The sequence below is a fragment of the Chamaea fasciata genome, unplaced genomic scaffold, assembly GCF_029207755.1.
Source record: "Chamaea fasciata isolate MVZ Bird 193981 ecotype frontalis unplaced genomic scaffold, bChaFas1.0.hap1 SCAF_4, whole genome shotgun sequence".
Taxonomy (NCBI): domain Eukaryota; kingdom Metazoa; phylum Chordata; class Aves; order Passeriformes; family Sylviidae; genus Chamaea; species Chamaea fasciata.
In genome coordinates, this window is record NW_027094089.1 from 76,861,407 (window position 1) to 76,931,984 (window position 70,578).

General features: G+C 53.2%; 1 long non-coding RNA gene across 3 annotated transcripts; it reads right to left on the bottom strand.

Moving 5' to 3' along the window:
* Positions 1 to 42,056: 42,056 nt before the first annotated feature.
* On the bottom strand, positions 42,057 to 45,690 carry LOC136288992 (uncharacterized). Of its 3 annotated transcripts, none has more exons than XR_010720688.1 (5): positions 45,555 to 45,690; positions 45,077 to 45,206; positions 44,056 to 44,106; positions 43,065 to 43,187; positions 42,057 to 42,421 (listed from the first exon to the last, which is right to left on the bottom strand). It is a non-coding gene; the product is annotated as an uncharacterized lncRNA (long non-coding RNA). The 3 variants fall into 3 exon arrangements; XR_010720687.1 differs by having other exon boundaries at positions 45,077 to 45,244; XR_010720689.1 differs by lacking the exon at positions 44,056 to 44,106 and having other exon boundaries at positions 45,077 to 45,244.
* Between the last annotated feature and the right edge of the window lie 24,888 nt (positions 45,691 to 70,578).

The following is a 70,578-nucleotide window of genomic DNA, read 5'->3' on the forward strand; positions in this document are numbered from 1 at the left end:
CGTGGGCTGGCAGCACCCAGGGAGCTGCCTGGAGGATGTGCCAGCACAGGGAGCCCCTGTCCAGCCCAGCTGTGCCTGGCAGCGCCATGGTGGCCTCGCCTGGGACAGCCACCCCATCCGTAGCTGTCCCATCTACACCAGGAGCTCCATTGGTGGCAATTCCAGCAGGGAGGCTGGGAGCTGGCCTGGCTTCTGCTGCCTCTGGGAAGGGCTTGTCCAGGCCGCACCGGACACACACAATGACAGGACAGCTTGGGACAACATCAAGGGGACTCAGCTTGGCACAGTCTGTGCTGTCCCTGCTCCGGAGACACACAGAGCTCTTCCCTCCCAGCCTCTGCCAGTCCATTACTTCTGCTCAGCACTACAATTTTATTTTACATTTAAATAAAATAAACTTGACCTTATTTTATTTTTCTTTCAAAGCATTTTGCAGCTCCACCAAAGCAGCCAGTGGATATGGAAAGCATAGTAATAAGGATAACGCTTTCCACTTGCTGAGCACTTTATATTCTCTGAGCACTGTACAAACATTACCTAATTAAACAGAGCAAGGCAGCAGCCCTCTGCTCCGGCCTAATGCTGGGAAATGGAAACAAGGAAACTCTGAACCAATATGTCAATAACATCAAAGTCCCATTGTCCTGGCCTTGGCTTTGTTGCAAAGGAATCCGAAATTGTCTCAGAGTTTCCAACATGGCTTCGGGCTCTTCACACTTGGGAAACAAGTGTGAAAAAACTGTTTGGGAGTCAGACGACAAACCCTGATCAAAGTTGGCAGAAGTGGCCACGGAGACCCCGGGGCTGCAGCCTCGCCTTTGATGCCGCCTCATGTGGGAGCCATCCCGGGGGCTCTCGCCCCCCAGCCCTTTCCAGGGCTGGCATCTTCCTCGGGGCCCTCATGTGCATCTGGGGAATGTTTCCTATTAGGGATTCACACTCTGGTTGAGCTGCATTCCTAATTGTGGAGACTTGAACGGCCCTAATAGGAAACACACCCGCAGCAGAGTCCCTGTGAGTCATTCTCCCATCAGAGCAGTCCTTGAGCTGCTGCCACATGGCAGGGCCAGGGCCCGGGGGACTCAGGGCCAGGGCCCCGGGGGGATCCTGCTCCCAGCTGTGCCACCATTGCTCCAGTCCCTCAGTGGGTGTCATGCCAGGAGCTGGGAATTCTGTGCCCGTCCTTCATGGCGCAGTGCCTTCAGGACAAAGTTCGTGATGGCTGTCCCATTCCCACTGCAGCTTTGGGACCTCTGGGGGCAGGAGGGGGCTGTGTCAGAGCCCGGTGCTCAGTGGTGAGTGAGCATGAACACGTTCACGTTTCCATGTCATGCTCATGCCACGCTCATGTTGCCATGGCCACGTTGTGGTCCCTGCCCAGCTGGAACCGTGCACAGCCACTGCCTGTCCCCTGGGATGTGGCCAGAGTGGGAATGCCTCAGTCCCACCTCCCATAGCAGCTCGGGGGTCCAGGCTCTGGCCCCAAAGTGCAGCCATCCCTTGTTTAGCAAACTTGGGCGGTGACCTTGGAGAGTCCCATTTGTCACCGTGACAGCCCACACGGCTCTGGGAAAAGGTCACCTGAGCTGTACCAGCCTTTCCCTTTCACATTTATGCTGATGCCGAATTAATTCTTCATCAGAAGCCCAAGTGCCCCCTGTGCTATTGTTTGATGTTTTCCAAATCTGCCTGGGTTCAGGTGCTCCCCTCCCTTCTCCCCAGCACTGAGACACACCAAAGACAAAGCATCAGCCCCTGCATTTTTAGGACAAATTCCCTCATTCTGGGGATGTTCTGGCTGAATCTCAGTGCATTTTTCTGTGTCTGCTTGACAGCAATACCTGGTGATGTCAGACAAGCCTCTGGGGCCCTCGGCTCTCATTACCAGCCTGTCTAATTAAGGAGAGATGCTGCTGCTGACTGCTTTGGAGAACGATGTGGGAAAGCAACAAATGCCAATCTCCATCACCAGGGTCTGTGCTTTTGGGGTCTGGATCTTTAGAGACAGAAGGGCAGCTCTGAGTGTGTCCCAGGCAGTGGAATGACAGGTTCAGCAGCAGGAGGCCCCTGGGCAGCAGGAGCCCCTCTGAGCCCCAAAGGGTGCAGGGCCTGGGGAGTCAGAAGCTTGATTTTATCTGAGCAGACTCACTCCAGTTGCTAATAATTAGCAGGGTCTGGCTGATCATTTAAGGCAAAATGAGCCACTCCCTATCCATTCCACCCCAGTTGGAGGTTTGGGTTGGGAGAGTGAGGTCCTGCATGCTCCAGTTCAGATCCCTTTCAGCCCTGCAGCCCCTCTCGAGTTCCCAATGAGGCTGCTCCATGTCTCCTTGCTCAGGAACAACCTTTCCCAGGACTTTCCCTCAGGTTGGGGATGTTTGGCACAGGGGGAAGTGGGAACTCTTGTTTTTATTCTTCTGCAACAGGAATGTTTTTCCTCCTGTTATTCATCAAATTCTGCTGGAATTTAATACTCACCAGCTCTAAACAGCCTCTTGCACTAACAGTGATTGATGGTTTCCAACGAGTCCATAAATGCTGCCCCTCCTCAGCCCTGCACTTTCTCTCCCTTCTCTCCCTATCACTCCATCTCTCCTCTCTTCCCTTGCTCTCTCCTTTCTTCCGGGCCAGACAAAAGCTGATCACGCTGTTGTTATGTGGATTGATTTGTTTTCTGTTTCTGCTGTGTTTTGGGGGTAGGATGACATCAGGGATTTGTGAAAGAGCAGTGAAATGCCGTGGCCAATGAAGCCTGACTAGAAATTCCTCAGGTTATTATCTCTTAGGTGCGGGAAAACTGGGCAAGTCTCTGTACAGAAACACTTTAGGAGCAGAAAACAGCAAAGCTCAGCAGCAGCTGCCCAGTTCTCCCAACCTAGGGAAGGCTGGAATGGGAGGTCTGGCCATGGGATGTGGGGTGTGTCTGCACACTCAGGGCGATGTGCCAGCAGGCATCCTGAAGTGTAGGGAATGTGCACAGGATTCCCAGCCCAGGGAACAGGTGTGGGCTTCATCCAAGATAACAGTGGGATGGAGCAGTCCAGGACAGGGCTCCTGAGCGGCCTTGTGCCCACAGGGACTCAGGGAATGACAGCAATTGCTCAGTTCTCACCTGGATGAGCAACTTGTAGTGCCAAGGCACAAATTCCCAGGAGTTCTGGCTCTGGGGGTTGGAGACAGCTGGTGCCAGGAAACAACGGAGGGAGAGATTGAAGCAGGTAAACTGAAACCTGGAGAAGTGGCCCTGTGACTCTCTAGAGACAAAAGCATCCAGCAAACACTGGTGAGGAGGGCACTGTGGGATGCCCCGGATAAACTGGTGAAGGTGAGGGCGCCGGGCAGGTGATGCTGAGGGACCAAGGTCCCCCCAAGAGGCAGAGCCCCCTCCCCGCAGTGCTCAGCTCCGATGGGAAGGGGCTGCTCCCCGGCGGTCCTTCACCGCCACAGGGACTCCTGGCCGTTCACTGGACTTCCCACAAGACTGGATAAATTATCCCTGCTTTCCCAAGCAAAGCTCCCTCCTACCTGGTGGGGGCTGCCCTTCCCTTGGAAAGCCCGGCGCTCCGAGGAGCCCCGGCTCTCCTGTTCCAATTAAGCTACCTGAGATAAAATCTGGGGAGCTCTTAGAGGGAAACAACTTAAAGAGATGTAAAATGGTAACTTGATTTACTCATTTGTTCCTGACCGTTTGATTCCTCCCCGAGCCGCCACCCAGCCAGCTGGGTTATGTGTCACCGGGAGAAAAAAAAATCCAATACAGGCAGATCCCTTATCAGATCAGTGCGTTAAAAGGATTTGGGGAATGCTAATGCAGGCACAGGGAGTGGGAGATGGGACTAGCTGGCTACGGGTGGCCGAGCACGAGGCAGCACCTTGGCTCCCCCTTCCCCAGCTCCTGTTTCCCCTGGGATGTGGGAGCAGGGCTGGCTGGACTCTTCTCCCAAAGCAAGGGCTGGGTGGGGAATCTCCACCACATCCAGTCTTTGCCCAGAATTCCTGGGGAACACTTCTTGCCCCGTTTTGCTGGATTAAGTCTTTTTTTTGGGGGGGAGTGAGCTGGAGGCAGCTGCTTGTGCCTCTGCTATGAGGGCTGGGCTGCACACTCACTCCTGGCTGATGGGCATCCTGGGCTTTTCCAGGCACAAGGACAGGAATGTTGTCCTGTCACTGACTCCAAAGGCCCAGTCCAAGGGAGCTTTCTTGGCACTCTTCCCCAGACAGCTCTGATCCCAGAAGCCAGGACCTGGGATGGGGATTTGAGATCCACAAGGAAAATCAGAGAGTTTGTGGACTCCCCATCCCCAGGAGTGCTTGAGGCAAAGCTGGATGCAGCTTGGAGCAGCCTGGGATAGTGGAAGGTGGCCCTGCCCATGGCAGGGGGTGGCACTGGGTGGCTTTGAGGTCCCTTCCAACCCAAACTGGTCCATGATCCCATGAAAAAACCCCGGGATTAGGACCTGAGTCACACTAACGACTGGGAGAATTGTTTTGCAAATTAACAAATGTGATTTCTTCCCCAATCCAGCACAGGGCAAGGTCAGGCCGGTGGGAAGGCCACGGCTCATTCCCTCTGACAAGTGCGGTTCTGTTTCAATTACTGGTCCATGTCCTCCTCGTGTCCTCAGGAGCAGCCGGAGCCACCCCTGTCAGATCTGGGAATTCTTGGTAATGGGAGCCCCTCATCCTGCTGGTTCTGCTGTTAAACCTGTGCTCTGGGATGTGGAGAGAGCCAGTCCTGGGTGTCCAAGTGATGAAGGGCAGAGTAGCAAGGCCCTGCTGCATTAGGCTGGGAATATATTTAGCTGCTCAACGTGCTGTGGATTAAGAGCAGCGGGAGGCCTGGCAGCTCCACTTCAGGGGCTGGCAGGGAACGTTCCCGTTCAGCTGAGCTGACATTCCCTTCCCAGCACCTGTTGGATGGGTGTCCCGGCCTTCCTGGGGCTGCTCCCCCACTTCTGCACTCAGGCAGGATCCTTCCCCCTGCTGTCACTTGGCTGCTCAAAGCAGACTCAAGCCATGAAGGTTTTTAAGGGTTTTGAGGGTGTTTTAGGGCAAAAAGCTCCCTTTTAGGGTTGGTTCTTGTCCTTTGCTGTGCTGTGCAGTTCCTTTCTTTCCACCAGTCCCTGTCCTTAGAGTGGCATCGCCCTTATCCAGGGGGATGAGTTCACATTTTGGGGCTTGAAAATGTGCATTTTCAGCTCTTGCTGCCCCCGTGCTCAGCTCCATTTCTATCCCATGGGGCTTTTCCCCATGCTCCTGCCCATGCCTATCCCTGTTCCTGAGAGCATCCCACCCAGTTAACCCCATGCCTGGCTCATTTATAAACTGTATGGAAACACAAATGTCCCCTTGTCACCCCACAGGATGTTTCACTCTTCCATACCTTCAGGCAGATGCTCATGAGTGCTCCCAGCAGCACCAGATTAGAGCAGATTTGTGCTTTTCCCTCACTGATATCCTGGGAGAAAGCCTGTTTTCTCCACATTTAAAAGGGAGGTTTTCCAAGCAATCCTCTCCACAGGGACCCCAGAACCGGAGACCCTGGAATGTTCCCCTGTGCGCCAGCAGAGCCCTTCCCATTCCGGATAATCCCATACAACCTAAGCTGGGAATTCCTGGCAGCTGGAGAGCACATCAGGTTATTTGCAGACCCCTGGCCATTCTGGGGACTGCAGGAATTCAATAACCACCCCTGCACTGGGACATGGGGCTCTCCCAGCCCTTGGCAGCCCATCTTTCCACAGGGGTTACAGGAAACTTGGGAGACAGTGACAAAACCCAAACTTGCACTCAGCAGAATGAAAAACAAACTGAAAAAAATCCCCTGTCCAAAACCTGCCTCAAGTCAACCCAAACGTTTGGTTCAATCATCAAGAAAACATTCCGTGTGCACTCCAAGCTTTTCCTTTTTAAGCTTCTTAAGTGGGTTTGAGTTAAACACAGGCAAATTTCTCCTGAAAACATAATTTCAGCCCAAATCACAGAACTTCAAGGAGCCTTCCTTCAAAGCCAGCAGAACAAACCTGTTCAACTTGGCCGATTTGATCGGATTTTTCCCTTTTCTGTGGGGTACATTCCTGTTGTCTCAGTGTTGTGGTTGAACTGTGGCTGCACTTTTGGGTGAAAAACGTGTTTGGCAGAGAAGTTTTCCCCAGCTCTGCCTTCTGTGACCTTGTTTGATGGCCAGTGGCAAGGGCTGTGCCTGCTGTCGCTGCTGTCACTGCTGCCACCTCTGCTGTCCCCCAGCTCCTCGCAGCTGCCTCTCAGGCGCAAGCGTGGCCACGCCGAGACATGGCAAAGCCAGAATTTCTGGTTTCCATAAAGGAATATGGAGAATATTATCCAGTGAGATTTGAAACTGAGGTGGGAAAGCTGCCAGCATGCAGCGTTTTCAAAGAGCCTCCTGTATTTCGTGTTGCTGAAAACTGGGAAGTCCCGTGGGCTTGGGAAGGGGAGGCGGGAGGGGTGGGGGGTCCCCATGGTGGGCACGGGGATGGAGGCAGAGCAGGGGGAAGCCTTCTGAAGGGGTCCTTTCATATTAGAATAAGTCATAATTAATGCTATCAGGTGGCAGGAAGGCAGCGTCAGGTAACATGAGCAGGGCCTTATCTCTCCCTGCATCCCGGGGCTGCAGCTCTGGGCCGGGGGGAAAAGCAGGAGAGTCACAAAAATGTTGGGAGTGGGGTGTGTGGGGGGGATTGGGGCACTGCTTCCATGTGGAGCCCAGCTCTGCTCCTGCCTAGCAGGATGTCCTCAGGGAGGTGAAGTAAAGCAAGCCATGGATGGGTGGATGGATGGATGGATGGATCCACACAGATCTGTCTTCATCCTGACTGGAGGAGGGAGAACGGAGAGAGTGGAGAAGGGATGAGCACCCACTAGGTCCCACAAAGTGGGTTTTGGCCATCCCATCAGCATCTGTGGAAGCTCCCAGGCCTTCTGTGGTGCTACCAGGGCCATGGTGACCCTGTGGGGCTGGGCTGGTCACTGTGACTGGTCACTGGTGTCTCTGGGACCTGAGCTCCAGGTGTGCTTTGAGCCATTTGTTGATTAGGGGCTGATCAAACCTTTCCCTGCCTGGTCCCACAAACCAGTTGTCCTTTATTTACACTTTCTTAGGCCAAGCTCTCTCTTGCTTCTCCTCCACAGCTGGATCACCACACACATGATGCTACCTTAATTAGTGACATTGTCCCTTACATGTGGCCTAGTCTGAGCCTGAGTCACCTGGGTTAGCATATCCCTGACCTTGGGGACAGCCTGAGGAGGAGGGTTTGGGGCAAAACACCGGTTTGAGGAAAACTCTTTTGCCATGTAGAAAAGACATATTTAAAAATAAAGCACTTAAAGCTGGTGGATCAAACCCTCCTCATGGAAATGCCTGTGTGGGGAAAAAGCCTCTGTGATCTCAATTACCTTCCTCTGTGAGGATCCTGCATAGCTGAAATTGTTTAGTTTCTGAGCAGCAATGATAAAAAAAACACTTCAGGTTTTTATTTCCCTTCTTTGGCTTCCCATGGGAGAATATCCGGAGCAAACGATTCCACGCATGCACACAGGCACAGGCACGCTGGGGCACACGACAGCCAGAACAAAATCCCAACAAACAAAACTTGTTTGCTTTAATTTTGTTTTTCACTGAAAAAATGTGAACTTCTCCAAGAAAAGACAATGCGACGGGCTCGGCTCAGCTCTGTGGCCTGCCCTACTTTTGGGGAATTTGTTTTCCAGTTTGCAGCCATCCTTAGCCTTAAATTTCTCCTATTAAGGATAAGACTAAGGCAGCCCTAAGGCATCAGCCCTTGGAGGGAAGATGAAGAGGGATGACAGTGCTCATGGGAGGCAGCCTCTGGTCTGGGCAGGAACACAGGGTGGGATTGTTGGAATGTCCTGTGCAGGGCCAGGAGCTGGACTCAAGAGATCCTGGTGGGTCCCTTCTGAGTTAGGATAATCTGGGATTTCATCCCCCACGTCCTAGCCCCTCAGCCTTGCCCCCCCCCCCCGTGGGGTTGTGCAGGTGGATCCAGGGATGGATCTGGGGAGGTGATGGATGGTCCCCCCCGCCTGGCCCTGTGCTTTCATCCCCCCCCTCACCCCTCCCCACCACAGAGAGAGTTGTCAAAAGCAGCACCACTTCAAGACCAACCCCAAATAAATTCAGGAGTAACGGGTGATGAATGGTCCCTGCTCTGACATCCATCTTGGGGGGAGATGTGTCTCCCGAGCAGCCGCGGGGAGTTGCTCCAGCTCGGCAGTGCCACCGCGGGAAGGTGTCATCGTGTCACCGCTCCCGGGGCTGCCTGCCCGTGTCACAACACCCGGGGCAGGGTCCAGGGCAGCTGGCGGGGCTCCGCAGACGTTCCCCCGTGCATCCACTTGCTCTCACTCCTGTTGCCTCCGTGATGGCCAGGGAAAATGAGCTGGCCGTGGAGACACGGTGGAGGAGCCTCACGTCAGCGCTGCTCCGAATCCCCGCATCCCTCTGCCGTGTGCCTCTCCTTCCCGAGCGCAGGGTCCCCCGAGACCAGCGCTGACTTTGTTTTCCTGTCTCCCGCGGCACAAGCAGCCCGGGAACGCGGGATGAATAGGAATGGGAATAACAAATGGGATGTAGATAAGGCAGCGTCTGCGGGAGTCACCGCGAGGCACCGGAGAGGGAAGGCGGAGAGGGGAGGATGCCGGAGTTAGCGGTGTCCAAACGGGATTAGAGTGACAAATTCCAGGGGGTGGCTGGAAGGTGCAGGGGAGATGGAGCACGGAGCCCTCCTTCCCTGACTTTGCCGGGAGCCAGAGCTGCCCCTGCTCGGCCAGGATTTGGGAACACACTCCAGGAACAAAAGGGATGGAGGAGGAATGGGCACGGGGGAGACAGGACAGGCAGGGGGAGAGCAGAGCCCAAGAAATTGCATGGAGAGGGCTGGAGACAAAGAGGAGAAAGGGAAGAAAGGGAAGAAAGGGAAGAAAGAGAAGAAAGAGAAGAAAGTCAAGGAAGAGAAGGAAGAGGAGGAAGAGGATGCCCATCTGGGTGGGGTGGCAGATATTCTCACCTGTGCATGACCAACAGGTGAGCATGGCTGCTGGAAAACTGGGAAACCTCCACTGCAGGTGGCTGAGCAATTCACCTCAAGGCTTTTTTTTTTTTCCCTTTGGTTTTTTTTGGTTTTTTTTTGGTCACCTGGGAGCTGGGTCATGGAACTAGGAGGGCAAATCAGCTTTATAGTGGGGGACACCCCGTGGGGACAGTCTGTGGACTGAAACCCGCTCATGTTGGGGTGGAAGAGGCAGAAAAGCAGGGGAAAGGTGCCAAACCATTGACCTTCAGCTGGTTTAAAGGTGTCAGCAGGCAGAAGGGAGGGGAATGATTTAGAAAGGTAGAGGAATGTGGAGTTAGGAAGGTGGGATTGAGGAAAGGAAAACAGATGATAAATCTCAGGGAAATAATCCAAATAATCCAACAGAGAGGGGCAGAGGAGTGAGAAACTCCTCTCTGGGAAGAGATGGGACTGTCTTGCTGTGGCTCTGGGAGATCAGCTGAACTTCCAAAGTGTACAGCTCTGCAGCTTCTTGGGGGTGGCACAAGGAGCAGGGATGGCTCATTGCAGCAGAGAAACACCAAATTCCTCTTATCAGGGACAGAGGACCTAGTTCTGGTTGTGCTTCTGCATGCTGGGACCCAGCCCAGTCCTGAGAGGAGCATTCCTGGCTTCTCCTCCCCCTCAGTAACAAATCCTGGAGCAGTTTCCTTGCACCATCCAGGGCTGGACACTGACAACACACTCTGGAGCCAGCATTGGCTTTCCTGGGGCACAGGAGACCAGCCTGGTTTGGGGTAATTCCAGACTTTTTTAGCTTTATGGGAGCATCTCAACAAACATTCTGGCTGGCTTGCTTCCCAACAGCTGCACACGGAGAACTGGGATGTACAGAGAAGCTTTATGGCCTCTGCAGCTCCAGGTAAGGGTTGATGGGATTGAAATGAGCCAAGGAAAGCTCAGAGCCCATGAGCCTGATGCTTCCCGTGTCTGCTTCACGGAAAATGGGGCCAAACCAGCCACACACACAAGGCTCCCTGTACTGCCCAGCTGGGCCGAGTAAGGTCATAGTCAGGCAGAGACGACAGACAGAAAAGGCTGATTAGGTCACTCATTTCATCCTCTTACCAATTAGACAGGAAATTATTTAACTGCTTTATTTATTTATTTAGGAATGTACCTCAGCAGGAAAGCCCCAGCGGCAAGAGCTGCCATCGTGCAAAGGGAAGGGTGGAAGTCCAGCTCCTCATTCATAATCACACACATGTAAAAAGCACCTTCTGAAGGAAAATCTGGCGAGGAAACCTCTCCTGACAAGCCCCTGAGGCTATGTGGGCTATAGGGCCAGCTGAGGGAAGTGGGATTTGCTGTGTCCTGGGGACGGGTGCTTTTCTGGAACATCCCTATTGCCTTACCTCCTTTAGTAGAGACATTTTACAATTCCAGAGGGGCCAAAGAGACCCTCAAACCCCACAGGCCTTGGGGCTGCAGCTCCTGGAGCACCACCAGCCCCCTGTCACCCCTTGCTCACCCAACTCAGCCCAGCTCAGCCCCTTTCTGGGAAAAGCTTTGGCTGGTGAGGAATTTGCAATGCAGCTCCTCCAGCGGGATGGGAGGGTTATCCCATTGGACAGATGAGAAGATTTATGAGGTCCATAAATGGAGCTCTCTGGAGAGAGCCCAGGAATGGTTTGAGCTCTGCCCCAGGTCCTTCATCCACAGAAATGCAGGATTGCAGGGCCACGGTCACAAAGAGGGAAGAGCGGTGCCAGAGGCTCCCTTCCTGCCTTGGTGTCATCAGCACTTCGCTCCCTTTTCAAAATGATGATGAAAACCAATTTCCAAACCTCAGGGTTTGTTGTTTTTTTTTTTCCCCTAAATGGAATTCTTGCTTCCTAGCCAGCCTCAGCTCACTTATGAAGCAGAAGGATAAGCAGGAGGCTCTCCTGAGTGGAGGTGGGCTGGAATGGGCTCGAACTCTGCCTTGGAAACCAGAGGAGAGAAACCCTGTGACTGGGGCTGCAGCACCCAGGGGTAGGAGAGGAGTGAGGGCAGGTCCCAAAGGAAAACGGGGCCATGGCCAGTGTGTCTGAGCCAGAGGGACAAGATGGAATTTGTGACGCATGTCCCCACCTGCACAGTGGCCCAGGGAATGGGGGGTGTGGGGAATGGGGGGTGCTGTGTGTGGATGCTGTGTGTGGATGCTGGTTTGGATGCTGTGTCAGGGCTGCCCTGTCAGAGCACACCTGTGCCCCACACACCTGAGCCCTCCTGGGCCAGGGCTCCTGCTCCACCTGGCGTGGGCAGGGTTGGATGTGCTAAAACATTCCCATGTGTCAGGGCCTCAGCCAGGCAGGGCACAGCGGGTGGCCGTGTCTCCTCGTGCTGGGGCTGTTTCCTCTCCTCGATCTCCCTCTCCCCAGCCCCGGGAGGACAGGGCACAGCTGGGTTCTGTCCCCCTGGGTGATGGCAGAGGCAGCTAGGCACCACTCCCGAGAACAGCGCTCTGAAGGATCCCGGCTCAGGGACGCAGCTGCTGTGCTGTTATCACACAAGAGCAGAGATGAGACAACTCAGTTATCGAGGAGAGAGAGAGAGAGAAGCTCCTTCTCCCCGCCGTCCCCTCCTCCCCCCCCACCCTTCTCCGTGATCATTCTTGTTATTCATTTCCCCTCTCTTCTCCTTGCCAGGCAGACGCTTTCACAGGGCAAATCCAAACGAAAGCCTTGCAAAGAGGATGCTCATAAAATATTTATGGAGAGCTGCGGTGAACACGAGTAGGATAATGAGGGTCTGTGGGAAATGGGATGTGTCCAAACTCGCACAGTGAAGGCCTCGTACGAGGCAGAGGCACGCGGTGGAGGCCATTAGTGAGTCCTGCAGGGTCTTCACTCATTTCCTGCTCTGTTGCCACACACGGCTCTGCTTTGGCTTTCCCTCACTGGCACTGGAGCCTTTCCTCCATGGCAGCTGCTGCCTGCACTGCACGGGGAGCTGGGATGGCTGGAGTGCACCGTGGGGCTGTGCAATGGTCTGTACAGTCCCACAGCTGTGCTCTCTGGCAGCAGGACAGGGACACTGTGCCACCAGACCAGGACACAGCCACTGTGCCACCTCTGGGATGCAGCCTGGTCACCAGCCCCCCTCTCCCAGCCACTTTTCCTGGGCTCCAGCCCTGTGACTGTCCTGCACCCCCCCACATGGCCACACAGGGCAGCCGGGGAGGGCAGCAAGGTCTGGCAGATGCATGGGAGTCAGTTCCCTTCATTGGGGTTGCTTTAGGAAGCGGAAGGGCTCAGGTCTGAGCACCTCCTTCCCCCCATCCTTTCCCTCCCATCCCCTGCAGTCTGTGGGGATGAACACAGACTCCCATAAACCCTCACACACTCAGCCCTAAGGCCCACGATCCCCAGCACTGCTGGTGCCAAGAAGGGGCTCTGAGGCACCGGGTGAGCTCCAGTAAAGTGCAAACCTATCCCGTCCTGAGAGCAGAACCCATAAACACAGCAGCCCCCCTACGGCAGGGATGAGCTGCCTTAAACCGTGTCTTGCAGCGGCTTATCCAGCTCCTTCTCCAGTTACCCAGGGTGGCTGTCCCGCAGCTCCCGCAGCTGGAATGCTGCTGACCTTTGGAGAGTCTCGCTGGGTCTGTCCCAGTTCCAGCCCAAGCTGCAATTCCTCTGCGGTTGGCCAAGAGGACCTCGGGGGCACTGCTGCTCCTCTTCCTCCCTTGGCTCCCTTCCAGCAAGCCCCTAAAAAGCCCTTGAACTCGTGTTGGAGCACTGATCCCGCTGGGAGCCACGCCGCTGGCAGATGTTTGCTGTGATACAGGACACGACAGCTTTTATGGCTTGTCAGCTGGAACCCAATCTTTTCGGGTCTTTAGGTTAAAATGGAAAAGCAAAGCTTGCACGCATGGCTGTGCCAGCAGCACGGCCTGCTGCGCCTCCCAGCAATCCCAGAACCTTCTGGAGCAGGAACCTGGGCATCCCTCACCATCACCCAGCCCATCCCAGCAGCCCCAGAACATCCTGGAGCAGGAACCTGGGTGTCCCTCACTGTCCCATTCTGACAAGGCTGCTTTTCCCAGCCCCATGTCCCAGGTCACGCCCTGTGTCCCTGTGGTGACACATCTGTGTGGCTGGGATGTTGCTGACCCCAACCCAGACTGCTTGGGGTGGGCATCTTTCCCTTCAGCCCCTCAAAGGAACAAACAAGAAAGGTCATGCATACTTTCCTTATGATGACTGCAGGGAGATTCCCACCTTTTCCAGGCTGGGAAAACACCGCAGAACTTCCGTATTGCACATTACCAAACATTACCAAATCCTGGAGAGTTACAAGAAACCCCATGTCTGCTTCACTGCAGGAAGGAGAATTATCCTGCCTGTTCCTCACCTCCCCAGAGCTGCCTGGTGGAATTGTGCTACCTCCCTTGTGGGAGCAAGCAGGGATGGTTCAGAGAACCATGAGACAGTATAGTTTGGAAAAGACCTTTAAGATCATCGAGTGCAGTTGTTAATTCAGCACTGCTGAGCCCAGGTTTAGGTTCAAATAAAACCCTACCAGATTTCAGGAGACCCTCATCACCTGTCTTGGTGCTGCCACAGCACCTGAGAAGTTCATGTGAGCTGGGTTTGCCAATGATCAAATCATTGATCAGCATCACACCACAGACCTCTGGGGGATGAGGAACAAATGTGGTGGGAGGAAGGCAGAGAAGCTGCTGCTTGAGGTCCCTGAGTGGTGTCTCACCCTGTAGACCAGCATGGGACACTCAGGAAGTGCTGCCTGGCTGATGGATCCCATTCTGCCCTCTCCTCCTCCGTCTTCATTACCCATAAGTCTCAAAGTTCAAGTGGTTCAGGACGGGGAAGAGTGTTCCAGACATGAAAAGTATTTCTGGGCATGGGGGAACTAGTGATTAATCTCAATTACACACTTAGACACTGCATAATCTGGGGCAGCAGATTCGGTTACGAGTCCTCCTTCCCATGGCTCTTGGAGGGTGATTCCAGCCTGAGGAGACTTTGGAAAGATGTTTTGACTGCTGAAGTGCCAAACTTAACCCCGTTGTAATTGGGGCTGTGGTGGAACATGGATGTTGTTTTTTGCTTCCTGAGCCTCCTGGACAGCCCAAGGTTTGTGCAGCTGTCACCTCTTTCCCATTCACAGCATGACAGCTCCCACCCCAGCTCACTTTTCTCAAGGTCACTGCTCAGAAAAAAATAATAGGAAAAAAAAAAAAAAGAAACCAACAGAGGCTGGTGCTTCCAAATTCCAGGAGCAGCCTGGGAAGAGGTGGCAGGGAACAACTGCTCACCCATCTTCCAGGATTCCTGCTGCTGGATCGTGGTTTTCCTCTTCCAGCCCAGATCCTGCATCCTACTGGGCTCTGCAGAGCTCCCACTGCTCCTTCCTGCAGCTTCCAGTAGCATCCCCCAGACCTGGGGGCTCCTTGGGATCCGTGTGCACCAAACCCTGCTGGGATGCTGGGATGGATCAGCCCCACATGAGCTGCAGCACCAGCAGGATTTGAGCGTCAGTCCTGGAGGAGAGCAGAGGCCGTGGAGCAGTGAGGAGCTCAGACACACAGTGAGAAAGGTTTCATCCAACAAAGCTCTGAGATCCTCCTTGTTATTTAACAGCTTTTTTCCTGATGTTCTGTAGGGACTAATAACAACCTAATCCCAAGTTGTGATGGAGTAAACATACCCAGCATGTTCTGAGGTTCACCCAGAGAGACCCCACATTCCCCCCTGTGCTCTGTGTCCTTTGTGGTGTCACACAGCACACGGCCCTCAGTGACACCAGGCATTTCTGGGTAAGAAGTTAAATATATTCCCAGGGGGAGCTGCAGAGGGATAGACCGAGCCAGGGCGTAATTACCTGAGCTGGAACAGAGCCAGACTCTAACTTGTATTGCAAATTCTTTGCATTGCTTTAGATACCTGCTAACAAAGTGATTATAAAAACCATATTTATAGAAGATTAGGAGCTATGCAATAGATCCACATCCGTAATTAGCCATAATAGATCTGCATTGATTATTATTGATGTTAATCCTCTTCTAAATATGTGCACATTAATTAGTCAGCGTTTACCACAGACGCAATTATTTTAGGAACAGACACAGTTGGTGGGGGCAGCAGACAACGGGGTGTTTATTCCGATTTTGGTGTTTATTTTTCTCTCTGCAGCAGCACCTACATCAGGTTGTACAAGAACAAAGAGCATCTGAGTCCAAGGGCCTGGAGCATCCAGACTCCCGTGCCGTGATAAGCACTTACAAGTGCCTAGGAATGATCTTGCCAAAATATAATTTTTGATGCATAAAATATTTCCTTGTTACTGTGAAACCCAGCATGGTGCCAGCCTCTGAGGGTGACACTGCTCCTTTTCCTGGCTGCCTGTGGGGGTGTTCAGCTCCACCACTGCGTGTGCCTCATCCCAGTGCCCCTGGTGACTGGACTGGGGGTAGGAATTGCTTGTTGGGAATGAAATCTGGGTGGGCTGGTGAGGGGAGCCCTCAGAACACCTCCTTAACGGTGCTCAGCTGGGCCTGGCTTTCAGGAGCCTTGGAATTTGCTCATCACTTTCCCAGCTGGAATACATGGGGTGTCCTGGTTTGGGCAGTGGGTAAATGCAGCCTCTGGAATTCTTTCCCCATTACAATAATCTGATCCCACCAAGACTTGAGGATCATCTGCACTCAAGCAACAGTCCCCAAGAGCCACTGGCTACCAGGGGCTGTATGTCATGGGCTGTTTCTCTTTGAGACATCCCAGAGCCTCCCAAAAATAACTCTGCTCAGCCAACAGGCAAGTGGGAAACACCCGTCCTATCTTCTTCCCTTTCTGTCCTTCATCTTCCTTTATTTCCTTCTCTCTGTCCTTTATTTCTCTCTCTGCCTTCAAGCAGGAAGAGGTAAGAGCTGCTGCACTCCCTTTGAATTGTGCTGCTCCCACAGCCCCGTGTCCCTGTCCCACTGCCCCCTCTCTTCTCCATTGCCATTCCCATGGAGATGCCTCCCACAAGGCAATGGTAGGGAAGATGATTCTACCACTGGCACTTCTACCAGGCCAAAGCATCTCCAGTGATGAATTTTTGGGCAGCTTTGGGTGAGAAGAGTTCATGAGCATCCCATCGCCCCAGAAAGGGCAGGAAGTGGTGCTGGGAGAACTGGAATGAGGAGCTGGAGGTGTTGGGTGAAGCTGCAGGACCATCAATGCTCCAGCCTGGCATGGAGTGGGGTCACAGCTGCCATGGTGGGATGCTCTCCAGGGGAGGGAGGAAGAGCTGCCCTGTCCCACCCACTGCTGTCGTGGCGATGCTGCATCCCAAAATCCCCCGTATTTCCAATCCTGGACACCTGATGGCTAAAGCAGCTTCCCTCTAGTTCTAACTTGTGCCCAGAACACAGCAATCATAACCCAGATCCTGTTTCCTACGTCGCAAACCCCCTCTCCAAATCCAGCAATTAGCCTCCAATTTGCTTTCCCCATTAATGGCAAACGAGGTCTCTCTGGGACGCTCTGACGAGACCCTGTTTTCTTCATCAGTTCAAACCTCTCCCTCTTATTTATTTTTCATCCTTCCCCCAAATGTATTTCCCCACCACAAAAAAATAACATTTTTCAGATCTTCACAATTATTTATTCCACATTTTTCTGTCACAGCTTTGCAGGAATCAGCGTTTCTGGTGGGAGCGGGGAGGGAAGATGGGCAGCTCCAGCCTCTCTTTCCACAGCGGATGAGCCAGGGTCTTGTGTGGGGTCGGTGGTCCAGGAGGGCCCCCGTGACACCCACAGAGTTCAGACCAATTAGGGACTTCTGGCTGCAGGGGGGAAAAAAGGGAAAAGAAAAAGCCAGGAAGGCTGGGCTTGCCTTTTTCTCCTCTTGTCTCATTCCTCTTCGTCTTCTCTTTAATGGCAGGCCCCCGGGGGCTCAGAGGCATCCTTCAGAATGGAAATCCTTCCAAATGGAAATCCTCCCTGCCCCTCATGGCTGCGCCTGAATGTCACAGAGGGGATGAAAGGGAATCAAAGGCGACCCTGCTCCCAATGGCACCGTGGGGGGGAGGACCGAGCTAATGGGAGGACGGAGACATCAAGGAGGGGTGTTCAGGGGCAACCTGAGGGGTTTTCCCCCCTCCTCACTGGGAAGCAGCTGGAAGTAGGAAGAGAAGGAAAGGAGAGACGCTGGAACTGTGACATTTTCAAGGACCTGTAGACAGCATCACCCATGGAGGCACAAGGCTTTGGAAAATCAGGAGGGGATGTGACTGGGGCTGGTGTCACACCCAGCCAGAAAACGCTGAATAATTTCAGTGGCCTTTAAATCTTTGCTTAAAATAAACCTTTGCAAGCTGAGGAGCCCTCAGAGCCCAGTGTCCCCTGGGACCTCCTAGCTCAATTCCCAAAGCAAATTAGGGGTCATCCTGGACAAGGACAATCCATTCCCTATAGGAAATCCCGGATTTCCTGGGCTGGGGCCACTCTGTGCCAGGAGGGTCTGCAGGCACATCCCATTATGGTAAAATGTGCTATTCCTGGGTTTCAGCTGGGATAAACCCCAGGGAAATAGCTCCACTTCATACCCACGGAACAATGCTCCAGCAAATGGAAACAGCTTTCCGAAGAAACCTCGCTGGTTTTCTGCTTTTGTTGTGCTGCTCTGCCAGGGCTCCGGGGAGGGGGATGAGTTTCACCCCACTGGTCAGGTTGGTGTTGGGTTTGAGATCAGGTTATTCAGGCTGATGGTCCTCCTGTGCCACAGCCCCACAGGTCAAGCACAGCTTCCCATGCTGCTCAGAAAAAAAGGGGAAAATCCTACAGAAAAGGAATTCCTGGAAGAAGTAAGTGGCCACTGGTCTCGGTGGTACCTCTTGCCTGTGCAAAATTCGCCCCTGGAAGTGTCATTAGAATATTGTCTTGGGAAAACAAATTATTTGGGGTAATTCTGGGAGCAGACAGAGGCTTTTGTACAAAGCTCAACTCCAGCACGGGTTCAGATCTGTTGGTCACACATCCCAGCCTGGCCAGGGCTGCAGGTGACAGCCATGGATGCAGGATCTGGCTCAGCCAAGCCCTGCCGGTGGTTGGAGCAGTGTGGGGAAGAGAGGGCTGTGGGATCTGGACTTGCTCCCAGCGCTGGGCTCCTCCAGCTAAAGCTGAGGGAAATTTGCTTGGAAAGAAAATGCCATTTCATCGAAACTGAAATATTTCATTAAAGTATTTTGGGTCTGGGAAGATGCTGCCAGCGGACTCCCAGACACATCTCACAACTGGGCTTCTTTTGCCTGGTGCCTGGAAATCCGATGGCCCTGCCCAGGGTTCTGGGGTGGCTCCTTGGGTGTCCCCACACTGCTCTGACACCTGGGCCAGGGGCTGAGGGGTTGTCTGGGAACCCCCACACAGAATAACGGAATCACAGGATGCTTTGGGTTGGAAGGAATCTTAAAGCTCACAGATCTCTGGCAATTCAGAACTGCCTGGATTTGCCGTGTTTTCTGTGGGAGATGGGGACAGGGAGACGTACAGCTCCTTGGCACTGGAGAAGGGGAGCAGGAGGGAGAGGCTTGATGTTGATTGAGAAGGAAATGTTTGAGATGGAGAATTTGAAAAATGAGCCCTTCCCCGTGGCCGTGCTGCTGTTAAGAGGCACTGCAGAGAGCGAGGAGGGGGCGGAGGGCTGTTCCTTCTTGAAAGTCTTCTTGGTTTCAGTGGATAATCCCAATTTACAAAACAGCTGAGTTTTAAAATGCGGCAATAATCCACTCATTAGCCCTCGCTGCGAGGCGGCGCCTCGGGGCATTCCCAGAGGAAGGTGGGACGGGTGGCTCAGGAGATAATTGCTGCGTACTTGAACTCCTCCGGAGGTGGCGGATCCACTAATTCTGGTGAATTCCTTTGTGTCCACGGGCAGCTGTCCTGCATGAGGGCCATGCCGTGCCGTGCCGAGCCCGTGCCATGCCGCCAGCAGGAATTCCAGCAAGGCCGAAGAGCTCCACGCAGGAATTGTGCCTTCTTAGTGCCAGCCCTTCCCGCTAGCACCGACGGCTCCACAAGGAATGGCCGTGTTGGGATACGGGAGTCAGTAGAGTGCATGAAGAGGCGTTTCTGACATCAGCTGTAGAAGCAGAGAGCTGGGGCTGGGAAGAGCACAGAGCTCCTGGGGCAGCTCCCGGCTGGAAGGGGACAATGGAGAATTGGAAGAGCCAAATTTGGGCTGCTACTGCTGGGGGTGCCAAGTTGAATCCCCTGAACAAATGCCAGGTCATGGAGCTGTGGCTGCCCTGTGCCTGGAAGTGTTCCAGGCTAGGTTGGACACGGATTTGAGCAACCTGGGACAGTGGATGGTATCCCTGCCCATGGCAGGGTGCGGAATGAGATGAGCTCCAAGGTCCCTTCCAACCCAAACCATCCTAAATCATTCCATGATTCAATTTATTGCACTGGCCCTGAGCATTCACAGGAGCACCCAAAGGAGGTTCTCTGAGCAGAGTCCTGCTGCAGGGAAGGCTCTGGACTCAATTCCTATTGCTGGTGGTCCCTGTCCATCCTCCCAGTTCTGCCTTTCCTCATCCCAGTGGCTGACTGGGAAAACAGGCAGATGATAAATATTTGGGGGCTCATTTAAGACAAATAAGCCCAAGGATTGTTTGTTTTATAAACACAACCCTTAGTGAGGTTAAACAAAATTGCATTCTGAAAATCAGGGTTTTTTTTCCTTTTTCTTTGCACAGCAACCTGTGAAAATAGAGAAACACCCGTGTCCCTCATACATGAGTAGGGCTGGAGGTTTTTCCGTGAAACCTCATTTTCCAGACCAAGGAGGAATGAAGAAGCTGCCGAGAAAAGACCAGAAGAGGTTCCTGGCTGCTGGAAAAATTAAGTCAACAGAGCTCAGACTTGAAAGACCTTCAAATATTGGGCAAGAAGGTTGCTGTTATGGAGGAAAAATATTTCAAAGCGAGAGGGGTTCAAATAACTGACATTTCTTGGCCAGTTACTGGGAGAATGATGTCTGGGAGGTGATGGCACCAGAGACTGGATGGGAACATGCTGGATCCGTGTCACTCTTCCCACAGCAAACCTCCTCCACACACTCTGGTGCCCAGAGCCTCTGATTTTCCTCCCTAAATTGTCACCACTGTCATTCTCTGTGCCCCAGGTGGTCCCCACATGGTGTGAAGGTGATGGGTGGTGGCTCTGTGTCACACGGAGTGAGGCGATTCTGTCCATGCTTTGAAATCAAATCCTCGGGAACCAAAGTAGGAAAGCTGAGGGTTGTTCCCCATTCCTTTTCTCACCCAAATATGTCCAATCTCATCAGCGTTCCCCTGCAGCTGCTTGAGAAATTTCCAAGGGCGCCTTGTTTTGGTTTGGGTTTTGTCAGAAAATGTGGAGCTGTCAAAGCCGAGGAATTGTGTGGAAATGGAATGATTTTGACGAGACTGTCATCGGGGGAAGTCTCTGAGCTCCAGGACGGAAGGGCTGATCAAACCCAGACACATTGGGGGAGACAAACGACCGTGAGCCAGCTCAGCAAGGAGAGCCAGGCCCCGGGCTGCAGCGAGTCTCAGCCTGGGGCAGACCCCTCTCCTGCTTCCTGCAGAAATTTGGAACAGGTTGTCCAGAGAAGGTGTGCCTGCCCCATCCTTGGAAGTGTCCAAGGACAGGCTGGATAGGTTTGGAGCAACCTGAGATAGCGGAAGGTGTCACTGCTCTGGGGATTTGAACCAGATGAGCTTTAATTTCCCCTCCAACCCAATCGTTTTGGAGTTCTATGATTCCATTAAATATTTAGGGGAAACTGGCCTGAAATTTGTGTGCACCCCAAAACTAAGTTCATGGAAGGCACACCCAGAGGAAGTGAAGATTCCTCCTGCTGATTCCAAACAGCTCTGGCTGTCTCTGCCCAGGCATAACCTAAAAAGGGAAACTGTCCTTCTCTCAAGCAGAGTTTTTTAAGGCAGGACCTGGGAGAGTTTTGCTGATCTCTGTTTTCACCTGGATCCATCTCCAGCCCACCAGGGACAGCAGAGTTTGCATGCAGGGGTGATGTGCCAAGGACGAGGCATTGGGACGCTGGGAGCTGCTGGCAGCAGAGCTTTGGCACTGCCAGGGTTCAGCCACCTTGCTCAGCTCCACTGCTCCTCAGGAAATGGATGCAAAGTATTTCACAAACAGCAACATTTGCTTTTCAAAGCAGCACCTGTGTAAACAGCCCTGGAGCAAGCACATCCACCGGGAGCCCCTGGCAAGCACCCAGAGCCCATCCCGGAGCAGGGCCAGCATTTCCTGCAGCCCAGGCTCAGGAGGGATGTTGGACCATTTTCCTGCTGTCCCACTGTCCCTGTTCCCACTTCCAGACACGGCCCCTCTGCTCTCTCCCTGCCATACCAGTGTCCATCCTTCTTCTCCATGGGCAGGACAATGCCGGCATTACTCTCCAGTGGTGGTGACAACCACGAGCTGGAACACAGGGAGAACACAACGGTGCTTGAGCTCAGCACCCCTGGGATCCCCCACGACAGCAGCATTCCTAGATTGTGGAATGCTGCTGTCCCGGTGGGATTCTGGTGGGTATTCCAGTGATCTGCCAGACAAGGACCTCGGCACTGAGAGAGACAATCGGTGTCACATCCCCTCTGTCTGGGCCTCACCAGCTGGAACCTGGGATTAATGATCTCTACTTCAGAAAGCGCTTCAAGATCCTGGGCTGAAAAAAACGAGCTCAAATGCAAATGATCCTGCTCATGCCACGGGGAGGTTTATGGCCTGCACAGCTCCTAATGGCACATTAATTAGGGCACAGGATTAAAAGTGTGCTGTGATTAAGCAAATAATTACAGAAAGAGAGGAATGAATGGGGTGCAGGGTGCAGTGCTGGCTCCCAGGCTGCTCCCACTCTGCACATTTACAGGTCTGTGTTTGCAGTTGCTCTCGGCTTTGCCAAACTGGAATGGTTGGAGATGAAATTTTCTGGGCCGGTGTCTGCCTCGAGCAAAATCACTCAGTGAAGTTTCAGCCAAAATGCTGAAATCTGCTCCCAGGAATGAAACTCATGAAAAAATGTGCTGAATTCTGGCAAATGTTTCTTTATGATGCTCTTGCTTTTCCCCAGGTCTCTCTATAGCAGGAGCTTCCAAACTGGGAGGATGTTTTAGTGCCTGAACATGCCCTTTGTGTCCTCCTGCCTGGAAAACACAGCTGGGCTTGGCCACGTGCTGAGCCATGAGCAAGGACGGCTCATGAAAATTTACTGTATCTTTGCTATTAAAATCCTAATCAGGATGAGGGCTGTGAAGCAGGAAAATGAAGGATGGGAGATGGATTTGGGATTCGGGCATGCCAGCACCCCTCTGGGATGCAGTCCCCAGCTCAGGCCATGATGTCTGCTGGTGTGCCCAGTCACGATGTTCACTGGTGAACAAAACATCTCACGTGAGCCTTGTGCCTTAAATATTCAAATCCAAGATCTTGGGAACTGACTTCAGAAGTGCTGAACATCCCTGGCTCTGGGGAAAGCCATCAGAAGCTGAGCTTGGAGCAGCCAGGCTGTTAGAGAAAAGGCCATGTGGGATCAAAAACATCCCCTGCCTCAAACTGGGTACCCAGAGTTGCCAATTCTTTTAATCCCAGGATATCTGCATGGCAGCACTCGGTCAGTGAGTGGCAGAGCTGGCAGGAGCTCACATCCATGGGGGAATAATCCTGCTCCAGGCAAGTGGAGGCTGTGGTAGGGCCAGGAGCAGGATCCAGAGGGAAGCCTGGGAGGAGAGACTGAGCAGCTCCAGCCCTGGTTTAGTTTGAGCTGTTGTGTTGCTGGAATGTGATAAACATCTTTCCATGAGCAGTGATGAGCCAAAGTGGGAATGGTGGCTGGGCAGTGCGATGGGAGACCCCTTCATCTGTGGGATCAGGAGGAATTTCTTCATGGAAAGCTTCTGACATTGGAAGGCGCTGCCCAGAGAGGTTTGGAGTCCCCACCCCTGGAGGTGTCCAAGGAAGGTGTGGACGTGGCACTCAGTGCTCTGGGCTGGTGACAAGGTGGGGATCAGGCATAGGTTGGACTCAATGGTCTTGGAGAACTTTTCTAACCTCAGTGGTTCTGGGAATCTGGGATTCCATGGTTCAGCATTGCTCCCGGCCCACAAAACTGGGCTCCTGCTGTAACAGGACACCTCAGCCCATGCTTCCCGAGGTATTGAGCAGTCAGGAACTCCTGGGCACATCCCAGGATCTCTCACTCCCAGCCACTGGAGGTGTTGTGGCTTTTGGAGCCTCTCCGTGCCAGGGAGCTGTCAGCAGGCTCAGGATCTGCCTGCAGGAACGATCTCTGAGGCAGCTGCCTGCCTACATTTTAACTCATCTTTATTTATCTCAGCCATATTTTGTTTTTAACCAGAAAATTCCTGTTTTGGACAAAAAGGCAGCAGTTCCACTCCCTGTCTCTCCTAGCAGTCTGGTTCTCCCTCTCTCCAGGCAGCTCCGGCTTCCCTGCTGTGTTACATCCGAGCATGAACAGCCAGGGAATGTTTAATGTTTGTCACACAGGTGCTCTGGGGATCGTCGCTGACACTGTTTGTGACACCCTGAGCACACCATGGGCAGGAGCTGTGCTGGAACAAGCCCCAGAGTGGTTCCAAAGAGGGGAGAGGGGCCGATGTCCAGCTGGGAATTCACCTCGGAGGATGTGAGAGGGATGTCTGGTACCTTCCTCATTCCCCTGGGGCTGCTCTGCTCACACCTGGAAAGAACAGACCCTGGGCTTTGGGATGGGGAATCTGATCTCACCCAACCTCTCTTCCAGTCAGCCTTTCCAGGGTGATCAGCTGTAATTCCTACTGGAATAATTCCATCCAGTCCCAGCAATGTTTTCCCTTTTTTTTTTAGTATTTTTTTATGTTTATTTTAAATAAACATTAAAAATAATACTTGCAACTGATTAAAACAGCACAAACCCCTCTGCTCTGGAATCAGGCTGGAAGAGCTGTAGGTGTTCACCTAGAGAAGAGAAGGCTCCAGAGAGACCTCAGAGCCCCTTCCAGTGTTTAAAGGGGCTCCAGGAGAGCTGGAGAGGGACTTGGGACAAGGGATGGAGGGACAGGACAAGGGGAAATGGCTTCCCATTGCCAGAGGGCAGGATGGGATGGGATATTGGAAAGGAATTCTTCCCTGTAAGGGTGCTGAAGCCCTGTCAGAGGTTGCCCAGAGAAGCTGTGGCTGCCCCATCCCTGGAAGTGTCCAAGGCCAGGCTGGATGGGGCTTGGAGCAACCTGGGATAGTGGAAGGCATCCCTGCCCATAGCACAGGGGTGGGATTTAAGGTCAAAGGGCTTTAAGGTCAAAGATATCAAACCAACAATCTGCAAATTTCAACTTCCACCACCAATTCCAATTAACATCCCCTCAAAGTATTCACAGGAATATCTGTGGAAAACAAAACAAAACCAAACCAAAACAAAGGCTCTTAAATGCCTTCAGGGTCCTGATCCAAAGCTCAAGGAAGTAATGGAGAGCATTTCTTTTGATTTCAAATTAATTTGGTCAGCTCCAGCCAGAACTGGAGAGATGGATCATTAAATAATTTTGAAGGATTCTCCCAGTGTCATCCATGCACAAATGGCTTCAGCATCTGCCAGGCTCGAGTCAGCAGTCCTGGGGTTTTTTAAGCATTCAGGTCAGCCATTAAAATACCAATTGAGAATATTTTTGCAGGTTTTATTCTCACACCAAGCTAGCAGTCAAGCTGGCACTTCTCTTTTCATCTTCACTTCCCATCGCCTCAATATAGCGTCCATCAATTTGATTTTATTTATTTTTTCCAGGCTATTTTAGACAATCTGCCGAAGAAATCTCACTCAGCAACGAGTGCTGACCTTGAGCCGCTCCCTTTCTCTCCGGCTCCTTTATTTAAGAATGTGCAATGAATTAAGACATCACTTTATCCCCGCGCTCCGTGCAGGCAGCAGCGGCTCTCCAATGGAGCATGAATGGCAGGGCTGCGGGCAGCGCTGGCCTGGAAATGTGATCTTATGGAAACGAGGGGTGACCTGCTTCCAGACACAACAATGTGACGGGAAGAGTCCTGCCTCCCAAATGGGACATGACGGATGCGCCCCCGAGGGCCCGCGGCTCTCGGAGCCTCCTGATGTGGGCAGAGGGAGGATGTGGAGCACAGAGGTCCCAGGAACAGGGATGGGGCTGCAGTCCTGCTGAGCTGCAGGGGACTGGCACCCAACCAGGGCTGCTCTGCACCCAGGCACACGGTCTGGGACATGGTGGCATTGTCCTGCCAGCGCTGGAGCTGCATGTGGCACCTGCCTTTGGGCTCAGCCATCAGGGTCAGCTCAGCCAGGCAGCCTGGCACTGTTTCCCCCTCCCAGTACCCCATCTCACCTTCTCCTGGTGCTCCCAAGGTGCTGGCAGGGTGTCCATAATCAGTGATTGCCTCAAAAACCTCCCTCTCATGGAGATGAAACCCCGGCAGAGAGGGATCTTCACCCCAGAGAGTGACTGAGGCACAGCAGAGAGCGCAGTGGGACCCTGCCACTGCTGGTGTATCCCACACCATTGACTCCCAGGAGTTACCAGGAGCAGCTCAGGAATGAGCCTGGGTGGGAAGCAGCCACCCCAGCACTGCACTGCCAGCACCACATGTCACAGCCCCGCGCTGAGGGGACCTTGGTGTTTAATCGCATTTGGAGCACAGAGGAAGGGAAATTCCTCCAATCACTTGGTTTTTTTCCAACTTTTCTATACCCAAGTCTCTGAGGTAACGAGGAATTAGCACAAAACCCTACCAAACAATAACAACGGCATTCAATGTGCCCTGAAACTCCTGGGAACTGGAGAGACAAAAGGAATCTGTGGCATTGGGCTCAGAAAGGCTGGAGCTGTCAGAAATTCCAGCATTTCTTCTCTCTCCTTCCAGTGCTCGGTGTGAGGGACGGCAGGGCCGGGGCTCTGAGGAGGCAGGAGAGCAGTGTGTCCCCAGGGATCCAGTCCACAGCTCCCCAAAATCCCATCCCTGTCCCTTCCCAGTCCCATCCCAGCCCCAGCCCCAGCCCAGATGTGATCAATAAAGCCCCAAGCTGCGGCCCCGGCTATCGGATTGCTCTGCTTTGATTTAAGGAGTTTCCCTGCCACCAGGGACAGAACACTTGGGATGTTTGCCTGGAAACGGGATCTGTGTTTAACTCATTAGGCCAAATTCACTGCAGGTGGAGGCAGAGGCAGCCCCTGGACAGGGCTGGGGTTGTGCCCATGCAAGGGCTGTGTTTGCTCTGTGCTGTCCAGGCCAGGCAGAGCCTTTGGAGCTCCTTCCCTGCTCCCAGACCAGGTAGGGCATGTTGGCTCTGCTCCAGCTCATGCCAGCCTCAGGAATATCTCACTGGAGTTCCGTGTGGTCTCCACACCCTCCATCCCACCCACCAGCCTGCACCCTCCACACTGAACCATGACCTCACCCCACAGGGCCCAGGTGGTGCTACTCCCTCCATCTTCCCCTTTTCTCTCCTTACAGTTCCAAGGAAACCTTGACGTCACTCAAATCAGGAGCAACACCACCGCCGAAGGCTGGAGGAGGCTCAGTGCCACACACTCAACGCATCCTCTGGCTGCATCCCTGATGCCCCATGGAGCACCCACTTTTCTCAGGGACCCCGGGGATATCCAGAACCCCTGACCTCACATGTGAGGCTGGAACAAGACTGGGGCCATCAGCACATCCCATCTTCTCCTCCCTGAACCCTCACACCTCCTCATCCGCCTCTGTCCCCCACCACCATCCCGTCTTCTGAGTGGCCTTGAGCCTTCAAAGAGAGGGGGAGAACAGGCAGGAAAAATCCACAGAGATGACTTTTTAAAAATGTAAAGCAAAATATCTGGTCTTGGCTTCTGTTAAAATCGGAGCATTTCATTAAAAGGCTGCAGGGCTTTTAAAGACAAACTCTAAGCAGAGCCATGAATAATGCAGCTCCTATTCAGAACATGAAGATTTTAGCGCATCCATAATACATGGGGTCAACCTGGGAAGAGGCTGCTAATGCACGGGAATGCAGGAGGCAGCAGCCTTGGCTGCTCCAAAAGGAAAACAAATGCGGGAGCTGGAGAAGCTCTCCCACTGGCTGAGCACTCTGGGGTATGGCGAGACTCCGAGGGATTTTTAAATCCTTTTTATTGGTGTCTTTCAAATAAACTTTGTAATCTCATTAAGAGCTTGGGGGCTGATGCAGGCGTGCTGGACGTGGCCCATGGAGCTCTGTAAATAACTGACAGTGGAGCTGGCTGCACGCTCAGGGCTGGAAACTGGTGGGGGCACAGACAGATCGGGGTATCCTGGAGTGCTCCACAGGCTCCACATGCTCTGGGCTTTGCTGTGGGACACCCTGGAAAGGGAAAAGCTGGACAGGGCTTGGGCAAGACTACACCAGCACTGCGGTGCTGGCTCATCCCTGGGACGAGTTAGTGGTGGCTTTGTGGGTGCTGCAGCCACTGGGTGGGATGAACTTAATGGAATCACAGAATCATTAAAGTTGAGAAAGCCCTCCAAGGCCACTGAGTCCATCCTCTGCCCGATCCCCACCTTGTCACCGGCCCAGAGCACTGAGTGCCACATCCAGTCCTTCCTTGGGCACCTCCAGGGATGGGGACTCCACACCACCCTGGGCAGCCCCTTCCAATGCCTGACCACCCTTTCCAGGAAGAAATTCCTCCTGCCCTCCTAGCTGAACATCCCCTGGTGTGTGGGACAGTGGGTTTTAAACCAGGCTTTCCCTGCTCCTCCGGGCTCTGTAGAGAGCACTGGAATGGGGCCCTGGGTGAGCCTTGGATGTGTCTGAGCCGCGGGAACAGAGCCAACAGATAAACATCACCCCCAGGAAAACACAATTGCTGCAGTGAGGAAAATTGATTCCTCAAACGGTTTTATTCACTGAATGTTTGGTGGCTTTACCAGAGCTCCCAAGTTATCTCCCTCCTCCGCTCTTTAGCGCCGCAGAGAGAGTGTTCTCCCAATCCCTTATCTCCCTAATAGCCCTTCCTTTGGAGAGCTGAGATATCTGCGGATCTGTCGTTGTGTCGCGTCCCTCAAACATGGCCTGCTCTTAAAAAAACGGTCCCCTTTCACAGAAAAAAAAGCTGTGTAGAAGTTGCTCGTGCCCGTGAAATGAAACTAGAGGAAAAAAAGGGGTCTCAGTGGCTTTTGTGGGACTGATGGGGAGCAATCCATCCTCTGCATCAGGGCTGGGTAAATCTGGTTTGGCTGCGCACTTGAATTACTATTTGCCTTTTTTTTTTTTTTTCCTGTGAAAGAAGATTTAGTGGCAACCCCCCTGATGTTGGTTTGGTGCCTGTGCAATCTGTCAGCAAGGACAAGTTCCCCACACTTAATCCAATTACACAAAAATTCCCTTGCAGAATTATTTGGGAATGAAATAGGCAAAAAAAGTCACGGGAGACCCTTCATCCCCCTGTTTTACATCAGTTCATGAGTGACTCCTCCCGTCTGGTGGCGGGGCTGGAAGTGTCACCTCAGCACAGCCCACACAGAGGGACTTGCTTGGGAAGTGCTGGTGCAGGGAGAGTTCAGGATGTTTTATGGAATTCCCATTCCCACAGCATGAAAACTCCCACTGAGAGCTGAGGTGAGTCTGGGCAGGAGCTGTGGGGAGTCCTCACCTCCCAGGCATGGGGGACACATGTGACCAGGTGACTGAAGGTGGACAGAGTCCAGCTGTGGCTCCACACTGTGGGAATTGTGGAATCTCAGACAAGATTTTGTTCAAAGGGACTTTAAAGCTCATCCCATCACACCCCTGCCATGGGCAGGGACACCTTCCACTATCCCAGGTTGCTCCAAGCCCCATCCAGCCTGGCCTTGGACACTTCTAGGGATGGGACAGCCACAGTTTTTCTGGGCAACCTGTGCCAGGGCCTCACCATCCTCACAGCCAGGAATTCCTTCCCACTATCCAACCTTACCCTGCCCTTTGGCCATGGGAAGGCATTCCCCATGTCCTGTCCCTCCATCCCTTGTTCCAGGTCCCTCTCCAGCTCTCCTGGAGCCCCTTTAGGCACTGGAAGGGGCTCTGAGCTCTCCCTGGAGCCTTCTCTTCTCCAGGTGAACAGCCCCAGCTCTCCCAACCTGGCTCCAGAGCAGAGAGAATTCAGGTGGAAAATGAACTGAACCCACGGATCCTCCTTTACTCCAGAGAGGGAAACAAGAGGATGTTGATCCCAGCCTGGCCAGTGCAGGGCCTTGCAGGTTTTGGTCTGCTCCAACCTGAATCTCCATTCTTTTCCCAAGGCGTGTGGCTGGTCCCCATTCCCGGGAAGGCAATTGCTCTGTCTGACACCTCAGTGTGCTCGGAAGAATTTCCTGATGCTCAAATTTCCTCTTCCCCGCTGCCTTTCTCACACTTCATGTCTGCAGCTCTGCCTCCATCTGCTTCCCCTCCTTCCTCTCTCTCTCTCGGGCAGGTGGGAAAAAGAGAAAGTGCCTGTGGACAGAGAAAAAATTCACTGTGGCAGACGTGGAGCTGATTTCGTTCCTGGGGTAAACTTGGGAAAGGCTCCAGGGCTTTCCTGGGGGGGGAGTTTGGCCAGAGGGAAGAGGAGGCATGGGGAATACATTAGGAGGGTCACCCCACTGGCTACAAACAGGCTTCGTATTGTTGCCAAATGTTCATTAATCCAAAAATAGAATTTCAGAAATGCACAACTTTGCACGAGGAATTCAGACAATCCAGGAAATCCAGAGGTAGCCTCGTGACCTGGAGAAAGCCCTGGGGTACCCCCTGGAGCGGGGGTGTGGATCAGGCTGGCGGAGCAGCTTCAGGGGATGGAAACCCAGGACTGTTCATATATCATCGCTCCAGGGAGAGCCGAGGGGCAAGAGGCAGGAATAAATAATCCCATTGCCTCCAGATCCTGACATGTTGGGCAGGAACACATTGGAGAAGCAGCCACTGCCATCGGCTCCACGCTGGAGAGCTGGGGGGACAAAGGAGGGGATGGAGCTGCTTTAGGGTCTGCTCTTCCTGGGTGTCCCCTCATCCTCTGGTGAGTGCAGGAACCTTGTCCCCTCTCTGGAGCCTGCGCTGTGACCCTGGGATGTCCCCTGGGGGGTCGTTTACTGCAGCCCCACCCTCAGGAGGCCCCTGTGCCCGACTCTGCCACCCTCGCAGGGGCTGCAGCACCAGCACAGGCACGGCAGGGCACGGATGCAGCCGAGGTTTGTACTCTGGAATGAAGAGGAAAGTCACTGTCAGCCTGGGCTGCGGGAGATGCGGGAGCCACAGGAGCAGCTCCGCCGTGGGACATGTTTCCCACTGCTCTTCCCAAGGGAGCAAGTCCGTCGCAGAGCCGGCTTTTCCCCCATCCCTGGGCACCCTCCGGGTAAGCAATCTTCCACATCTTCCCCATCCCAGCTGCTCTAAAGGCAAAGCTCCTTGCAGGGGACACGACGAGCTGAGGGTCACACCAGCGCCTCGCCTTCCCCGGCGCCGCCGGGAACATCCACGGAAAGTGCCCCCAATGAATGGGAAGGGAGAGAATGTGAAGCGATTTGGAGAATTAACTCCAAGAGAGGCAAATATTACTGTCCCCCCAACCTCCATCCCGCCGTGGCTTTAATGCATTCTGCCTTTGGCCCTGTGTGAATGACAATGGAAAAACCATCCCGGAGAAAGCTCAGCCACACAAAGCACAGCAGCAGTAGGGGCTGGGGATGGACTGAAACACAGAAAACACCCAGAACACAAAACCTGCTCAAGGGCACCGACGGGTACATGAGGCGGGGTAGAAGCCCCCTGTTTCCATGTTTTTTTTCTTGTTTTCCCAGTGGCCAGAAGCATTGTGGTTGGTGCTTCCCTGGTAGGAGCCATGCAGCAGGGAAGTGCTGCTTTAGAGGCCTGGCCACAGCTGATCAATGGATATTGTAGAAGTTGAAGTTGGACAAATGCATCTATCAGCAGTTTATGAGAGGTGAAAAATACAAAATTGGAAAAAAACCTCAAAAAAACCACACTACAAAAAAGACCCTGGCATGTTCCACTTATTTCTGTATTTACTTCTTTATTTTGTCTCCCTTGCCCCTAAAGGAAAAACAAATCGGGCTGAACTAAGACATTTCAATATTTCCTGCAAGAGAAATCCTTTGACTTTTAAATATAAAATGATTTTCATTTTACAATCATGTTCATCTAAATTTGTGTTTTGAGGAAGGACTTGAAAACCTCTCTGCTTTGCCTAAAAGCCCTGTGGCTGTGGGGCCACAGGCACCAGGGGCAGCCCTGGCAGGCACCTCTCTTCCTGGTGTCACCTGGAAGCTCCACAAAGTGACATTATTTTGGCAAGCTGAGCCCCAGGACCTCTGTGCAGAGAAGTTTTCTGGTCTCCCCCTGCTCTGTTCCCACACCTGGCTCAGCTCAGGGTTTATAAACCAACTGCAGGCTAAGGTGTCTGAAAGAACAAAATGGAAATATTCCCTCCGTGCTGCTGGGTGTTCCTTTCTGTTTTATAGGGTAAGCTCTCCCAAACGGAGAGGATCTGCCAAGCATCCGTCCCTTGAGCTGGCTGGCAAAGAAATCCAGAAAGTAGATGTGGAGAGCTTCCAGAGAGGAAGTGCTGAGAGCAGTCCCAGCCCAGAGTGGGGAGAGAAGGGTGGCTGATGGTGTGGTGACATCTCTGTCCCTGTCCCTGCTGTGACCTGGCTCTGCCATCCAGAGGTGAGGATCATTCCTGCCAGCTCAGGGTGAATAAACATCCTCAGGGCCAGGGAGGATCAAGATCCTCCAGGAACCATTGCAGGGGTTGGGAGTGCTCCTCCTCCCCATCATCCAGGAAAAGGCAAAGTGGGAATGACAATGATCCCCATTACCTGGGAAAAGTGAACATGGGATTGAGCCAACGACTGCCATTATCTGGGAAAAGTGAAAGCAGGAATGAGGCACAGATCCCCATTATGTGGGAATAGTGAACATGGAAATGAACCAGCTATTCCGCCCTGGCAGCTCTGATGCCCCTCAGCTCTCTGTTCATCAGCACTTCCTCTGTCTTGGAGGGACCTGGAAGCCATCCTACACGGGAAATCCAGTCCTGCATGGATTTACCAATAAAACACAGCTGAAGAGTGTGGGCAGAATCCTTTTCCAATGACTACCAAGCACAACCTTTGGCCACCAGAGGAAACCATCACCTGTCTCTTCTCAGTTCTCACCAGGAGACCCTGGAGGCTTCATGGGGTGGGAATGTGGAGGTAGGGTTGACTTTGGGATCCTGTGTCTGAAGGATGAGGAAAGCAGGCTCCAGAGCTCATGGCTGAGCGGTGCTGCAGGGGTGGAGGATTCCCAGGATAATGATGACTGTAAATCAGGGAAATGGATCTGGGAAAGCTGCTGAGCCCAGCTGGGCATTCACCTGGAGAATTATCAGACACCCTTAATGATTTGTGCCAATTTTCTCCATCACTAATAACAGCAATAGCCAGTGTCTCTCTGGGATCATATCCTGGTGGGAACATCAGGGATGAGGAATGAGGGGGACAAGTTTAATGAGACCTGGGGAGTGTCCTTGACCAGATGCTGCTCTGCGAGGAGATGCTTAAACTAGGTGTGTAAAAGTGCATCACTTTACCCAATAATTCTCATTTCTCTTGCCTCTGAGTGATTCTTAGTTGTTTCCTTGGATTCCCAGTGTAAGACAAGGAGCTCTCACTACTCCAATTCAGAGATTCCTCAGGATGAACAAACTCTTTATGCCTAATTTCAAACCCACTTGAACATTATGGGTTTGAAAGTTTGTCTAAAGGATCAAATGTTACGGAGTTCCTGTTCCAGGAGAGACTGGGAAAAAGGGCACAGAGAAACGTATGCTTCAGCTAAAATAATTCTGTACATTTTACACCACGCCCTCTGCTCACTGAGCCCCAGCAGAAATCCTCCCCCCCAGCATATAGAAAATTCCCTCCATCACATTTTAATTTCATTTTAAATCCAATTTGCAGAGGAATGGCTTGAAGTCTTTGGGAAGGTTATTGTTCTAAAAATCAGCGATTCAGACAAACTTCTAATAACATTTCAAGATAGTCACAAGTCCTTTGGGTCCCTTCTGATCACTCTACCAAAGCCAACAGATTGGACACACATCTGAGACTTTTAAATCTTTGTGGGCAACTGTTAACAAGCAGAACATTGGGAAATGGCATTCCTTGGAGTTCTGCTGGCACAGCCCCGGCACGAGACGGGAGCAGAGATGCAGATGAAGGGTTGGGGGCTGAGGCACCTGGCCCAGATCCAGCCCAGCAGTGCTGGGGGTGCTGAGCCTCGCTGGCAGGCTCTCCTCTCCTGACATGTCCTTTGGAGCAGGAGGGATTGGACAACCTCCTGGAGACAATCCAGGATGTGATCACGCTGGACGCACCTGGCTTGTGCAGCGAGGTGAGTCAGGAATAAAGGGAAAAAGGGGGAATTCATTCTGGCTGTGGGAATAGAGATTGTCCTAACTGGAGGTATAGAAAATTCCCCTTTTAAGTTATATGGAAAAGCTATTCCTGGATTAGAAAGCAACTTCTTTGTGGGTCAGAAATGAGGGTGTCCCAAAACAGCCCAAGAGGTGCCAGAATAAGTCTGGAAAATCCCTGAATTTGTGCATTCATACACGAGATACTGTGGCGTGTGGGACCATAGCACTCGTTTGGTCTCTGGGGAGAACAGGACCATTATGGAGGGTAGAAAAGCCAGGAGAAACACATTCTTCCGCTTGATCTTTACTGGAGAAGACAATGAAGGGAAACATTTCCATTTCAAAGGCATTGTGCATAGGAAATCAGAATGTGACCTTAGCAGGCAGGGCAGTCTCTGAGGAGGAAATCAGGGAGCAACTGGAGAAAGTGTAGTAAATCCCCCAGTCTGGATGGTATTTATCCAAGATTTCAGAGAGAAATCAAGTGTGAACTCCCGGGAAGGCAGCGACATGGATACTCAGCACAATCTGGATCAAGGGAAAAGAAACCACGATAACTCCTCTCAGAAGGATCAGAAGGCAAAGACGACACCAAAATCAGAGTAATATGAGAGGCAGGCACAGATGTTTCCAAATTCTCCAGAAAGAGAAAAATTAAGGCATAGCTTGGGAAGAGTTCTCCATCACAGCCGTGGATCACCAGTGGTGTTTGGATTTGACAATATCCGGCCACTTACAGGGTTTGTGCTCACACGTGGTGTTCCCACAACAGCATCCCCAGGCGGCTCCTGTTCCTCCTCCTCCGGACGGGGACAGTCCCCACGGCCCGGCCACGGTCCCCCCCCCGTTCAGGTTGCAGCCTCCAAACTGCGGCGCAGCTGCCAGGAAGCGTTTTCCCGACGTCAGGCACGAACTCCCTGACAACCGATACCACAAACCCCCATCAAGCGAGCCCCACTCCGAGCCCTGCCAAAGCCCCCTCGGCACCCCAGGCACAGCCCCGGCAGGTGTCACCTTGTGCTGTCCCGGCCAGGTGGGACACAGGGGCCGGATCCATCAGCAACACTCAGATCCCGGAATGGCGGGATGGAAACGGGACCATTACATGCTCTAATTCCTGCGCGGTGACTCATGCGACAGCAGGGACCAGGTGACAAAGTCTCCACTGCTCCCACTCCGGGAAGGGCCCGTGAGGGAGGAAGAGCCGTTCCCACCCCGGGGGTCCCTGCCCCCTTCGCTGGTTGCCTGTAAAATCAGACACCGAAACATCCCGGCTGAGGGGATCCGAGCCCACGCAGCGCCGCATTCTCCCACTTCTCCTGGTTCCCATCCAGAGGAATAAAGGCTCCTTGTGCCGGGGGACGGCCGCGTCCATTGAGGGCGGTAATGGGAGCTGACAGCTCCGGCGGGCAGCGGGCACCGGCGTGGGCAGGCGGAGCGCTCCGCTCGCGTCCCCCTGACAACGCCGGCCCCGGCTCATCGCGCTGCCTGCGAGAGGTTAAACACGAGCCACTTCCCTCCCTTCCATTCTCGGCTTTTCAAACGCCTTTGTCTCCATTATGCGGCCGCAGGGAGCAAAGCCGAGCCGCGCCGAAAAGCCCTCCCGGCGGCAGGAACGAGGAACCCCAACAAGCGCTGCTGGAATCCCAAGTGCCACGGCAGTGTTGGAGTCGTTATCCCAGCACGGGAGGCAGCCACGCCGAGGGGAGCTGGATGCACGGAAAGGGACGGGAGCAGGGGAAAGGGAGAGGTCTGGGGGGTAACATCCACATCCCTGCGCCGTGCTCCTCCTTGGGGATCCCTCATGTTCCGCAGGGAGGGAACAAAAAGATTGACGGGCGCTGGTCATCACTGAGTGGCAAAGGCTGGCAAGGACCAGTAGGACGCACCTGGAGGGAGAGGCTGCTGGAATCCTTGGTGCAGCCCCCAGGGACCCCCTGGTGGGTGATCCAGAGTCCCTGTCCGGGTACGGAGCAGTGGAGTCCCCCAGGAACCACCGTGAAGGGGGGATGCTGCAGTGTCATGGCAACAGCCCTCCTCTGCCTCCCATGGATAATGGGCAAGCTCTGCTGGAGTGGTTTCAAGGGGTTTGAGTGCAACTTGGAATATAAAAAACAAAAGGAGAAAGAGAAGCCTGAGAAGGCTGTAGGGGTTTGGGGGACACATGGGAGAGCCCTTTCCACAAATATTATCCTTTGGTATGGGAGAAAGGTCCATCCATCAGCTGGCTGGAACATCCTATGGACCTGCGTGGCCACCCCAAGCACACTCCAGCTCACAGACATTCCTGTCGTGGGCTTTTGGCTGGTTTTAATTTCAGTTTGGGAGGAAAGAACGGAAAAAAGACACCATCACCCTCCCCCACTTCTGTATCTACTGAGGAGAGGAAAGGAGAGGAGAGGGCAATAAATTCCAGCTCAGAACCAAATCCCTGGATGTATCCTGTACTCCCGCAGATGCCCAGGCACTGAGGAATGGCTGCACAGCATTCCCAGTCCCTGGGGACATTTCAGTGGGACAGACTGTCTGTTTGGCAGAGCTCCAGGCACTGAGAACATGACCCACACCACCAAGAATTCAGAACCTGCTCCTGCCCTCCAAAGCTCCAAAGTTCTCCAGAATGTGTGGCCCAGAAGATGTCCTGCAGATGCTGTTGGAGTCTTTCTGCTTGTTTATTTTCCTGGCAACAGCCATCATGGGGAGGGGATTTCTGTGGTTCAACAAGTGTCTGGGGACCACAGGTCCAATCCCTGAAAATACACAAGTGGAAAAGAAGAAATGCAGGAGATGTAAGAAGAGCCTTTTCTTCTCAGCCGGTGCATTTTCCAGCTGTCAGGACCAGTCCAGTTGACTGCAGAGTTCCAGTGGCATTAATTGATGAAATTCCAGGGGGAAGGTTGTTACTTATCATCGGTGTGGCTCCAGCACAGAGGTGAAGGTGTCCAGGAGAGGTGGTACTCCTCAGGCTCTGTTCCCAAGCAGATGAAGTCCAGACTTCCCAGGAAAACTGAGAGTGCTCAGTCCTTCCCAGCGAGGCCATCCCACCGAAGGATAAACTTCATCCCAACAGCTCATTCCTGCTTTGGCTCTGCTGCCAAAACAGCCCACAAGCAGGACTGGGAAAGGGGGAAGTGGTGGGACAGGGACAATTAGAGCCAACTGCGGTGGAAGGATTTTGCGCTGATCTCTTTTTTCCCCCTTTAATAGTGCTGGATTATAAATATGGCAAAACCACATGTTATCAGACACAATGAAACAATTACCCTCGGCTTCCCCACCGTGGGGATGGGCCTTGGCAGGGGCCTGGAGCTCTCTGATGTGGACACCTGCTCTCGAGAAGTGTGATGGGTGAGCAGCAACTCCACCAGGGTGTGGGGCCCAAAAACACCCCCAGGTCAGAGCACATTTCAGTCATGACCAATTGGGTGCTCCAGAAGGATGGACCCATCCCGGCTGCTGAGTCGTTTTAATCCCGGCAGCAAACAACACCCTGGGCTGGAGATCCAGCACATGGTTTGGATTTCTCCAGAGGAGGCAGAGCCCTGGAAGGTTTAATGGATGTCCAGGCAGCTGGGCTCACCTTGGCCTCTCCTGAGAAAGTTCTGATGACACAACATCACCGATTATTCTGTCCCATTTTCTCTGCGCAGTTCTGGTTTTGTGTACATCAAAACCCACTCTGAGTCCCCCTACCCCATGTGCATGTTCCTCTCTTTTCCCTTCCGATGTCAGGAAGGTTTTCCGCGAGCAGGGCAGGCTTCCCCCCGGCCTGGGCTGTTATTTATGGGGCACCCCCGCGCAGAGCCCAGCTAGGGAGGTGAGTGAGTTATGGTTCTGGGTGACATCATGGACTGGACTTCATAAAGGGGCTCAGCCGATGGTCTCTGAAGACAGCTGCAAAAAAAGGCAGCCCTGAAGGAGATGATGGAGTGGGTGAGACATAAATTTCTTAGGACAGGCAGTGAAAAAACATTTACAGCCCTTCTTTCCTGAGTCTGGTTTCAATCAGAGCCGCAGTGGCTGCAGCGATGCCTCGCACCGCGCGCTCGCTCAGACACACGCTCTTATACGCTCAACCTGCCTTAGTTCTTGGATTTTATTCCCCTTTTTACTGGTCTGAAAATGCCCTGATGCAGGATGGCTTGCAGATCCTCATGCAGCCACAGCCAAGGGCTGGATGCGGATCTGGCCTGCAGACGGGAACCGAGTAAGAATAATATTGATAAGGGTAATGAGGGGCCGGCTTTATAAACCCATCACATTGCAGTCGCAGCCTATAACAAACGGGGTATTAACTCTGACATTCATTAAGGCACTTTGCCATTTCTTCCAGGCTTAATGGAAAATCTGTCTGCTTAGCAGTGCTCGCTGCAGCGGCCGGGGAATGGGGAGGTTACTGATTAGAACAGCCCCAAGTGCTTGGCTATCCCAAAGGGCATTTGAAGTTCATTCTTGAGCTTCTTGTCCCTTAATTTTATTTCATCCTATATCTTTGGGCAACAGTTTTCTACATTTATTGGGTCTGTCCTCAAGCAGGCAGACGAGCTGTCCCTATCTGAGCTCTCTATGGCTGCCCAAACTGCTCCAGGAGACCTTTGGGATGGAGCCTCCATATCTGAAGTCACCTTGCCAGGCTGGAGAATGTATTGCTCCTGTGAGCCCACACTTTTTTTTGCTATAGCTTTGTCCCATGACTTCCTGCCTTCCTCCATCCTGGATACGGAGAAGATACTACTTCTCTATTTTCACAGCCTAATTTTAGAGGCCTGAGGACCCTTTGGAGCCTGTGGAGCTGTTGATTAAATAAGTTCATTCAGCCCTTTCAGTGGGACTTGAAATTCCCCGAAGAGCTCAGGGAAAATGAAACACTCCAAACCTCCCATGTGAGCAGCAACTCTTGCATTCCCCGAGTGCCTGGTTCCCTCTCAGCTGTGAGTCACTGTACCTGTGCCTGATTTTTGGGTGAGGCGGGATCATTTTCACCCACATCCTTGCACACTGTTCCCAGGGATTCGCCCAGGAATATCCATACAGGTGTACAGGGTGTGACAGGGAGCAGGGCTGTTGCTGAAGCCCACCTTGAGTGGAGCCAGGTGATGCTGAGCCCTGGGAGACCTCCCCCTCCCTGAGCTGTGCCTGCTCTGGGTAGGACCCCGCTGGTCCCTGCACCAGGGTTAAACATCCTTTCCATGATCCTAAACTTTTCAAAGCTTGTGCTGCCCCAACCCTGGAGCCAGGAGGGTGTGAGCACCTCTCCAGGAGGGCAGCACCTCTCCCAAGGTGGGCTCAGTGTTCTCCCAGGCTGTGCCACATGGACAGGCTGTGCCTCTTGGTGTCGGCACATCCTGGAGCTCTCCATCTCCCTGGGAAGAACCGACTTCCAGTCAGTTGAGCAAGTTAATCTCCATCTGCCTCTCTCGTAACCAGCCCGAATTTATCAGCAATCTGCATTTTCCGTGGATGTGCGAGTCATTTAATAAAACCCAGAGCGAGGAGATGAAAGATTTATCCGTTTGCCCCCAGAGATGTCCCTCGCGAGGGCAGCGCGGGACTCGGGAGCGGAAACCTGGATTGTTTTTTATGGCAGCTGCGTGAGGAGATACAGAGCCTTTGAAGTTGCTCCTGGCCCCGCTTCCTCCCGCCTGCCCCCGGTGCCACCGGCGCAGCACAGCCGGGTCCCCCCGCCCCGGTACAGTGGGGTCACGGCACAGCCAGGACAGGCAGCTCGGTGGGCAGAGCACAGTGGGGCTGGTGGGAAGGGCAGGAGGCCACGGAGAGGGGAGAGCAGGAAGAGGGAAAGGAGGAGCAGAAGGCCAAGCTGTCCATGGGCAGAGATGGTTCAGCTGCCTCCATGCAGCCCTGAAATTTGTGAATGAGCCCTTGTGTTAGAAGTTTTCGGCGTGAGATGATAATGGGGAAACCACTGCCAGCCCAGGACATGAGAGATGGAGAGGAAGAGACACCTCTCCACTGTGCTGAGCCCCAGGACTGCTCCGGCTGGTGTGGGAGACCTAGGAATGGCATGGCCAGGGTCATGGCACTGCCACCAGGTCACCTCCTCACCCCTTGCATCCTCTCCACCAAACCCAGGCAGCCCCGACTGCCCTGCGGCACAGTGGAGCATCCCGAGCTGCCGGCGCCAACGCCGACCAGGAGGAACGACTCGGGAGGGGAGAAGCAGTGATTCGGGAGGGGGGAGGAGTGGTGACATTTCCCCACAGTCCCGCCGTGCCCATCTGCAGAAGGGCAGGGAGGCGCCGGGCAGGTGCCAGCCCAAATAAATACGAGGCGAGTGCTCCCCATGGAACCATCAGGGCTCTGCCAGGGAGGGGGGCATTGCCGGTGCCATGGTTTCTAATGAGCAATTTTAATTTCTTCCATAAACAGCTAATAAAGCTCATCTCTCTCTCCTTCTCTCTAATGCACCATTTATTTCTTGCTCTGAAAGGCGAGCAAGGAAATTCAGGCAGGAGATGGGAGGGGGGGGGGGGTTGATGCTAAATGTCAGCGCTGTCTGAGGAAGCCTAATTGTCCCTCGGAGCTGCTGCAGCAGCATTGGCACCCACAGGAAGAGCCCACGGGCCCTGGTGGCAGGGAGCTGGCAGAGCCTGCCCTGGGATGCTGCTGGAGCAATGGGGCAGCAATTTTATCCATGGTGATAATTGGGAACAGTCTTGGAATGGGCATTGCTTGTTACTCTGCAGAGGGACTAGGGGCTCATTCCTGGGCAGGGACAGCAGAGGAACAATGGTCAGCCCCTCACCATCCCTGGAAGTGTTCAAAACTCATGGGATGTGGCACTTGGTGTTGTTTACTGTGGACTATGGGGGTGGTGTTGGGCTGATGGTTGGACCTGATGATCTCTGAGGTCTTTTCCAACCCTTGTGATTCTGTGATCCTCTGATTCCCTAATTATTTCCTTTGCCCTTTCCGCAGCTCCAGATCTACCTGGATCTGTTTTCTCCTTTTGCATTTCAAGCCAGGCCTGAGCTTTGTAAATACTATCAGAAGGCTTGGGAATGTTGCTTATCCTCATGGATTGTGATTATTTCTAAAGTTACTGCAGGATAATTGTCACTGTGCCAAGAGGCTGGTGACAATCTCCCAGTTCCAAATTCACCAGGTTGGGCAGGGAGAAAATGGAGTTGGTTTCCCAGGAAAAACCAGGGTGTTGCTCTGGCGATGGTGCAGGACAGAAGGAGGTTCCCAAAGCTGCTGTAGGTGTGGGTTTTAGGGCCAAAGCAGAGCAGTTTCCCATGGAAGTCTCTGAACAGTGGGAATAGTTGAGATACAGGTGTCCTGCCAAGGACCCTGGGAGCCATGTGTGGAATCTGGGCCTGTGTGCACATGGGATGTTTGGAATATCAAGGAGAGATCTCTTTTCATCTCTCAGTCTGTCTGGAGAGGGGACATGGGACAAATATTTGCACCATATCTTCTGGATTGTCAGTCCTTTGCATGAGCAGGACAGGGAGGAAACATGTTGAGGAGGCACAGGAGGAAATGTGGAGCTTTGGGCTCATCTGGAGTTTGGCTTCCCAGGGGATACCAGTGCAAATAAAACACAAACCCTGCAGGAATATGGGTGCTGGAGCTTCTGAGGCCCAGGGAAGTGTTAGGGCTTGAAGGATTTGACATTTTTCCCTTTCTTGTTGGTTGTTTATTCTCCGGGGTAGAACTCCCAATCTGGGAAGTGACACTGATTGCCTGTGGCTGAACATCTCTCCTTGTGGTGATATTCAGGCTGGATGTCCCCAACACCCATCAAACATCACCAGGCTGAGCCTGATCATGCTCTAGGAAAGACCTATAGGTTAAATACAGACACCCATAAATATTCCTGTGGAAAAACCATGGCCATTCACAGGACCTGAGTTCCCTGAGCAGCTGAATTCTTGTTCTGGACAAGGCTAAAGCGACTCCTTAAATCCATGAGACCTCCTCAAGCCTAATGCGAGAGAATTGAAAGGTGTCACAAAACTGTGGATCAGGTCCATGGCAGTTTTAAGCAGCCTTAAGTTGTACAAAGTGAAAAACTTCCACTCCCCAGCTGGAGCAGTTTCCCAGTGTGTGCAGAAGGAGCTTTGGAATATTCAGGACATGAGTGATAAAGCCGAGAGAAGACTGAAAATAATTTTCTACTCCTGTTAACTCAGGATTTCAAACAGTTCCTTCAGCTGCACTGGAGCATTTCTGTTCCTTTTGGGAACTTTGAAGCTGTTTCCACTGGCATGGATATTCCAAAACTCTTATCAATATTTTGCGTCTGGAACACACAGAGCTGGGCCATAGCTTTTCACAGCCCTTGGCCACAGCCCAGGATAGACTGGGAAAATCCAGGGGTGGAAGAGCCCACCCCAACCACGCTGCTCCTCATGGAAACAGCATCCTGCCTGCAGACATCCCAGAGATTGAGGAGGGAGGAAAATTTGTCAGGTGAATTTGTCAAGCAAGGGTGATAATCATTCATTTAGCCTGTAATGACATGGCACTTACCATGTAATAACTTGGATATTGCATGGAAATTACCATGTAATCCAAGGCTCGGGAGCTGCCATATTGTCAGGGCCTCCATGGTAATTTGTACCCTCTCATTTACAGCCCTGAAACTGCTTTTATTGTGGCAACAAAGCAGAGATTCACAGTTTGCCAAAAGGAGAATCTCCAGAGGGATGTTATGAATAATTAGGCAGCCACGGTGGTTTTGGATAACATCTTTACTGTAACTCCATTAACGAACAATTGATTGCTTTCCTAGCTCTGACTTGCCTCCAGTCCTTCCACCCTGAGCTCCTCTCCCCACTGGAAAGACGGCTCTGCAAAGGCGGATCCACAGCGGGATAATTGCTCCAAGAGGATGAGCCCAGGAAGCAGGATCCTGGACGAGGCAGCAGCTCAAGCAGGCGAATGTTCCCTGGAAAGCAGAAATGTCTGTGGAAGTGTGGGGTCACTCCTCAGCTGATTCAATGCTGATTTCCATGGATTTTGGAGGAGATGCTTGTGGAGAACCTGGCCCAAGGTTTGGCTGGCACTGAGGACACCCAAGTGCAAATGGCACTGGCACAACCATTGACCATCAAGAGGGTTCAAAATGGATGTGACCTCCTCCAGACCAAAATCCACCTTCAAATCCCCCCCTCGGGTCTCTCTGTCCCCATAAAGCTCTTTTAGAGCTCACTGATCAGGGTCCAAACCTGACCCTTGCCACCCTCAAAGGCACATCCCCAACCCTGCCTTTGTGTTGTGATAAACTGTGTTTCTCTGAGCCACCACCGAGCTGAGAATGGGTTGTTTTCAGATGGAAAATCAGGTGGTCAGAGGGAATGTTTTGCATTTGAGGAAGTGAGGGAGACATGGCCTGCACTGCCCCTCTGCCCTCTCCCTCTTCCCTGCCCCTCATCCTCCTCCTGACCCGCTGGTAACCCCCTCCCACGGAGCCTCCCCATCCTCCTGCCTGGAATGCTGCCCTTGCAAAGGGGCTGGACAGCAGCTCCCAGGCCTTGTGGAATGACGGAATCATTTAGGTTGGAAAAGACCTTTAAGACCATTGATCCAACCTGTGCCTGCTCCCAGCAGTGGGGTCCCTGCTCTGGACTCCTCAGTTCCTGCTCCTCTTCCTGGTTTGGCTCTGCCCCTGCTCCTCTTCCTCACCCAGCTCTGCCATTTCCTTGGAAGTTGATCTGTGGAGGGAGCAGCTTTGGTGTTGTTGTTTGCTGTACAAACTTGGAAACTGGGCTGTGCCTGCGACAGGAGCGGGATGAACGTCTGGGGGAGGTTTGCAGCTCCCAGTGATTGAGATCCTCTGCTTGGAGGAGCTAAACAAACTCTGTAACCTCAGGGGAAAATCTGCAGCATTTTAGTTTTAAGTGTTTCCTCTAAAAAAATAACTGTTTGACCTAGAAAGCTCCCAGGGAGCATTCCTGGGGCTGGAGAAGCTCTGGAGATGGGATTAGGAATTAAAGTGTGAACATAGAGAACCACATCTCTGCTTTGAGCTCAGACTGAAAAGTGCTGCTCACCACAGACTCACCTCTGGTTTACTTCCCACCAGGGCAAGTCAAGGAAAATTCACATGGAATCACATCCCTTATTTGAGGACATGGGATTCTATAGGATTACATCTATCCATGGCCCAGGGTTGGTGTAAGGATGGGGTGAGCTGGGTTCAAAAGGGGAGAGCCCCAAATGTGAATGCTCATTCATCTCACTCCCAGACCTGCCTCACCTGGGGATGGAAGAGGTGTCCCCAAACCCTTCTCTCAACCCTTTTGAATGTCTCCCATCTGTGGTTCAAATTATACCTTTTTTTTCAGAAAAGAAAAAAAAAACAAACCACCCGGAAATTGCTGACCCATTTAGAGCTCTCTAAAACTGCCACTTTTAGAGCCCCCAAAATAGCTTTAGTGAGTAGCAGATGTGCCAAAGTGGAGAAATAAACACAAGTGTGCTGCTTTTAACCTCCAAACTGCTTCTTGTGCAAGGCTGCAATGAAACCTCAGAGTAGGCTCCAGCCCAGAATCCAACCCTGCTCCCACCACGGGTACTTACCCCAGTGCTGGGGGATGTTTCCCACAGGGCTCCCAGCCAGGAGGAACGCAACTGCTCCCATGGCCAAGGAGCACCAATAAAACATGGAATTAGAGAATCAGAGAATCTCTTGAGTCGGAAGACACCCACCAGGTTCATTGGGTTCAACTCCTGACCCTGCACAGACACCCCAGCAATCCCACCCCGTTGCCTGGGAGCGTTGTCCAAATGCTCCTGGAGCTCTGGCAGCCTCAGGGCCATCCCTGTTCCCTGTGGTGCCTGGTCAGTGCCTCACACCCTCTGGGGGAAGAACTTTTTTTTGATATCCCCCTAAATCCCCCTGACACAGCTCCATCCATTCCCTGGGTCGTCATGTCCCTGCTCACAGAGAGCAGAGATCAGAGCTGCCCTTCAGGAGGAGCTGCAGCCCATGCTGAGCTCTGTCCTCAGTCTCCTCTTCTCCAGGCTGGACAATCAAAATTCCCTTAGCCACTCCCCATCCTGTGTGGCCCCTCCAGACCCTCCCTCCCCCATACCCGTGGCCCTCCTTTGGACTCTTGAAGAGTGGGACAATCCTTCCCTCAGCCAGCCCCCCCCCCCGTGCCCATATCCCAACCTGGACATGCCAAGAGCAGAGAATGGGATCAGCAGCAGCACTTTGTGCTGTGCTGCACTAGGATGATGAGGTGCAGGACAGCACCTCAAGTTCCCAGTGAAAGGTGAGTGTAGGAAACACCTTTGAGTCCTTTCCTGGGATGGTCCCAGAAATTACAGCAGCTCACTCAGCCCCGTGGCTTTTCCAGCCAGAGCAGAGGCTGCTCCCAGCCTGGCTCCTTGTCTGGAAGCTCTGCAGCCAGCAATAATTGCATTTTGTCAAGTGGTTTTAGCAAAGCAATCCACATTTATTAACCATCTGGATTAGAGAAATGATCTTCCTGATTCCAACTGCCAGCCCAGCCAAGGACTTATCACAGAAAGGAATAATGGATCCCATTCCTCCCTCCCAATCTCACCAAGGGTCTGTTCCCTGCACTTTATTTACCTGGGTCAATAAAAGAATCGCTCACACAGGTCACTGCTGGGTCCACACTCCTGCATTCCAGGTGACAGCCTCAGTCCTGGATCTCTGCAGTGCTGTCCCTCTCTCCTGTCCTCACAGAAGGAGGAAGGGACTGCGACATCAGAGTCAACATGGATTTCACAAAATCACCTCAGGGTAATGGGAAAAATTCATTAGAGGAAGGAAGGAGGTGGGGAACGCTCCTGCCTCTCGTACATCATCCCTGTCCTTCTCCCTTCCCTGTAATGTCCTCTGCCAGAGACAGGAACTTCCCTCCTCACTTTGATTGCATGCATTTACTGCAGGTTTCATCCTGTCAGCCCAGCGTGCGGACACAAAGAGCTCTGTGGGCACAGGGAGACAAAATTCTCCTTGTTTTAGCTGGAGATTCTCCCAGCTCCATCCCTCCCTGGCAAAGGGGGTCCTCTGTCCCTTCCTACTGCTCCTGTTGCTGCCATACCCAGAGCATTCCCAAGCTCAGGAAGGTTCTGCAGGCTGTTCCCAAAGCCAATTTCCTGGGGATCTGGGGTGCTGATGGGTCCCATGCAGACAGCTGGCTCCAGGAGAGCTCTCCAGGCACAACAGCCTGGGTTTGATTGCTCTGGGAGCCAGGTAACAGGGACCTGCTGTTCACTCCATCCAAACCCACATTTATTCCCATTCCCACGGGGTTTTCCCTTAATTGAGCTGCTGACTGCATTAACCTGGGAAGGGAGTATTGATTGAGCAGCCAGAGGAGCTGAGCTCAGCTCAGGGCTCGGCTCTTTACGGAGACGTGGTGGGAGCTTCCAAACGAGGACACACATGAGATCATTGGGACTGGGATTTCCTTGGAGGGAGAAGAGAAGCCCTTCCATCTTTCCACCGCACCTGGAATAAGACTGATCCCCTTTTAATGGAAATTCTGAGTCTTCACCTCCCTTCATCCACCTGCGTTCACAGCATTCCCAACTTCACCCAGGTCTCCCAGCAGAGCTGCAGCTGAGGGAAAAGTAATGGGGTTTCATCCCTTGCACTTGCCAGTCCCTGACACCTCGAGGGCTGGGTTATGTCTGGAGGAACAGCTGTGGGACCTGGCAGGAGCCCCTTGTGCCAGCTCCGCCAGAGGGAGCACCCACCTCTCCCTGTCTCTGCAGCTCAGAATTCCACAGCAATTCAATTAAATTCCTCAAGTTATTAGGTCCAGGTCATTGCAGGAGAGAAGAGATGTGAGAAGGGAAATTTAATAATGAATGAAGTCTTCCAAAGCTAAACACATTGCTCCAGCACATGCAAGGACTCAAGCCAGCAGGGATATTCCCAGAGTCCCAGGGTGGTTTTGGCTGGAAGAGACCTTGCAGCTCATCCCATCCCACCCCCTGCCATGGGCAGGGACACCTTTCACTATCCCAGGTGACTGCAAGCCCTGTCCAACCTGGTCTTGGACACTTCCAGGGACAGGGCAGTCACAGCTTCTCTGGGCAACATGTGCCTGGGCCTCTGCACCCTCGCAGGGAAGAATTTCTTTCCAATATCCCATTTAAATCTAAAGCCATTACTACAAATAAAGTTATTCCCATCAGGTACACATTGGAATGCTCCTAAAGCAGTGTCCGATAGATTGGGGCTCCGAAGGAGCAGCCCAGTATGGAAAATGTTGACATTCCCAGGTTGAAGCTCACGTGCAGCATCACTTCAGACACTTCAATCATTGCAAACTTCTGGAAGTCACTTGAGCAGTTTTCTCCTTCCCCAGCTGCTGCAGACTTAGGTTAGGAATTTTGTTCTGGCTTTCTCTGGGAAAGTGAAAATATTTCTCTTTTATCCTCTGTTTGGAGGGGAATGAGACAAGGCTGTTAGAGCTGGCTGTGGCACAACATTCCCAGTCAGCCAAAAACACCACTGTTCCAGTCTTCTCTCATCCCAGATTTGAGCAACAGTGTCAGCAGCTCCAAATTTCCAATGAAATAAAAATTCCAAACCCCTATTATAAACACTGGAAAGCCTTCTCTAAATATTTTGCTTCAATCAGGCTAAAGTCACTCAGCTTTATCATTTCATGACCTCCAGCCTGTTATGAGATCTCAGTGATCTCGTGGCTCAGTGACAACGCCAGGACAGGGCTGTGGCTGAGGGACCTCAGGTGACACAGGGACGGGGATGCTGCTGACACCCCACTCCTGGTGCTCCCTGATTTCTCCCATGGGATTTTTTTTTTTTTTTTGAGCTGTTCCACAGAGTTTTGGCTCCTCCTGGGAGACGGGAAGGTACCTTTGGCTGTGGGGTGGGTGAAGTGAGGGCTCTGCTCACCCCCCACCCAGTTCCAACCACCTTGGAAACATCTCATTCAGGAAACATCCCACTGGAAATGCACTGATTCCTCTGGGAACAGCGTTGCAAGTCTGAGCGAGTAATTTCATGAGGAATGGGGCAGGCAGGGAGAGCAGATAATTGGGAATGTTTCCCAGGAGGCAGGTCTTTAGGTAATTGCAGAGTGCCTGCACTGTGCAGGCCCAGGATGCTGCAGGAATGAGCCTAAAATCAGGTGGATCATCTGGAAAACAGCTTCATTTACATTCCAGTTCCAGGTGAGGAAGGGAATGCACCACCTTTCTCATTTCAGCCTGTCCAGGGCTCATCATACTCAGGATGTTCAAGTCCATCCATCACCCTGCCCCTGCCAGAGCAATTCCTTGCACTCAGCAGTGCCTCACTCCAGGGAAACCTCGACGGAATCCAGGGGGTGGCTCAGAGAACAAGGTGTGCCCAGGCAGGGAGAGCAGCAGGCTCTGCCCTCAGGTTTGTTGTACCAATTCCCAGAGCTTTCCCAGTGATTTACAGGAACATTTCTGCAGCCCGAGGATCTCGGGGAGCTGCTGCTCTGTTCTGTGTTCATGTGTTTGAGCTGTTCTGCAGCTCTGTTTACACCTCAGGCTTCCTGCTTTCCATTTTCCTGTGTTATCACTAATCCTGTTTAATTGAGGCTTCCTTGGATTCATGAGGACGAGCGAGGGGGTGTTGGCAGAGTCCAAGGGCAGCTGATCCTTCTGTGGGCACATGGGAATGCTGGTCAGGGCAGGAAGAGACAGATGTGGAATCATGCCCTTTGGAACACTAAAACTGGGATAAAGGCATGGGAGAAAGCTGCACCCCAAGAGTGCAGAGCCACATTTCCAACAAACTGTCCTGAGGGGCTCCTGCAGGTTCCCAAATTGGGATAACCAAGCTCCTTGGCAGTGTCCAAATGTGCATCTGCCAGACGTGCTCAGTGCTGCCATTCAAGGGCTGTGCCTGGAGAATCCCAGAACAGGTTAGGATAGAAGGGACCTCAAAGCTCATCCAGTGCCACCCCCTGCCCTGGGCAGGGACACCTTCCACTATCCCAGGTTGCTCCAAGGCCTGTCCACCCTGGTCTGCTGTGGCTGCTTGTCCCAGCTGTGGCTGCCCCACCCCTGGAAGTGCCCAAGGCCAGGTTGAACCTGGGATAGTGGAAGATGTCCCTGCCCATGGCAGGCGTTGGAACAAGGTGGTCTGCAAGGTTTTTTCACCACCCAAATCATACTGTGATTACATTACTTATTTATTATTATTATTATTATTATTATTACTCTAAAAGTGCAGGGCAGGAGGGCAATGATGAGGAGAGGCAAAGGGAGCCTTGGCCAGGGGTTTTTGCACCCAGACTCAAGCAACCCTTGAACAAGAGGCATGAAGAAGCACCATCAGCAGTCTGGGAACCCTCCTGCATCAGAGGGAAGATGAAGAAATACAGAGTGGGTTTGAAACTGCAGGTAGTGAGTGATAAAAGCTGCTTATCGCAGGTTGGGAGAGGCAGAGCTGACCCTGCACTTCTGTCTGGGAGAGTGATGGGGGGACTTGGTTCCAGGAGGGGCTGAGAGATGAAGACAAACACCTTTGTGGATGGGAGGGAAAAAGGTGGGTGAGGGAAGGGAAAGCTGTGCTTGGCTGCAGTCCCAGCTGAGGGCCAGAAAAATGAGCTTGGTAACAACGCCTGGCTGGCTTTGAGCAGCCAGGGCTGGCTTTGAGCAGGCAGGGCTGCCATCAGTCATGGCTCGAGACAGGGACGTGTCAAACCAAGCCACGGAGAGATAACAGCCTGGAAACTCGGCTGTGGATGGGCAGGCAAGGTCACCTCTGGGAGCTGGGAGAACAGACGGGCTCCAGGTGCACAGCCCAAGCCAGGGCTGAGGCAGGTGATGCCCAAATGATGGGGGTGAGTGATGGAAAAAGGGCTGAGGCAGCACAAACCTCCTGCTCCTGGGAGGAGAAAGACAAGGAGAGGTCACTGGCAAGAAGGAAACCCCGGGATCACAGGCAGAATGTCAGTCATGAGAATATGGCAGCTCTTCACGGGAATGTGCCAACCCTCTGACTTCCTCTCACTTTCCTCCTCATGCTTAGGACTCTGGTCTGGTTCTCACTGCACTTCCCAGCCTCCTCCACTCCTGCATCCTCCTCATCCAGCTGTGCTCTGGGCTGCCCTCTTGGTACTGCCTTTCCTCCCCTTAGATCTTTCCCTGTGCCACCGACCCCTCAGGGAAGCTCCCTCCTTTCCTCTTCCCCAAAAACCACCACAGGCAGAGCTCTGAGCCAGAGCCAGCAGCTCAGGCTGCTTCCCACTGGGAAATTACCTGTCCCAGCAGGAGCCTGACCCCTTCAAAGTGCCTGAAGATCCCTGCCTGGTGTGAAACAGCCTGAGAAGGCACTGAGGGAGAATCTGGCTCCTCTGAAGTCAGCAGTAAAAGCTGTTTGGACTCGAGCAGAGCCGGATGTTTACCTGGGAGGAAGATTTCTTCCCGGGAGTTTTGTTCAGCACTTATTAACCCCGGAGAAAGGGGTAAGCAACAAATACCAACCACAGGGCTGGTTTAGCTCTTTCTTTTGGAAAAACATCTACTGCTTGGCTTCCGTGGGAGCTTTGCTGTGGACACTGGGAAAACTGGACCTGGAAAAGGGATTTGTTGTGCTGGTGGAAGGACAAGACTAGGTCCTGGCTGTCCTAAATCCTCCCCTTGCTCTGACTGCCCCCAGTCTCCTGGGACAGCAGAACAATTCCCCGTGAGTCACAGACAGTCCATCCAAAGCTGTTGCTTGGCCTTTTCAGGTGATGATGGGATTGCATAGAGGGGTTTGGGGTCAAAAAGCCTCCCCTGACACCCCACTGTCTCCCCTGGGTCTTGGGGCTGCAGAGCATTATCCATGGCCCACAGCGTCATCCCTGGATCCTCGTTTCCTTGGTGGTGGGATGGACTGGGAAGGGGAGTGAGGACCCACTTGGACTCTCAGCCATTGTCCTGAGCTCCCTGAATTTCCTGAGAAGGGATTCCCTCCTTGAGAGTGAATTCAAAAACCAGGCTGTGAGCAGGGCATGGAGAAGGAATTCCCATCCCAGACCATGAGCAGGACACACCTCACCCCAACTGCTGAGGAAGAAGCAGCATGTAAGCAGGAGCTGTTCCAATGACAGTGTGTCTGTTCCACCTGCAGGATCTTTCCTGACCGTAATCCCACTTGGAAGTGAACTGGGAGCTCTGGATTTCCCAGGTCTGCTGCAGAACCATGTGAGCACAGAGCCCACAGCAGAGCTGCTCCCACTTCCAAAGAGCCCTTGGATGGCAGCAGTGCAGAGGGAGCGGAGCAGCTCTGCTAATTGAAATGTTTTTATTTATTCCCACTTCATTTTTGCTCAAAGCCGTGTTTACAGCGAAGTTTCAAAGCTGCTAAACCATGGAGCCTTCAACCCCCCTTGATGTGTACAGAGCTGGCAAGAGCAAACACAGCCTTGTTATTGTTCCTTCGCTTCCCACCCTTCATCCCTCGGCTGCTCCCATTTGTTGTGTCTGATCTCCTGCTCAAGGGCTGTCTCCTGCTCCGTGTCACTACAAAGCCCAACACAGGGATCCCTTTCTATCTTCCAGAAGTCCCTGAATGTTGCCATGGTAGAAATAATAAATAATAACTCGGAGAGGTTGTGTTTAACTGGGCTGAACATGTGTTTGCTTGTTTGCTTTCAAAAACAAAGCTGATTTTCCTGCCCCACGGAGGGAATTTTTTTTCATGGCCCTGAAGCCTTTCTCTTCTCTCTGCCCATCCGTCGTCTCCCAGCCTGTGTCCTGCTTCCCCAAATGCTCCGGGGGACTTTCCCAAGGGACTTTTTCCCCTCTCAAAGCTTTGCTCATCTCAGATCTCAGCTGTGAGCACTTCTCCCCTTTGCCAGCTGGGATCCCGTGATTCCCTGTCCCAAAGCTCCTCCTGCTCCTGTGAGCTCTGTTTCCATCCTCAGCAGTGTCCCTTCAGAGCTTTAGGGGGTGGCTGAAGTCTGCACAAGGAATGCTGCTGTCCCCAAAGCTCATCCCTGAGCTGGGAATCAGCCTCCAGCACAGTCCTGCTACCTGGGAATGGGAATCTGACTGCCTCCTCCAGGCTGGGCAGGTTGTAATTCAGAATTTCATCCCACATTTCCTGTCCCATGGACACCACAAACATTTGGGTTCAGGGTTGTTTCAGCCCAGCCCAGGCTCTCCATGGGGTGAGTGTTTGGAAACAGGAGGACACCCAGCCAAATCCTTGGGTCCTACATTTCCCTACCCTTCCCTGCTGTGGGATGTGACCAGCCCCCCTGTAGAGCCATCTCCCAGCTCTGCAGAAGGCCGAGGCTTTGGGAGGGGAGGGTGAGGGATCAGCTCCTCCATTCCCCCATCACACAGCAGCTCCAGGCCAAGGGATGCTGAGAGGCCCCAGCACCTTCCTCTGCCACCCCTCTGTGTGTCCCAAACCCTCTGGAACAGCCCAGTTGCCCTGGAGGCCACTGCTGGAGCGGCTAGGATGTGGAATGGGAGGGGTATCAGGAGGGGAGCAGGGAATGGGGACAGGAATGAGGAGAACCCAGGTGGCTGCTGTTTCTCATAGGCCATGAATGAAAACCCCTCAGTTTTTCCTAAGTGGGAACATTTGCCTTTAATGAGCCTGAGAGGGTTTTTCTTTCTCTTGCTCCTTTTTTTTTTTTTTTTTTTTTTTTTTTCCCCAGGAAGCAGGGAATGGAAAAAGGTTTTTTCTCCTAGTAAATAAAATATCAGACCCATCTCTGGGCATTGGAATAATGGCCCTGCCCCAGTGCTGGCACCACCAGCACTGAGCTCTGGCTGCTGCTCTGGAGTGAGGCCACTTCACCCCTCTTTGGGTGGGATCCCTCTATACCTCGCTTCCTCCTCCCAGCCTTTCCAAGCATTTTCCCCTTCGTCAACCCCTCATAGATGCTCTGCCTCTTCTGGGGGTCTCAGCATCCCCCAGCTGGCCACAGTCAGGGCACCCCTGTGCTTGTACCTGCGTCCCACTAAAGGGATTCTCTGAAGGAAAATGGATTTTAAGACGTGGCAGAGCTGAGCCCAGCGCAGTCCCACGTGGATCATTTTCCTGGAGTTAAAGTGTTGGAGCCACTTCTCCTTGTGCTCTGCATTTGCCACATAAACTCCCTCATTTTGGTTTATACTTCGGGGCATATTCACTGTATATGTATTTATGTGACTATTTTAGGGCATTTCTGCATTAGGTCTGACCACAGTGCTGCTGGTCAAGGAGCATGGGAATATTGTTCTGTATGGGATCATGGAATCCCAGGATGATTTGGGCTGGAAGGGACCTCAAAGCCCACCCAGTCCTGCCCCTGCCATGGACAGGGACGCCTTTCACTATCCCAGGTTGCTCCAAGCCCCATCCAACCTGGCCTTGGACACTTCCAGGGATCCAGGGGCAGCCACAACTTCTCTGGGCAACCTATGCCACCCAATTTTCCCCATCTTTTGGTCTGAACCCATTACTCCCTGTCCTACCACTCCAATTCCTGACAAAACTGGGAACTGACACATCAGATCTGACCAGAAAGGAGATTTTCCAGTCTGAAGGAAATACCAGTATTTATTCTGGTTTTCCATAAACAGCTAAGTGTTCCAGGAAAAAAAAAAAAAAAATCCAATCAACTTTTTTCAACGAGTACCAAAATTTTGTTTTAATAAGAGAAAGTGATTTGGCCTCACTACAGGCAAAGCTTAATTCCAGTGATATCAGAGCCTGCTGATGAGAGCTAATCAAACAAGGGCATAGCAGATATAGCAAATATTAACAATTTCTGTCACATCAAACTGAGAGCGTGGACTGGGAAAACAACTCCAAAGTGATTCCCGGGGCATGTCAGGGGGATCCCAAGGAGGATGAAGGCGTGGCAGCGAGGGGAGGGATCTGTGCAGCCCCAGGATCCGTCAGGATCGGCTGGCTCCAGGTCAGGGTATGGTTTGTGTCATGTTATGTTTGTTTGGAAATCTCCACCTCAGTTTTGTTCCCACTCTGCCCGAGGGTGTTGAACCCCCCACGCCCCCTCAGAGTTCATCTGTCACCACCTTGTCTCCCTGGGCTTTCTCCAGAGTGTTTTCCCTTCAGCCTGAGGTCTGATCCCAGAGGAATGTGGACCCCAGAGTGCAGCCGGGGACAGGCAGCCCCAGCCACGGACTCCAAGAGGAATTTCTTGGCATTCAGTGAATAAGAATCTTCAATGCTGATCACCCAGCCAGAGACTTGGAGCGAGGGGTTAATGATGGAGCCTGACCTCCAAAGGACAGGGCACGAGGCATTTCCAAAACTGCATTAAATGGGACACATTGAAATATTGGTGTTATTTCCAAGAACTGATGGATTGGTTCCAGACCAGGCACAACTCTTGGATAGCTCCAGATTTTATTTGTTGATAACTGTGATTTGTCCAAGACACTTCTCCATTAGCGTCAGATCTGGTTTTGGATCAGGGAACAGACCAAAAGCCATCGAGGTGTCTCTGGTTACAGCATCCAGCCTTCCACATTCCCTCCCCTGCCCCTGCATCTCCCCAAGTCCCTGCTGTCCTACAGAGCCAGGATAAGTGTCCCACTTTTGCATGGAAGAGATTTAAACACAAACCAAGACACAGCCTCTGACCCCACTGGTGTGGGATGATTCAGCTCTAGATTAAACATAAACTTGGCAAATTCCAAATGGAATCTTCCCAGCCTGGATCAAGGGATGGGGTCATTGTGGTGACCCTGTGTCTAAGCTAGTCCTGACTTCCAGGCCCCCATGTCCCTGGAGCTGGATCCCCACAGCACCACTCCAAGAGGAACAGGATTTGGGGTTAATTCCCTGAATTAAGCCAAGGGAAGGTTCAGATGTGCCTGAGTTTCCCCTGTTGGATGTTATTTTTTTACTGCTCCCAACCCTTGTTCCCAACAGCAATTTTGGGGCAGGTGGTGGCTGCTCAGACCCTCCCCACCCCCAAGGCACCGCAGAGAGTGCAGATCACCGAGTTTATCACCCAGGGAAAACCTGGACCACGTTCAGGAATCACAGAGGCCTTTCTAAGGAACGTCATCATTGTGGAGCAAGCTGGGCCTGGAGGAGAGCTCTGCCCACACAACCCAGCAGGAATTGCTCCTCCAGACTCTGACTAGTCCGTGCCAGGTCAAATTTGCAGCTGAGAATGGGAAGAGATGAAAGCTTAGCAGGCAGTGTGGTGACATTCCCTGTAAAACAAGACCTCCGGGAGTAAAGGATGCTATTTAGTGGTCATCCCTCTGCCTCCACACACGGAGACCACACCAGCTCCTGGCACCCTCTGGAGACAGCCCTGGGCAGTGATGGGATCTTGGGATCAGCCTTCCTTTGGTTCCAACTGCTTCTTGCCTTCCCATCGCCTTTCTCGCTCGGCCCCATTTCCCAGACTATTTGTGGAATGAGGAGCAGTTGCTATCATGGTTTACATGCTCGGAGAGAGGGAATGAGAAAAGGGAGGGATGAGGGCGGGAAGAGAGGAGGAAACAAAGACAGCATTGTTATCTCTTCCAAAAAACTGCAGACTCTGGGGCAGGGCAGAATGAGGAGCTGGGGCTGTGGTTTGCCTCCACATCTGTGTTTAACCTCGGGAAAGAGTCAACAGCCTGGAAAGAAAACACCACACTCCAAGACACAGCCTGCCCCAGCTCCCAAACCCTCAGTCTGACTTTCCAATTTGGGGTGCTTGGCTGGAGCCCAGCCTGCATCCAGGGATGCTGCTGGAGTCAGTGAGGGAAGAGCCCCAGCCCCAGCCAAAGGCATCATTCCCCTGTCCAGCAGGAGCAGCACATCAGCCTTATCAGCTCTTCTCTTATCAGTTCCCAGCAGATGCTACAAGAGGATTTGTCATCCCAGCCCAGCCAAGCTGCTGTGAGCGCCAGGAATGGGGGAAGAGAGAAAGGGAAAAAAAAAAAAAAAAAAAAGAAAAAAAAAAGAAAAAGGAGGGGAACAATGCAGTGAAAAACCAGGAATTCTGCACCGTCTATATGGGAGCGGGAGCTGTGAGTGCCGTGCCAACTTTCCAGGTTTGGGAGCACAGTCTCTGCTGTGGCACCACCTCTTGTGGCGGAGTTCTCCCAACGCTTCCCATCAGGAGGCTCTGCCAAGTGGTGCCAGCCTCGGATCAATTGGGCTGAAATTTCCCATGTTTAGTATCTCCCTGAGGCAGGAGCCGCAGGAACAATTCCCTCCGCATGGCACAGCCGTTCTTGAGAGCGCGGCACACACACACAGACCCCCTGTTTTGCTGCTGGAAACCAGGAAAACAGCTCCATTTCCAATTATATTTTGTTTATCTCCCTGAGAAGTTCTTGCTCTCCCGTGACGTGGAACGGATCCGCAGCGTTTTCCAAGATGCAGCTCTGGTGGTAGAGATATGTCTCCTGCTTTTTCCATGGAAATCTGACTGATTTGAAGTGTCTCTGGAAAAGATTCACACTTCCAGTGGGGCTCACTCTGATCATTCCCACCTCTCACAGCGGGTGTAGGAGGGGACAGGAATGGGATGTGGGGACAGGCAGGGACACAGAGTAGAGAGGGGATCATAGGGAAGAATGAACCCAGGACTGGGAATATCAAATGAGGAATATTTTAAGGATGAGAGCAGCGGGATGAGGATCTGAGCCTGTGACCCCATCAGGGAAGTGCTGCAGGAGGTGAAGCCTCTTGGAGCAGAACTCAGGTGGGCAAGGGACCCCAAAATAGGACCCAGCTTGAGTGCTGAGGTGGTGACAGTGTGAGGATGGACCCCCACAGCACATCCTGGGAGCAGGGAAAGCACAGGATCACATCCCTTTAATCCTTTTGGATGGAATCAGATGAATGGGAGTGCCTGAGCTTCACGCCTGCTCTCCTTCCCTGTCTCTCACAACCTGGAGTAGGAGCTATATTTAACTTCCTCACTACTAACTACAGGGTGTCAGTGGCTTCTCCTTCCTCTCCAGTGATTCAGCTGAGCGCAATCACTCATCCAAGTGGAAGCAGGAAAATGTAGAGCCAGCATGGAGGGTGCTGGGCCCAGCCCCCCAGCCCTGCCCTACCTTTCCCTTGCTCCTGTTTCAGCTCTCCAGAGCCCCCCCAGTTGAGGCTGATGAGCGCAGACCTGGCTGAGAGCCTCCTGCTCAGCCACGTGGCTCATCCCTCTGCCCACTTGAGATGACAGGGACAGTGTCAGCTGGAGATGCTGGGAACTGGGCAGAGCCAACTTCCGGAGCTGCTCTCCCTCCTTTGGATGAGATATTCCATCCTCACCGAGGAAATCCTCACCAACTCAATTTTCATTGAAATCCTTATGACTACACAAAAGGTTCTGATATCCATGGATCAGAATTTTTCAGCAACAAAAGAAGAAAATTCATTGATTTGCTGAAAATTTCCAGCTGTGTTGGGAGAGGTCTCTGTTGGAACCCCCCCCAGGTCCCAGCAGGCCCCCCCCCCCCCCATTTCAAAGACCACAGCATCCATCAGAGGTGACCTAATTGTTTTATATTCATTAATATTTGGGGGGCTGCTTCCTACCCCCAGCTCAGAGCTCCTGGGTGGCCAAGAGGCAGCAATGTCAGCCTGAATGAGCATCTTCTGGGAGGGTCCAGTGACCACCTGGGGCTGTACCCTCCTTTTATCCCAGTCCCGGAAAGAGAGAGGGATTGAATCTGCACACTCTGGGAAAATCAAAAGGAACAGAAGCGCCTTCCCACCAGATTTCCCCCCTTTCCTGCCCCATCTGCAGCTGGGGAAACCTCTGCCATTCCAGTGGGCACAGGCTTTGGGAATGTGCAATTCCATCCCCAGGCCTCCCTCTCCTCGTGGCTGAGGCAGGTTTAAGGTTACAGCAGGCACAGGAAATCTTGGCCATTTTCTCCCTTCTTTCTGAAATGATTTTTTCAAGGCATTCCCAGTAAAGTTAATGAAACCCTCCTCTAAACGAGGCTTTGATTAGGGGCCATGCTTTGGCCCAGATTGCTTTTCCTGGGGCACAAAGGTGCCAATTCCATAAAAATGGTTTGTGTGAAACCTCCAGCCATTGCTGTAGACTGACAGCACAGTTGTCAGTCTACATTGCTGTAGACTGACACCACAACTGAAAGAAAAGAATGGATTTACCTTCCACATTTAGTTTTTGGTGGTCACAAGTGACCCCCAAACAAAGCCCATCCAAAATCTTGCTGGGGGGTTATTTTCCTTAGCTGTGCTTCCCACACCCCACTTATCCCATGACGCTGAGCCCTCCCTGCAGCATTCCATGGGCTCCCTCCAGCCCTCAGGATGAGGGCTCCAACCCTGGGACAGGCCCCATGTCCCACCTTCTCCATTCCCATGAGGGATATTGCCCCTAATCCATTATTCCACCCAAGCTTCTGGGCTTTGAAGAGGTGGGAAATCCATCACCAACGGCTGCCACTGCCTCCTGCTTTGCAATAACACCATTGCTTTGGAAAATCTCAATGAGAATCATGCAAGTTTTATTAAAAAAGCAGAAAAAAAACCCCATAACAAGCTTCCCCTTTCCCCTCTCCCAGCTGTGGAGCAGCAGGTGTGTGTCACTCGGCCAGCCGTGGAGATTTACAGCCTGCTCCAGGATTTCTCAGCCAGCCTTTGGTCGTGGAAGTGTTTTCTGCTCCCAAACAAAGGAGCTGGAATGAGGGGCCCCGAGGGACACAACAACCGGAGATGAAAACACAAATGCATCCTTCCCTAATGCCATTAAAACAAAACAATCCAGTGAGGCAGCAAGGCCGGCTGGCCAAGGGAGGATTTGGAGACCTCTGCTGCTTCTTCCCTTCTCACTTGTCCCCCTCCCTCCCTCCTGGCAGGAGGAGGGTGTGCAGGAGAGGATGGAATGGTCATATCCTGCCCATCAGCTTTTGTGGCTGAGCCCCCTGGCCCCATCACTGGCCACTGCCAAGAACCATGATTCAATTCCCCGTGTTTCACCAGCTTTCCTTAAAAATAGATCAAAGCTGAGGCCAAGGAAAAGCCACGGGAAGTGGCTTGGCCTGCCCTGGTCCTCACTCTCCACCCCACACCTCAGTGCAGGCTGCTGACTAGCAGTTGTTCCTGTTGTTTTCCATGTTTTCCATGGGGTGACTGTGTCCCTTCTCCATGCCCACTCATGCCCAACCCTGTCACCAGAACCCCTCTGGTGGGATCCCGGCCTTTTCTTTCCTGATTCTGCTCTCCTGGCTTTGCTCTCACTCAGCCACTTTCCAGGAGGAGACCTGGGCAGTAGACCTGATCATTAGTGGGATCCTTCCACCGAGAGCAACTTGAAGCAAGGAGAGGGAAAAAATCCCAGCCATTTGTTCCCCTGACACGGATCTCTGATTTCTCTGTGTGGCAGGAGGAGCACGTCCAGGACATGAGATCCCCCCCTGGAGAACTGGGAAGATCTTGGGGGGAAGAGAGCAGAGGCCTGGAGGGACCTGGAGATGGAAGCTGCGTCTGCTGGAACACCTGGATGATCTGCAGCACCTGATCCTCAGGGAAGCTTCCCAGGCTCTAGAACAATACCTGCAACAGCCACAGAATGCTTCCTCTCCTGGTCCTTCCCAGGGGCGCTGCTTCCCACTGGAATTAAGGTTTGTGCAGGAGTTGAAGCTTGCTCCATTGAAATAGGGACTGCAGGATCATCTTGGTAGGGTCAGGGACTGGGATTGGGGGACGAATCCCCCAACCCTCCGGGGTGAGAGGTGATCCCTGCTGCCCGCAGGTGCCTGTGGGAGGCAGAGCATTCCCACACGGAGCCGCAGGGCAAATCCAGAAGCATCAGGGTGAGAACGAGTTCGGGAAATCTCAGCTTACACAGCAGAACTGACGTAAGAGGGGATAATTAGGCTGGAGGTGCCTCTGCCAAAGGAAACACTCTGGAAGTCCCACTTGCTGGACTTGGAACTCGCCCGGGTGAGACTGAAGAGGGGGGCACCGGGGATGTGGTGCCTTGGCAGGGACCCCTGGACGGCGGCAGCTCCGTCCCGAAAGCTCTGCCACACGCCCCGAGGTGACACCGGGGCCCGACAGAGTGACACGTTCCCTGGATGCGATCCCTGCTCCCGGCCCGGCCTGGCACATGGCAGGGCTGGCATTGGGAGGCGGCTGTGGGGTGTGTGTGCACAGCTGTGCACATCTGGAAGAGGCTCTGCCAGTGGGACTTCCTTGCCAAGAGCCAACATCTTGGGAAGAGCCCCAGAGCCGGCTGCTCCGGCCCACGGCGCAGGGAAGGCCTGGCTGGAGGCCCTGGAAAGGGGCTGGCACTGAGGGAGCCGGAGCAGTGGGATACCATGGACCCCACACCACTTCCCAGGGGCTGTGGGATCAGCTCAGACCCCGCTGCCGGGCAGCAGCCAGCTGATCCCGTTAAACGGAAATTTCAGGGAAGTCTCCTGGCCTTGTTGGTGAGACCCACTGGCCCCCAGGAACCCTTCCCAGCCCTCCCCAGCAGCAGTTCCAGCTGCTGGGACTCCAGAGTGGAAGGAAGCACATGGCTGAGAACTGGAGGAATCAACCAGGAGAGCTACTGCCAATCCAGGAGCCAGAATTCCTGTTCTTCTTATCAGCTGGGAATGAGCATCCTGACCCTAGTCCTAACTTGGCCAACAGCAGCAGAAGAGCCACAACTGGAGCAGGGTGTCCCCAGGGTGTGACCTCAGGGAGGTTCTGGACTCTCCATCCCTGGAAGTGTCCAAAGCCAGGTTAGATGGGGCTTGGAGCCACCTGGGATAGTGGAAGGTGTCCCTGCTATGGCAAGGTTAGGACTGCATGGGCTTTGTGGTCCCTCCCAATGCAAGCCATTCTATGATTCCACGATTTTATGATGATCTCTGGAGGCAGTGGAAGAGGAGCCAGAGCCACCAGCACAGAAGTTCTCTGCTCTCCTTCCTCCGAGCCCAGCCCCATCCCTGAACAAGCAGAGCTTTGTCCAAGTGTTTATTGCAGGCAGGAGATGAAACCAAAGGAAACAAAGCAGCTCAAAGGCTTCAGGCCGGGCCTCCTGCTGAGCCCTTCCCGGGCCGCCCGCACTCGGCAGTTTCTGTGTCCCACATGAAAAATGGTGGAGTCCAAATAAATAAATAAAAGTCAATAAATTTCCCGCAGCAGAGCTGGTGAGTGATGAGGGAACAGAAAAACCTGTTCAAACACAGCGGCGTGTTCCCGGCACAAAATCCAACGTCACGTTCCGGAGCTGAGAGGGGACACTCTGGAGGAAGGAAGAGAAATAAATACACGTTTCCCAACAACTGCCACGGCTTCCAGAAAGTATCAGGTGGTGCTGGTAAGGCTTGTGCTCAGGGGGGCCAAGGAGGGGGAGCCAGGCAGTCAGCAAGGAATGCTCAGGAACTCTTGGATTGGAGGGATGAGAGGGTTCCCATCAAAGCCTCTGAGAAGGTAAATCAGGTAGCATGGCAGGAGAGCCTCTGTGGGCTTCCATCGGAAAATCATGGAATGCTTGTGGTTGGCACAGACCTTTAAAGACCATCCCATCCCATCCCATCCCATCCCATCCCATCCCATCCCATCCCATCCCATCCCATCCCATCCCATCCCATCCCATCCCATCCCCCCGCCACAGGCAGGGACACCTTCCAGCCTGGCCCTGAATCCTTTGCCTCCTGTGAACCACAAGATATGGGAATACTTGGTGACCCCTGTGCTGTGCTTGGAGCTCTTTCTGCAGACCAGCAGAGTCGCCAGGAATATCAGGACACTCCTCCATCCCTCTGGACCTTGGACACAGAAGGAACCACTCTTTTCAAGCTGGAATGGCAGCTGACTGCCAGTCTAGCAGGGATTGCTAAACAGGCACAGGATGAAGTGGAGTTGGTGATGGAGCTACCCTGCTACCAAGGGTTACATGGACAGAACCCTCACACCCCAAACTCCCACAGGATCTGTCCCACAGATCCCTTTCCACTCCAGTTACCACCCCTAGTATGGAGCAGAAGGAGCACATGGAAGATGGGATGGATGGACCCAAGGACCTGAGGCTGCTCTGCTGTTGAGCCTTGGAGCTGGAAGCTGCTTTTTGCCCAGGGTGACTTTATTTCTCCCCAGCCCTGGATATGGATGACAGTGGGAATTGTGGTGTCTGGAAGCAGGAGGGGAAGCGGCTCCCAGCAGAAGGAAGCGGTTGCAGCACTAATGCTCTAATGAGACAGCGCTGGGCTGGCCTGGCTTGTGCAGGAGGCTGGGCTGAGGAATCCAATGGTCCCTTCGGCCTTGCAATTTGTGAAACTGTTCCATTCTGGGAGATACTTGGCTCTGGCTCTAAATCATCCCCTGCAATCCAACAGCAAAGAGCTGGGAAAAACAAAGACTTTTGGAAGGGCCCCAAGAAGCTGTTGGAGTGGTTTGTGATAACATCGCCAGCCCCCAGCCTGCTTGCTCTCAACGAGGTTTGATTCCAGCCTGGCTCCCTGCAAGCAGGGACTTCACCCCAGGGATCTGGGATCCGAAGGGAATTCTGCAAGCCCCCCTCCTGTGATTCTGGACGGATGGATTTGGGCACTGGCGCTTTCCTCGCCTGAATCCAGCCCCGTTTCCCTGACAGTCAGAGGAGCAGAGTCCAAGCCTCAGCCCCCGGCCAGCCAAGAGCATTGTTTTAGGAGGATTGGCTGCTGGATGCAGCTCTTGGATGTGTCTCCCCCACTGACTGGAGAACAAAACCCCCTGGAAGCACCCAGAGCAGTGTGCGCCGGCTGGAAGGGCCCAAGACCTCGGAAGTGGCTCTTGATCAGCTCTGCTGGGCTCACGATGCCTTGTTGGGATGCCAAGACAAACAAATAAATCATATTCCGAGGCATCTGCCCACAGTAGTGCTGAAGTCAGGGAAACATGAAAGCAGGAGCTGGGAGCTGGGGCAGGATTCCTGTTGGAATCAGCAGCCTGGCTCGGGGCGTTCATTTGATTTTACTGCTGCTGCTGCTGCCGGTCGGACCAGAGGGATTATTGATTTTACAGCCTTGCCTTGGCCTGTTTTCCTGATAGGAATTTGGGAGATTCTTACACCATTCCCTGGCATGGTGGGATGGTCTGCAGCCCCACAGGGGAGCTCCCACCCCGCCAGGGAGGGGCACAACCTCCTGTCCCCATCTCCCAAACACCTTCCCTCCGGTTCCATTCCAAAGCTCCTCGTGGGGGTCGATCCAGCTATCCCAGGAAGGCAGTCACTGATATGAGAGATATTTAAAAACGTCTTGGAGCAGGATTGGAGGAAGAACACAAACTAGAGCTGGGCTTCTCTGGGGGATGCTATTTTTACCCCAGGTAGGATTTAAAAAGGACACTCCAAGCGTCTTTTGCCTGGAGGATGAAAATATTTAAGTCTCTTTAAACCCTAGAAGTGGCAATTTGCCACCACCAGCTCTGCACGAGGAGCCTGGTTTGGTGTTAATGAGAGGGATCCCCAGCAGCTCAGGGAATTCTCTGGGGGTGTCTGATGCTCAGACTGGTCCCACTCAGGCCCCACTGGTCCTGGCTGGTGGGGACAGGGGGACCCAGCCTTGGGGTGCTGCCAGAATTTGGGAAGAGCTGGGGGGGGTGTGGGGCGAGGGGGGCTCAGTCAGGCAGCTGTGGCAGCACAGAGAAATCCAGCACGTCAGCTCCAGCCCCAGACTCCGGGTTTGCCAGAGGTTTTGTGCTAAGGACTGGAGGAAATGAGCTCGGAGCAATCAGCTCGGTCATTCCTCAGCCTCGGAGAGGCCAAAAGCACCTCATTGGGAACTGATCTCAGCTGTTTGTTTGCCAGGACTCTGACCAAAAAAAGCTCTGTCTGAATTAAAAGGAAAAAAAAAAGAAAAAACACCAGGAATTTCCTTCCCCTGATGGTTTGGATTGTTTCTTAATGTTGTTTTAATGTGGGGCTGTTTGGTGTTTATTCGGAGCTGGAGGTGGTGGAAAATCAGCTGTGGATGGAGCTGGGCATCTGCTGGGGAGGCTGGATCCTCACGAGATGGGAAAGGTGAATTACCTGAGCTCAGTATCTTCCCAGTTATTCACAGGTGTGGAATATTTGGGAGGAAGAGCTGTTGTGGGGTATTGGCTTTGTCTCCTGCTTCTCCCTGCACACAGGGACCTTGTGCCTTCCTGGAGCATCCCGGCCTTCTCAGGAATACACAGGGATGCGCAAGCCCCTTGCCTTTCACTCTGAATTTTCAGGCAAATTATTACTCATGCAAGAATCTGACCGAGTTTGGGGACCTGTGACTGGTTTAATAAATCCCCAGGGATTGTCTGGCTCTTCACAAAGAGCAAGGAACAGGATTCATAAATCAAGGCAAAACAAACTCACCACTTTGGGTCAGGAAAATATTGAGAAATCTGTGGGTTTTCTCTAATCCTCCCATGGCAGGGGCCCTGGAAATGCACTTTTTTGGGGGGGGGTTTGGCATCCTTCTGGCTTTAAGACCAAATTAGTTTTCCAGCTGACATCCTGCCAGGCTCAACAGTGTCCTGGGCATCCGAGGTCCATCTCAGCGCTGCGGGAAGCGGGAAAACTCCCCAGGGATGCGATGAGCCTGGCACTTGTCCCAGCCAAAGAGGAGTTTGCCCACAGGCTGGAGCTTCTGGGCTTCCATTAATCCCTGAGCGCTGTGCAGCCTCCCAGACCCTCTCTGGAGTGTCCCAGAGCCAGGCAGGGATGTGGCTTTTGCTGGATGTTTCTCCCTGCTGGCATTCCGGGCTTACACCCTGAGCATGCCACCAAGACATGTCCCTGCAGCTTCAAGTGAGGAGCTGGAGGCTTTCCCTCCTTGCTGCATCCTTGCTTTGCAGACACACAAGGATTTGGGTGTGGGATATTTGGAACAATCGGAGCATGGAGTTGCTGGGCTTGAGGGTGGCCACGGTCCTGTGGTGGCTCCTCAGGCCTGCGGCTACTACGGGCTGTCCTTGGCAAGCATGGAGCGGCTCATGGCAGGGCCTGCCCGGCCCTGGATGGGTGGTCTGGACTCAGCAGCAGCCCAGCCCTGGACCTCCCACCTGCCGGGAACATCTGCCAGCCAGAGGAGCCGGGTCCCAGCAGCTGCAGGGGGACAGTGCCACCAGGAATGCAGCTCGGAGCATGGCAAGGAGGGATGGGACAGCCCAGAGCACAGCTGGAAAGGGGAGAGAAGGGACAGGAAGGGGCAGGAAACCCCCCTTTGGCTCGGGAGTTCATCCTGCAAAGCCAAAGAGCTGAGGGGTCCTTCACAGCCAGGAAGATGCCAGGGATGCAGAGCCAGGAGGATGTCTCCAGCACTCCTCTCCCACCCCATTCCTACCCTCTGGCAGCCTCAGGCTGTGCCCAAGGGAGAGGGACACAGCTGTGCACCCTTCTCCCAAGACGCCACCATCCTAATCCCAGCACTTTTCCAGTGGCGTAGCCACCCCACTCCCAAGACATGGCCACTCTTCTCCTGTGATGTGGCCACCCTTCTCCTGGGCTGGGACTGAAACTCCTCTCAAGGGTTCTTTTTCTGGGCCAGACTTCTCCTTAGGAAAGGTTTCTGACCCAGGAGCTGGACTCTTGTGCAAGTGCTGACCCTGCCCCCATCCCCCAGCTCCCTCCCAGAGCCCTTTGGCCTCTCCTTGTGCACGAATCCATTGGTGACTTCAGCCGGAGTTGGCTGCAGTCTGGCATCAATAAACTGAAACATTTATTGCACTGTTTAAATCTAATGCAGATTATGGCAACCCAGCTCCGTTTAATGCCCGAGCCAGGAAGCAGCTCCATGAATTCCTGCTTCACAGGCTGGATGCTTTCCCCAACCCCTGGAACTCCATCCCAGTGTCTGGTCCCCACCTCCTCCATCACCGTGGTCACTCTGTCACTTCTGGCCTCTCTCCATCCACATCCTGTGCCCTGGGATGAAGAGCCAAACATCCCTAGCCATTCCCTCTGTGGAAAGAAGGAGGTTTCCTTAATCCCTGTGACATCCAAACCCTGCTGTGGAGCATAGGTGGGGGAGGAAGGTCGCTCCTTATCTCGGGATCTGCCCCGCAATCCCTGCCTCATTGGCCATGTCTGCCCCAACCAGGAAATCTGATTTGCGATAATAGAATGTTCCTTTAAGTAACATTTTGCTTAAAACACAGCAGTGAAGTTTAAAGCAGGGGCCGGGCAGCAGGGAAGCTTTAATTCCACATTTTGCAATTATTTTCCCAGCTACTGTTGTTTAACCCTTGGGAGACTGAAGGCCAGCTCTTTTCTGGACTGTGGTGGTCGCCATGGCAGGGCTGGGATCAGCCAGGGGGGCTCCAAAGACAGTTTCCAGCTCTTTTTGCCCTAATGTTGGATTAAAAACACTCACCTGGAAAGACCAAGGAAGTGTCTCTGGTCCAGACCCAGCATTTTTTCCAAGAGCACTGAGGTAAATCATGTGCACAGCACAAACCCCGCCGCCTTTTAATGAACTCAGTGAGGTATAAATGGCAAATGCCTCGTTTGCTCCTGATTTACACAGCGGGTCGGCAAGGCACTTGCCTGGCATTTGGAAAAAAAGGGCAAAGCAGGCGTTGGGAGCTTTGTGAGGCTGGAGCAGAGCCCACCCCGATCCCGCTCGGGGGAGGCCCGGCATGGATGGGGGCCAGGAGGAAAATGAGTTGGGAGCGATTGAGTTTCTCGCAGACACCCAGTCCCGCTGCCCCCGCTCCGCAGCTCCCGATCTGATTAGGCTTCCCAGGATTGTCTGCCCGCTCCCGCATGCCAGGAATCGCTAACAGGGACCGGCTGGAGCGAGGGGGAGCCCTCGGTCCCCGCCCTCCCTTCGCCATGGTATTACTATCAGAAATATCAGACGTTTCGCCTCAAATTAAAGTCAGGTTAAATCTCTCAAACGCAAAAATCCCACACGGTTCCAGATGGGAAGTGGTTCCTCGCCTTCCCAGCGACCCAAAAAACTGAGGACCCTTTCAGCCCCGCGCACCCCGAGCCGGGGAGGGGCTGAACCTGAGAACTTTGAAGTCGTAATTGGGCTGGGCTAATGCAAAGCATGACCCGCTGCCGTGGGGGGGAGAAGAGCGGATTCCTGCTCCGCCCGGTGGGAAATCCACGGGAATGATTCTTCCCAAAGCAGAACCATGTGTGGGGGAGTACACGGGTGACACCACCGGCTCCCACATGGAGGCACACGGAAGAATCCCTGAAAAACCCCCATGCCGAGGAGCCCCAGGGCAGCACATGGGCACAGCTGGCACTTGGGGCCACCAAGGTGCTGAGGGACAGGAGGGGAACAAGAGCTTTAAACACCGGGAGGAGTTGATTTAGGAGGGGATCTTTACGTGTTCTTTTTCTGTTGTCCAAACACAGATATCCCCAGGGAGCAAAGGAGGAACAGGTGGATTTTGGCAGGATGCTCCCAGGACAGCAAGCTCAGCCTCTCAGCCCTCTGTGCTTGGGCCCAGGTCTTCACGTTCAGGTCTTATTCCAGATCCATCCCAAATCAGATGGAGTTTGGAACTGGGGTTTGCTCTGTCTCTATTGCTATGAGACCAGCAATCCCACAGGGTCTCATTGTCACCCAGCCTGGAATCCTCACAGGGAGGCTTGGATTCCCATGGCCAGGCATCACCCAACCATCCCAGCACAGCAGGTCTTTTTATCTTGTCTCTCTCCCGTTTCTCCAGCTCCTTCTCTTTCCTGTGGTATTCCCAACCTTGCCCTTTGGCTGCTCCATGGTCTCCAGCTCTGCATCCACACCTGGCCAGGGCTGAGTTGTCCCCGTGTCCTGCTGCTCTTGGGCTGGGATTCTGACTTCCCTCCCCTGCTCTTCTGCCTTGGCTGAGCCCTGGCCTATCTCTCTTCAGGTTAATCAGTGGATTAACTGCAGCTCTCCCTCCCTCTCTCCTAAATCCTTATCCTTCATCACATATCTAGGAAACAAAACAGACCAGGTATTTTTCCATGAAGGCAGCCAAACTCTCCTCTCAGCCAACCTCTCCCACACCTTCCTCAGAACCTTTCTGACTCCAGGGACACCTCTGCCTCCTCACTGCCCTGCCTGCTGTAGGGATTCTGGCAGGGATGTCCTCCTGGGGACACCTGCAGAGACATCCCAGGGCACGGAAAAGTCAGGACAGCACCCAGACTTCCAAGATGCCACCTGGGTATCACCTCATTTTTTCCCAACTGCCCATTCCCTGACTGCCTTTCCTCCTCTTCCTCAGGGACTCCTGGCCATTCCCTGTCCCTGAGCTCCTCCTGCCCAGGAAGCACTGCACTCTCCTGACATCCCCCTTCCACCTTCATCCACCCTCTCCTCCCAAAAGTGCCATCACTGTCCTGTTATCCCTTTGTTCCTGGTCTCCCTCAGTTCTGGGGGCAGCTCATCCCCCACTGAATATCCCCTTTCTTCAGGCTCCAACACTCAGCTCTGCCCCAGGAATGACCCTGGGATCCGGAATCTCTCAGGCCGGTGGGATCAGTCAGAGCCATCCATCTCCCAGCACAAGAGAGGGAGGAGCAGACAAGAGCTAGGATGCACCTGAGGGTTTAAGACCCATCATATTTTCTGCTTTAATCAGCAGCTCCCAGCGCTGACTGAGGGTGAGATAAACTCTGTCAGCCCTTCTGCAGGTGGGAAACCGGAGTCTCAGAATAAAAAATGAAGCCAGGGTAGGAACACGTCAGGATCCCAGGAAATACCATTTCCTTGGACAGCCGTGCTAAATGGAGGGAGCAAATGCTTCTCATGGACTCCATCCAAATGCCCTTGGTGCGGGAGAGCTGTTCCAAAGGGTTGGGGACCAGTCGGATGGATGGATGGATGGATGGATGGATGGATGGATGGATGGATGGATGGAGATTTTATGTGAGAAGGGAGAGGAAAGCCATGCCAGCCACCTCTTCAATAGCATGGACTGGGAAGCTCCCAGTGCTGGGAACTGTGCTCCTGGTTCCTCCATGGAATCCTGCAACTCCCACACTGCTGGACACCTCCCTGGCTGCAGAACAGGTGACAATGATGCTTTGGGGATATCAGTCCCCTTTGCCTCCTCTGGGCACCCCCATGGACTGTGCTGGCTCCACCCCTCCCTCCTGTGCCACCTCGGAAGTTCTCCTTCTGAACCTGGAAAGTTCCAGTCCCTCCTGCCTGTGGATTAGGACCACACAGATGGAGAGGGCACTGGAGCAGAAAATCTCATTAGAGGGGGAATGGTCATCCCAGGAAACCTCCTCGGGAGGTCGGGGCACTAGAGATCCAGGGGGAACTTGGGAATGGGATGAGGAGGGAAGGGCCGAGGCTTCCCAACCACACCTGGGCAAGGAGAGCCTCGGTGCAGCCAAGCTGTGGGGAGGCACAGGCTGGGCCCTCTCCCAGTGGGAAGCTGTGGGTGCCAGGCACAGGGGTGGGATCGCTCAGCAGCTCCCAGGGCTGCAGTGGTGGGAGCCAGCGGTGAGGGACGTTTGGGCTGCCAGCCAGCGCTGCATCAGCACCCGAAAACTGCGGCCTCTGGGGCCTCATGGGTTTGGAAGCTGCTCCTCTGATGTGGGGCAGCCCCAGAGCCCCCTCCCACCACATGGAGCATCCCAGCTGTGGTGGGGAGCGGGCGAGGGAGGATCGGAGCCAGGCTGGGCCAGGGAGAGGGGCGTCATGTGAAAAAGTGATTCCGGCAGCTCACGGCTCTGACCCAACTTTTCAGCTCAACCTCTCCTGCCAAGGCAGCAATTCCAGAGCTGCAGCTCCTGATAAAACCTAAAACCATTGCCCATAAATTGTATTAAATAAACAGCAGCTGCAGATCAAGGTATATCCATCAAGGGCTTCCTCTTTTTTTTTTATGAATGGCTGAGGATTCGGAGATGCCGTTTGCCAATAGTCTGTCAGCAGAGCCTGCATTTAAAATCAATTTGGTAATTACAACTCTGACTCGGAGCCACAAATCAAAAGGGAAACTTCAGCCCTTCAGGATGTTTTGGCCCATTAGGGAGCTGGTAATTACGCACCCCAGCCGGGCATTAATTTAAGGCCCCGGTGGAAAAGCGCTGGTGTGAATTTGAGACAGGAAACTGGCGGTGAGGAATTTCCAAGGTTGGCGTTGTGCTGTCAGTCTGTTTACAGCCACCTCCCTGGACATGCTGGAAATCTGAGGGAACACTTGCTGAACCCGCCGCTGCCATTGTGTTGGTTTATTTTTCCTGGGGAAAGGGGCTGCTCTTCTTTCGGCGAGGGATAAATGAGGAAAATATCTGGACCCTGTGTTTACACAGGATCTGCAGTGTTTGCACGGGGCTGCTCCAGGGCACGGGGACGCCGGGGTGATGGGCGGGGGGGTGTGCACAGGGATGGATCCGGATGTGCTGATGGAGAGGACTCTGACAGCATGAGCCACGGGAATGGGTTTCAGCGACTGCAACTGCAAAGCCACCCCTGTCCCCTCCCCTGGGACATGTGAGGAAGAGCTGGGGCTGAGCTTTTGTCCCTGCAGTGCATCCCCGGCCACTTCCATTTCCCAGGAGGAGCAGAACCAGTGGAGCAAGAAGGTCCCCCCAGCCAGCCCAGACCAGCTCATCTCAGCCCTGCAGGGCTGGGTCTGGCTGTTCCTGTGGAACTGGGCGACGTTCAGGAGCTGCAAATGTTATTAATGGTCATAAGCTGCTCCGGTTCCTTGAAATATCCCATTACTGGTTGTGTCCGGGTTCTCCCAGAGGCTGCTCCCACAGCCCCTCGTGCCTGGGCACTCCAAAGGATCAGGTCTCCATCAGGAGAGCTGCAGAGAGAGTTACGCCCCAGGGAGCAGCAGGAGGATAAGGCTGGATTTGGGATACTGGCGAAGGAGAAGCCCCTGGCCATCCTGGCCTAGCTGGGTTGACCTGTTCCAGCCCAGCGGGGGCTGTGGAAGCTCCATCCCATGGGATGAACTGGGACTCTCCTGTGACCTGTGCTGAGCAAGGGACCCCAGGACCCTGCAAAAGGCTCAAAAATGTGACAATTAATGGACATCACAGGGTCAGAAAGGCTCTGCTGCCCTGCTTCTCCTTGGCACACACCCCTCAATCCCTCTCCACAGAATGTGTGGAAGTGTAGCCAGCTCCAGCCACTGTAAGGGCTTCACTGGGAACGATGGAGCTACTGGGCGGATTAAAAAAATTGAAACAGTAGGAATTTCTCACTCTGGATTGACATTTTTTAATTTCAAATCTCTAAGCACCCAGCAGA